Source organism: Xenopus laevis, chromosome 9_10L (genome assembly GCF_017654675.1).
Source record: "Xenopus laevis strain J_2021 chromosome 9_10L, Xenopus_laevis_v10.1, whole genome shotgun sequence".
Taxonomy (NCBI): Eukaryota; Metazoa; Chordata; class Amphibia; order Anura; family Pipidae; genus Xenopus; species Xenopus laevis.
The window spans coordinates 130,770,373-130,842,461 of NC_054387.1; the positions used below are offsets into that span (position 1 = coordinate 130,770,373).

The window sequence follows — 72,089 nt, forward strand, 5'->3', positions numbered from 1 at the left end:
TCTTAATTTTTTTCTGATCTGTTCCTGACAGCGATATGTTGATGCTGTAAGAATACCTGTTAATAAAATAATAATAACCCTGTTCCTGTGACCTTGCTCCTGTCTTGTTAGTCCTGCTCCTGTCCTTGTTCCCCACTATCTGATCTCCTGGTTTGGTCCTCAGCCTGTTTTTTGACTCTGCCTGTTCCGACCTTTGGCCTGTTCCTGGTTAAGTTTGCCTGCAGGAGTCTTTGAACTGTTTTTTTCTTTATTAAAACTGAATAGTTACTCGACACATTGGCTCCTGTCAATTTAATCAGCACTTATTCCTTACAGAATGATCCAGCTATACATTAAGGAGCCTGCTGGTAAATTAACTATGCTGCATTTGGCTGAACTGCAACACACTGCTGGGCAGCTCCCTGCAATTAAAAAGTATACAGGGATTTGTTTATGAACTTTCTACTTTTGTGCAAAAGACTATAAATCATGTTTTCAAGAGTCCTCTGTGTATATGAAAAGTAGGCTCATTACGCTGTTTCTTTTGGAAGGGGATGCTCAGAATTGGGCTTAACAGGTCATAGATGACATTTGGTAGTTCTGTTGCTCCAGATTCTACCATCTTGTTGCTGTGTGTTGTGGTTCCTGCTGTACAGAATGTTCCTCCACCTGTAATGGGTGTCTTGGGTGGTTCTCCTGCTCTGGCTGCTGACTTTGTTCCTGCTCTGCCTGCTGACTCTGGTGACCCTATTGCTCTGGCTCCTGTCATTGTTCCAGGTGGTCCTCCAGTTCCTGAACATGGCTGCTTCTCAGCCTCCGACCCTGGTGTCTCTTGAGTTCCAGTTCCTGGATACTCTCCAGCCTCTGAACCTGGTGCTCTCCAGCTCTTGTTCCTGCTCCTGTTTTATGTGGGACTTGAATGGGACTATTGGTTATTTAAAAGTTTATTTTATGATTTTTGTATCACCCTGAGGGCAATTTGGAAGGGGGTGGGGTACTGTCAGGAACTCCCTGGGTTGGAACCAGGGACCTGTGCTATTTCTATTACTGCTCCTCCTACTTTAGCCAGGAGGCAGTGGTGTGTGGTATTGGTATGACCCTGACAAAGTGCCTTCTGTAATGCTGTAATCCATGTCAATCTTTCCTGACACATGTTCCCTATACATCTTCAGGCAATTGATCAGTAAAGGGTTATTTAAGCCCACTTCCCAAAGTCCTCACTGCTGGATCATTGGCCATTCTGCCAATTCCTAATGATTTTACACAAGTCGTGGCTTCCCATAACACATCAACTTCTACACATTACATTTTACTGACCCATTATCTCTCCTCACTATTCGTCAAACCATTGAAAATATTTCTCTAACATATCAGAAACTCTCTGGTTTAGAACCAACACCAAGGACCTGCTGCATATTGACCACTGCTCCTCTGGGTTGAACCACAGGACACAATGGTTGTAGCCTGCCCAGTTGATTGGATGTCTTTTCCCCCAGTCACGGTTTCCTGGCCCACACCCATGATTCAGCTGTAGGCAACAGCTCAGTTAAGGGGCTATTTAAGCCTGCCTCTTCCAACTGGGCTGGATCCCTAGCCTTTCTGGTAATCCACAGTTCCTGAGTTCTTGAGTCCTGTTGCTGCCATGTTCTCCCTCTATCATATTTTGACTTCCCGGTTTGACCATGGCCTGTTATTTTGGATTCCTTTTTGTCTATCACCCGCCCTGACTCTCTGCCTATTCCATGGACTGTGTTTGATTGATGTCTGCCTTTCATATGACACATACTTACTTACCCCACAGCTACAAGTTTTTATACCTAGTGTCTCACTTATTCCTACCCCTGTAGATTATAAGACATGTGTTATAAATTAATTGTAATAAATAAAAATGAGAAATTGGCATATGGCAATTTTAATTTGCTCTGTTGGCTTGTTGAATGGAGATCAAGACCTCAAGAAACATAAACCTGCAGCAACTGAGTAAAATATAAAAGTTGTGTTTGGCTTACAATGATAGCTTTCTCCAAATTGCTGTCACTAGCTGTATGCAATGGTCCCAAGAAGACTACCTTCTAGTGCCTGACACATAAAAGGTCTAGTTTGGTACACTGAGCCAAATAATTTCACCCTAGCAATATCATTTGGTCTTCAGTATGGACCCACAGTTTGGGACCCAATGCTATTTGTACATCTTCTTCTATTAAACCCCCTTTTTTGATGAGAAAGTGGGGCCATCAAAGGCCATGCCATGGATTGGGGTCATAGCTGGGTGTAACTTGGAAGTTCATGGATGACTTGCATTTAAAGGATATCTGTCAACAGTCCCTGAGTAAATTGCACTTCACACAGATTTTTATGTGTTGTGTTTTGTCTGCATCTGGAGCTTAGTGATTAAAAATCTTTTATACATGGAATAAAAATAAATGATTTCATTCTTATCAGAAAATTGCTATTTTACAAGACAGTTGTATTTTTTGCTGTCTTTAAAAGTTTAAATGCTGTTGAAGGATGGTCTTTCCTAAACACTTCCCTATTGGGAGGTCAAACAAAAAGCACCAACAGATACTTGATATTCTTCACTTTAAAACAAAATCAAAGCACATTATATTCTTTTTTTTATCACAGGGTATCGTTTCTTGAGAAGCACAAGAATATATGAAACCAAAATAATGAATTATTGACGTATACTAATTTAAAACATTTCATTCTTTAGTGGGCTCTGGATGTGGCCATATTTATAATACAGTATGCTCGACCAGAATGGCCTTTCTCAAGATAATTGATAGGTGTGAGCAGGGCCTGAACTAGTTCCAGGGGTACCCAGGGCACAAATAAACACCCCAAATCTCCCCCTGACTGACCTTCAGACTGGGCCCCCTTAGCTCATAACAAGGTTACAGATATATAGAAACATTGGGGTAACAGTTACCCTGCTATAGTTCCAGGGGTACCCAGGGTACAAATAAGCACTCACCCCAAATCTCACCCTAACTGACCTTCAGACTGGGTCCCCTTAGCTCATAACAAGGTTACAGATATATAAATTATACAACTCCCTTTCCCATTTTATTGGACATGGCTGTTATTTTCCACTTTTGTCCATTTCATGAAGTCCTGTTTACATAACATTTAATAATAGGCCAATTGATCAAAAACATTATATTTTATGGAAGAAATACAAAAAGAGCATTTCTTGCAGAAATATAAACTGAAGTATGAAATTTCATGAAGAACATTTTAAGAAACAAACAAGAAAACATGGTGGAACGGCGAATTCATTATCCTGACACAGTGATGTCATCAACATGACATCAAGGATGGCAGGAACCCCTTAACTTGTGCTAAGGAGTGATTGGCCCACATTTCCAAATCACATATGGCCAAGCATTTGTGGTCACCTGTTTTAATTACTGAAATCAGTTGTTTAAGACACCACCATCATTGCAGACACAGGTATCATTACTGAACTTCTTCAAGAAAAAATTTCAGCACAAGGCATTCTAAGCTATTTATTCATACATTAACATTATCATTAATGGTTGGTGAAGGACAATATCAGCTTCATCCTGTGTGTTTCTACCAACCTGGTTTCTCATTCTTCCATTTGCCAAAATGTTAATCTACGATACACTTGGAAGGACATCATAGGCAAAATAGCAGAACAGTCATCCAAATGACATGTAGAATGGAGCTAATGATGGATGGAGCTGCGTTATCAATAGAACTGGTAGGTGTAGCTGTGTTATCAAGAGAAATAATAGGTCCTGAAAATGTTGCAGACTTCACATTCACAGAGGCATTATGAACGTTTGACACTATCCATTCACTATACGCAGTCAGGAGAGTACATACGCCTGGGCGGTACGGCTCCCCACAGCCCTCACCAAAACTCACCACACCGGCCAAGAACCATTGGTAACCTGTAGAACAAACCAAAGGTCCCCCAGAGTCTCCCTGAAAATGAAATAAGATTATGCAGCTTTATAAATATCCGTTGTTGTAACAAGGAGATGTTTGGTATTTCAATGAGGCAGATCAGGAATGTGTATCATCTAAGGCTCCACGGAGCATATTCAACATTCTAACATGGACAGAGTTATATCAGTTAAAATGAATCACGTTTGTCTGATCTGCACCACAGTCTTGGCTTACAAGTAAAAACAACCCACCTGGCAGGAGTCTTTGCCGCCATTGAGGTACCCTGCACATATCATGTCATTGCGAACCCTTAGGGTACTTGTTCCAGCAGATGTTGGGGTTTGATAATAACCATCACACTCGGTTGCATTAATCAGAGGCACAGCTACTTCCTGCAGGGTCTTTGGGCTTGGTAGACTGGCTGAAAAGTTAGATGAAGAATCAGAAACATGGACTCTTGAATGCTAATCTTGAAAAATAAGTATATACTTTCTGCAACATCTGTCTATCTATCATATGTGTGTCTGTCTACAATGTTATGACTTATAGAAAATAAATGAAGATGCAGCCACTCACAAATAGTTCAGTTCGATACTCCTGGGTACAGTCAACACAATAATAAGCTCCATAATTAACAAGATCTACATTCAAAAAGTTTTATACTGTAAATGAAGAAAACTAAGGAAGTCTTGTTCACCTTCTCCAAGTAATGGACCCAAAGACATCCAGAAAGACAAGACTTGCTGTCCAACTGGCGTCCCATGGGTTTACCACATGCAACCCCACCTCTCTTTCTCTCTATATATATATATATAGCCTCCTTGCAAGTCCGCACACGTCAATTGTCTGTTACTTCGGGTGCAGTGTGTAGATTGTAGTATCCAGCATTCCAAGGTTACACGCACACCGTGTTAGAAATCAATTATTTATTTATTAGCATATGTTATATAATGCATCCACAGCGACGTTTCGGTTCATGGTCTTGAACCTTTCTCAAGATGCTTTAATATATATATATATATATATATAAAACTGTCCCAAATAAGGCATGCACTCACAGGTCTTATCCAAGGTAAAAAAAATTGTGTTTATTCAGCAGAAAACTGCTAACGTTTCGGCTAGCTCTCTAGCTTTTCTGAAAGAGGGCCGCTTTGAGAAAGGCTAGAGGGCTAGCCGAAACGTTAGCAGTTTTTTTGCTGAATAAACACCATTTTTTACCTCGGATAAGACCTGTGAGTGCATGCCTTATTTGGGACAGTTATCTTATTCTTTGCATTTTGCACCCAGGCACACTTAACCTTTATACTTGCTGTGCCGGCTTCAAGCAAGTTTTCGAGTATATAAATATACAAAAATTCTGGATAGGTGCACTCAGAGAACTGTGGGAATGCCCAGGTGCCGGTACATACATCAATATCAATAAATCAAAAAGAAGTCTGCACTCATAGGTCTTTAGTGATGAAAGAAAGAAATGCATAAACCCACTTTTTCTATCATCACTAAAGACCTATGAGTGCAGACCTCTTCTTGCTTTATATATATATATATATATATATATATATATATATATATATATATATATATATATATATATATATATACTGTATTGTATGTATTGTATACTGTATCTATATATCTATATCTAATCCTTAACAGGCAAAGATACTTACATCCATACTTGATATTTCCCCAGCCGGTCACCCAGCATTTTAGGCCTCTGGGGAAAGTCACAGTAGAATCAGGTAGACAAACTGGGAGGATGTAGTTAGTGTAGGTGACCTCCTTCACAAGTTCTATAAGGCTGATGTCCCCACTGTCTCCTTCATTATGGTAAGTGGAATTATTATATACTCTCTTAACTGCAATGGGAACCTCATTGCCATCTGGCTGGCCTATCTTGTAGGACCCAAGAAACACAGTGACAGAACTTGCAATGCTAGAAAAGAACATGGATACATTTTATTACTCTTTAAAAAAGGAATCCAAGGAAATATTCTATAGAGTCTATTAGCAAAGCATTAGCTTCTAGCATTTACTGGCCTACACCAGGAAGACATCTTCAAAGCCATGATGTTGAAATGTATGAAATTAATGACTTTTTTTCCAATCCACTAAATAAATGAACTTCTGTCCGATTAGTCCAACAAAATAGTGATTTTCTGACTAGCCCACTTAATCTACTCACCCTTTAAACCAATAATATTTATTATCAATTCCCCACTCATATAGTGTACTGAGCAGGTCTGAAACTGAACTAATGCTAGAATTTGTCAAAAACCAGGATCATAGAGGAGTACAGGCATAGAAAGGAGCAGGCGATTGACAGTAGAGACAGTAATACTGAGGCAGTCCTCAAAGTGGACCTGTCACCCAGATGTAAGCAAGGAACGTCGTTGCAAAGCAAAACCTTTTTGGTTCAATAGAAGCGTTGGTGTTGAGGTGGGTAAGAAAAGACGTGCTTTTAAGGCTTTCAAGTTAGCTGGTACAGCCGAAACATTTATAAGGTACAAGGAGGCCAATAAATCATGCAAAGAAGCTATAAGGCAAGCTAAAATTGCTATAGAAAAGGATATTGCAGCAAGCAGTAAAAAAAATCCAAAATTATTTTTTAAATATGTTAATAGTAAAAAAATTAAGCAGGAAGGGGTGGGACCCTTACTATCAGAGGGGGGTCAGCTGGTTGATGAAAACAAAATAAAAGCGCAGATTCTGAACTCATATTTTTCATCTGTCTAAACAAATGAGGAACCAATAAGTGAAGGTTTCCTTCTTAACAGTCCCAATTCTAGTAATACAACTAATGATGCATGGTTCACACATGATGAAATTCAAAAGAGACTAGAACATGTTAAGATTAACAAAGGTCCAGGGCCAGATGGTATTCATCCCAGGGTAATTAGCGAGCTTAGCTCTGTGATTGCCAAACCTCTTTACTTAATTTTTCAGGATTCATTGAGATCTGGCATAGTGCCGAGAGACTGGCGAATTGCTAATGTGGTGCCTCTATTCAAAAAAGGATCCCGTTCTCAGCCTCAAAACTATAGGCCAGTTAGTCTGACACTAGTGGTAGGAAAGCTTTTCGAAGGGTTATTAAAGGATAAGATACTGGACTTCATAGCAAATCATAATACTATGAGTTTGTGCCAGCATGGTTTTATGCGTAATAGATCTTGCCAGATTAACTTAATTTCTTTTTATGAGAATGTAAGTAGAGACCTCGATTCTGGGATGGCAGTGGATGTGATTTACTTAGACTAAATTAAGTTATGTTGGCCTGGAACATAGTATTTGTACCTGGATAGAGAACTGGCTAAAAGATAGACTACAAAGAGTGGTGGTAAATGGAACATTTTCTAATTGGACCAGTGTTGTTAGTGGAGTACCGCAGGGCTCTGTACTAGGTCCCTTGCTTTTCAACTTGTTTATTAATGACCTGGAGGTGGGCATTGAAAGTACTGTTTCTATTTTTGCAGATGATACTAAATTGTGCAGAACTATAGGTTCCATGCAGGATGCTGCCACTTTGCAGAGTGATTTGTCTAAACTGGAAAACTGGGCAGCAAACTGGAAAATGAGGTTCAATGTTGATAAATGCAGGTTATGCACTTTGGCAAAAATAATATAAATGCAAGTTATACACTAAATGGCAGTGTGTTGGGAGTTTCCTTAAATGAGAAGGATCTTGGGGTCTTTGTAGATAACAAGTTGTCTAATTCTGGGCAGTGTCATTCTGTGGCTACTAAAGCAAATAAAGTTCTGTCTTGTATAAAAAAGGGTATTAACTCAAGGGATGAAAACATAATTCTGTCTCTTTATAGGTCCCTGGTGAGGCCTCATCTGGAGTATGGGGGCAGTTTTGGACTCCAGTCCTTAAGAGGGATATAAATGAGCTGGAGAGAGTGCAGAGACTAAGTGCAACTAAACTGGTTAGAGGGAGGGAAGACTTAAATTATGAGAGTAGACTGTCAAGGTTGGGGTTGTTTTCTCTGGAAAAAAGGCGCTTGCGAGGGGACATGATTACACTTTACAAGTACATTAGAGGACATTATAGACAAATAGCAGGGGACCTTTTTACCCATAAAGAGAATCACGTACCCTTTACAGGTACAGAGTAGGGGGTTCATCACAGTCAGGACAGTGACGTTGGGGAATGCACTGCCGGGTGATGTTGTGATGCTGATTCAGTTAATGACTATAAGAGGGACTTGGATGATTTTTTGGACAGACAAAATATCAAAGGCTATTGTGATACTAAACTCTATAGTTAGTATAGGTATGGGTATATAGAATTTATGTAAAAGTAGGGAGGGGTGTGTGTATGGATGCTGGGTTTTCATTTTGAGGGGTTGAATTTGATGGACTTTGTCTTTTTTCAACCCAATTTAACTATGTAACTATGTATAGTAAAGCTCTTGACAAATTAATCATGAAACCCAAATTATTTTTTTCATAAAAACATCCCTACCTGTTATAAATGCATTTAAAGATTTCAGCTGTCAACCATATATCGACTGTCCCACTGAATAAGGTTTTTTTCCTCCTCAAAATGAATCTTGTCCATGAGTTTTCATTTGACAATGAACAACCACAGGGACTCCAGAATCCACAATTCCAGACCAAGGGGTCTATTTATCATGCTGTGTTAAAAGTGGAGTGAAGTATTACTGGTGATATTACCCAGAGCAGCCAATCAGCAATTAGATTTCAACAGTTAGAAAACTGTCAGGCTCTGCTGGGATTTGAGCCATGGAACTTTGGGTTTCTGGCTTGATGCCTTATCCATTGGGCCAGGTGAGCAGCCTGTAGGGTTGCTCAGCATATGTTTCCTGGCCTCTGCAGCCCCAGCCCAGCAGCAGCCTGATTGGTTGCAGTCAGCCTCCTTGCCTTGTCCTGTCCTACCTTGTACCTTTCCTCCTTATCTTTCCTTGTTCTGTTCCTGCCTTGTCTTTCCCTCCCAGTTCTGCTCCAGTCCTACCTTTTACCTTGCCTTAACCTATTTCTGCCTTGACCTTGATCTGACATTGCCTTGTCTGTTCCTACTTCCTGTTCTGACTTGTAACCTTGCCCAGCTTTCCTTGCTATTCTGTATCTTGATCTGCTTCTCACTCCAAACCTTTTCCTGATTCTTGCTTCCTGACCCTTCCTTGTACCTTGTAACCCCTCATCTCGCTCTGCATCTTGCCCTGCCTTTTCCTCCCTCTCCTGCTATCCGCTCCAGTCCTCTCACCTTCTGCTCAAGTCTCCTTCTATATCCTGTCCTCCTGCTATCTCCTTCCACTCCAGTCTCCTTCTATATCCTGTCCTCCTACTATCCTGTCCTCCCGCTATCTTGTCCTCCTGTTATCCTGTCCCCCAGATCTACGACCACACGGTCCTGTCTCATCCTTTCAGTCTGCCCCCAATCTATGCCCTCATCATCCTGTCCTATCCAGTCTGTTCCAGTCCTGACCTTCGCCCTCTCCATCCTGTTACCCCTTCGCCCGTTCCAGTCTGAATCGTTGCGCTCTTCAACCAGTTTTTGCCTTCCCTTTACATGTTCCCTAAGCACATTCAGCTCCTGCCTCAAGGACTCACCCTTCCCCCATCAGTCTTCACAGTGTCCCCTACCTAATCCTTGACAAAAACAAAGCAAAGATCTGATTGTTTGCCCAAAATAGGATCAACTTCCTTGAGTTCCTAGGTAGTGTAACAACCTGTTCGGAGTTGAACCAGGGACCCGGTGTTCCTGTGTTGTTTGCATTACTGCTGCGCTATCTAAACAGAGAACTAAGGTCCTGGTTCACTCCTGTTGTTTCCATGTAATTGCAAGTAGGTGTGACTTGTTTCACCTGTTGCCAATATGGCCACAGGTGATCAGTGTAAGCCACTAGTCTGGCTATAAAACCTCTACACTGCACTGACTCATTTTCCAATGTAGGTTTATTTCCTGATAGTTACTAAGTGTCATTCTTGCCTAATTATCTGTTCCTGACTTTTGTCTGTTTTTGACCTTGCTGTATAGTTGCCTGAACCTACCCGTGCCTGTTTAATCACTCTTCTGGATTCCAATTCTGTACCATTTTCCCAATTGGCCTGTTTATCCTGACTTTATTTCCTGGTTCCTGATCCTGTACTGTCAGATTGGTATTGACCTGGTCTGTTCTACGACTCTTTGTTCCTCTTACTTTCTGTATATGTTATGGTTCCCTTGTCTACCCAGAACTCCCCCTTGGTCCGTTCACATTAAGACCTGGTGGCATCTGAGAAGCGGACGGCATCTCCCGAAGCAAAAGGCAGTTGTTAGTGGCAGAATTTGCTGAATTGTTGATTTTCCTTTTCTATGTCCAAACCATACAGCAACTGCCATCTTCAATGCAACACATTCCACATGCCTGACACCTCAGCTTCTTCTCATCAGACTTTTTATCCCCCAAACCCCTCACTTACATGTTTACACGCATTTACCCACCTAGGATTAGGGAAGCAGTGAGCAGCAGAGACGACCCACAGGTTGGAAATAAGAGTTCCACCGCAGAAGTGTTTTCCATTCCTCCTCAAGCTGACTTGCCAGGGCCATCGTCCTTCCTGTGAATCCTGTCCCCCCATAATGCGCCTGGAGACCAACGGTATTCCACATTCTGCAGGGAAATTTGGGAACTTTATGTTTTATATAATATATTGTTTTAATGTACCTGAACAAGCACCTGCGTGTACCTCATTGCAATAGTTGTTGATACGATATCTATATATCTATCTTCTATCTATGTTCTATCATCGATATATCTATCTATCTTCTATCATCTATTGATCTATCTATTGATCTACCTATTGATCTATCTATTGATCTATCTATCATCTATTTATCTATCCATTATCTATCTGTCTATCTAATATCTATCTATCTATCTATCTATCTATCTATCTATCTATCTATCTATCTATCTATCTATCATCTCTCTCTTTTCCTCTAAGAAGTCTTTATAACATCGCTTTTCAGTTATTTTCTGTTCTTGTGACATATTGCTGTGATTATATTCCCATTCCTACATTATTATGCGGCAAATATATTACTTGAATCAACAGTCACACAATTAGTTTTGCTGAAAGTTAAAGTTTAGGAACTTCTTTCTTGTTAAACCCACGCTGTCTGTGTATTCTCTAGGGATGCACCAAATCCACTATTTTGGATTCGGCCGAATCCCCGAATCCATCTTGGAAGATTCGGCCGAATACCGAACCGAATCTGCATATGCAAATTAGGGTCGCGAAAGGAAAAAGTGGTAAAAAATTGGTTTACTTCCTTGTTTTGTAACAAAAAGTCACGTGAAATCCCGCCCTCCCCACAATTTACATATGCAAATTAGGATTCAGTTCGGCCACGCGCAAGGATTCGGCCGAATCCGAATCCTGCTAAAATAGGCCGAATCTTTGCCAAATCCCGAATCGAATCCTGGATTCGGTGCATCCCTAGTATTCTCAGGTACTCAGTGCTGGTAGGAAAGGCTTTATTTATGCCACATAAGGTAAACACATCATTCAGTATAAAAGGGTAGGACTGTGTGTGCCAAAATCACGAAAAAGTTTTTTCTTTACGTAACAATACAACATCGATTTTTCTTAGAAGTGAAACTCACAGCACAGGTCTAATGACACCTCACTCACCTGTAGCTCCATTAATCCCAAGGAGACCTGAAGAAGGAGAATATACAGAGACACAGATATAAGTATTAATGCAGGTAATAGGATAATTAGGGAGGGTCAGTACCAGATCTCTCGCATTCATTTACTGTACCAAACATTAGAAACTGAAATTATTTGGAATGTACAGGTAAAATACATAATGTTCCCTACTATTCCAATATGCTTGTATCTACAAGGGGGATTGTGTCCAGTACAGTTACAGTAGATGTGCAATTACACTTTTGCAGTCACCCATTGTCAATATATTTAGGACATTGACACATTTTGTGTATTAAGCTACAATACCTTACCCTTTAAACAAAACATCCATAAATTGTAATTTATTCAAGACAACCAACTACGTCAAAGTCAGTCCAAAACTGATTTTAATCTCAGTAGCTAAGAATCCTATTACATGCGTGGGATCCATTATCTGGAAACTCGTTATCCAGAAAGTTCAGAATTACAAAATGCCCATTTATCCAAATAATCAAATTTTTTAAAACTGATTTCCTTTTTCTGTGTGATAATAAAACAGTAGCCTGTACTTGATTCCAACTAAGATATAATTAATCCTTATTGGAGGCAAAACCAGCCTATTGGGTTTATTTCATGTTTATATGATTTTCTAGTAGACTTAAGGTATGAAAAGCCAAATGAAGGAAAGATCCCTTATCCGGAAAACCCCAGGTCCTGAGCATTCTGGATAACAGGTCCCATACCTTTACTACATTATACATTTTTCATAGGAAAGTTTTACCTGCAACTTTCTTTCCAAGGTTAAAACTCCCAAAGCGTTCCCCTTTTTATCGGCCACCAATGGGATCATCTGACCATATTTGGGAAGCTACAACATGGAACTGCCCACCGCTCCTATATATACTATAAAAGGGAAAGTTGTGCTCACCATTACATTTTAAACCATTAGGTGCAGGAGCAATGAAGCTGTGACCCCAATATTGATGTCAATAAGTGCAGCATTGGGGAGTGCAACCAAGTGCAAGACCAGCTTTGAACATGATTGGCATCATATTACTACAAATATATGCACTGACTGTGGTTGTGTTGGTAAATGAGCCTCATAAAATGGTTAAAAGTATCCAGACACTCCCTTTAAAACCATGTGAGCAGAGTTGTAACACACACAGTTAATCTCAAACTGCTTTTGAACCATCATCTGCACAAGAAAGAGCTATTGGGGAATTCCAGTTTGGCATCTGAGATTATGGAGGCTCAGGAGTAGAGTTATCGTGATTGTGGGTCTATAGTTGGCAATATATAACCCTTCAAACCAGAAATTTGTAGAGCAGGAACTCAAAAGAAGGCAATACTGTATTACCCTTGTCCAGTTAAATACACCAATACTCTTACCAAGGGGCTGATCAGGATTCTGTAGAGAGAGGGACAGAATGTGTCTCCTACAAGAGGGTCTCAGGGAAGGACCTAGAGTTGTTCCAAGTGGTGCTCTGCAAAATTAAATTGCTTTCATTCCCTGTCTTTCTATAATAATCAGACTATGAACTTTATCATACTGTACTCTGTGCTCTATATTTATAGACACTGACTCTTCTCTATAAAAATTACATATATGAGAAAACATATAAAAAAGCTAACAAAAAACAGAAAACGACAAGATACAGTCACTGATATTTATGTATTGGATAAAACCAAAACTCCAGTACTCAGGCATAGAGTCAGGGCAGGCAATTACTCTCACTTTCCCTAAATGTAACTGCCCTCCCCACACTCCCTCTCCCTCCTCACCATCTAATTGTGTAGCCAGTGCTCGGGCACTAGGTCCCTCATTCTGGTCATACACAAGAAAAATTACGAAACACATTGGTGTCAAATGGGTGTCAATGGGTTTCACAATTTTCTCGCTCCAAATTCATTAAAGTCAACTGGAGTTTCTTCTTGTGCCAACTTTTTTTGTCTCAGAGACTTTTTTGTCCTAATGCATTAAAGTCAATGGACGTTTTTTCTTATGGCGACTTTTTTCTCCAAATGCATTAAAGTCAATGGACATTTTTTCTTATGGCGACTTTTTTTCTTCAAATGCATTAAAGTCAATGGATGTTTTTTCTTATGGCAACTTTTTTCTTCAAATGCATTAAAGTCAATGGGCGTTTTTTTCTTATGGCGACTTTTTAGTCCAAATGCATTAAAGTCAATGGGAGTTTAATTTCTTATGGCAACTTTTTTGTATTAAATTCAAGGGTGTTTTTCTTATGGCGACTTTTTTGTCCAAATGCATTAAAGTCAATGGACGTTTTTTCTTATGGCAAATTGTCCAAATGCATTAAATTCAAGGCCGATTTTCTTTTCTTATGGCGACTTTTTTGTCTCTGCAACTTTTTTGTCACAGCATATTTTTCCACTGCAAATTTTTGCCTCAGTTTCGTGAAAAAACTTGCAGATAAAGAAATGTGGAATTTTGCCATGAATCCATGGCTGGTGAAAAAATGTGCTCATCACTAATGAGGAGGAACCATTAAAATGTATAATGAGTAAATGAAGCTGCATCATATTCTCCCCTCCCCAGCTTCTCTTGTAATGTTCATATCCCCTTGTAAATGTGGCTCACCCTAAACTTTGCACACAGTTGTAATTTATACAGTCACTCTCAGCCAATAAAGTTATATTGCAATTGCCACTGTAAAATCCATGTTTTATTTCCATTGAGAAACCAAGTAATGTAGGGTTGACTAATGCAGGGGTTCAACATGGGGAGGGTTATTTACTAAAATCCAAAGTTAGCTCATAATTTAAATAAAAAAAACCTAACCAAACTCCCATACCCGATTTTACCTTATTTGTTATTAAAAAAAGCTTGATTTAATCTTTTTAAAAACTCGATAAAATTGGTTGGAAACTCAAATCATACAATCATACAACATACATTTTTTTCCTAAATCGTTCAATTTTTTGGGGGTTTTTTCTCGTAAAGCCCGAATTTTTCAGATTTGTGCCTGAAAAGTTCTAAATGGTTGAATTTTTTTCAGCTAATTTCAACGCAGACCACAGAAACTTCAAAATAGGACAGGGACCTCTGCCATTGACGTATACACAACCTTGGCAGGTCTAAGATGGCGGACTTTCGTATTCTGGCTTTCTGCTGCATTGGGCTTTAATAAATCTTGAAAAATTTGAGTTATAAAAAACCCCCCGAACTATGTGAGTTTTGCCCCAACAAGTCCAACCAGAGTTTAGTAAATAACTCCTTGTATGTTCTGCCAACTGTACAGTCACCATGTTGCTCACTGCTTGTATGAAAGCCCCCCATTAACTAAAGCTGGCCACCCACATGCCAATTATATCATCTTGTACCATTATTGGTAAATGTATGGTGCTACATCTGTCTTAACTGATATCCATGTACTATAGCTATTGATATGTAGGATAGAAAATATCATCAGTTGGTTGGAGGGGGCTGAGACAGCAGCCCTGGTGGGCCCCAAACCCCCCAGTCCAATGCTGTATATACAGTATGTAAGTATACAGTCAGTACTGAGGATAAAAGCCTTTGCCATTCTTCTACTTAGAAATTGGCAGCAAGTGTCCCTTGCTGTGTATGTTGTAAAGAGTCACTTACCCAGGTTGAACAGCAGAAGAGCTTGTAGTAGAGGAATCATGTTTATTCTTCTCTTCCCAGCACAGGACTGACCCCTGACTCTGTAACAGTCTCATGTTATAATGTTATATTGTGTTAAAGTCAGATAACCTGTTTATTGAACTGAAACCTGTAAACAAATATGAAACACTCCCAAAACGTCTCCATTATGGGAGTTCTGAACATCTAGTTTTACTTTATAGCTGACGTTGCCTGAAGCCTACCCTCTTCTCATTCCTCTCCAATGATGTGTCTGCATTTGCAGGTGCCATAGACTTACACTGTCCTACCCTCCCCCTGTCCAGTCCTGCCTCTTATCTCACTCTATGAATATTCAGTATCACTTCTTGAAAAGAGACATCAAATAAGAATTGCATCTTTTATATTCATCAATCTGCCTCATCTGTTAATGAATTGGGATTTAGAGGGTCTCCGGTCTCCAAGTCTCCACAGTCATCAAAGCATAGTCTCAGGTTCATCCAAAAATAAGGGAAATCTTAAAATGCTGTAAACTAACTGGTTTTTGAACAACAATTTTTTTTTTTTTGCTGTTTCGTGAAATTTGGAAAAAGAACAGTTTCTGATCTGGTCTGATGTCCAGTAGAAAGAAGAATACATTTAAGGGATCCCTTAACTTATAACACAGTTAAAGTTATCTGAAAGCATTCCTGTATCAGCCACAGTTCCATCAACCTATAGAACAGCAAGTGCTGAGCCCAAATCCTCTTTATCCTTCATGGTAAGGTTCCAGGAATATCCAGATAAACAAACAGGAGTTCTCTCCAATGTTAATGCTAATGGCCTTTGGGCTAAGCCCCCTGACCACTTCCCCAGTCTCCCCCAGATGGGCCAGACACAACACACAATTTATGGATTTATTATTTGGCTCCATGATCAAGTGGGGTGGACAAATATGAATAAAGAAAAGCCAGGGTGAGACAGCTCTAGCAGATTATCAAATGTCTCCTGGAGAGCATCAGGTTCTCAGGTGGACCTAAGGAGCCCTAGTCTGACACTAAGGAAATGTGGCCCCGCTTTATTTTTAGATCAGGCCATACATTTCTTTCAAAACAGGCTGATTGGTGGAAAGTGCTGCCATAGACCCCTAATACATGTATAGCAATTATTGTTGCCCCATCATATATTTCCCTGTACAGCCATAGTTATTATATGTTATACTATATATTGGATCAAATCAGGGGCGTAAGTAAAGTGGGAGCAGGGTGCAAAATCTATTTTGTTGTGATGCCCAACTAAAGTACAGCAACCTCATCAGTCATAGGAAAATAATATCCATGTTGATTGTTTTTTTTTTACAACAATATCAGATTTAGGATCACATTTATGATTCATAGATTTAATTAACAAGTCTTTATATTCGTCATGCAACAATATGAGCATTCACCCCAAAAATACCCTTGGCTGGTCCATGTATTGAAAATATTGTGTAAAGTAAGGAAGAAATGGCTTAAAATGATCCCAGTGTTGTGTAGACCCTTACTCAGTTGTGAGTCCAACCATTACTTCCCAGACTTGTACCACTACAACATGGGTCCCATTGGAATCTCTTATTCAGAATGGGCCTTTGCCGTGTCAGACTGGATGCCTGGGGCCACCAGAAAACATTAGACCGTGGGCCCGCTATCCAAACTATTATTCCTCCTCTCCTCACTCAACTTCTTTATTCTCCTAGTCTTTTATATTTACTTAGTCAAATTTTCCATTATTAAGGATTTTTTATCATACAGAAATAAGGAATGACCATGAGATGGTCACATAGTTAGAAGCAAAAGTGCCCACTGACACCTGGGCCCACAGGGAGTTTTCCTGGTATTCCGGGGGGCCAATCCGACAATGGGCCAATCCAACACTGGGCCTTTGGGAGGTTGTTCTGCAATTGCACCTCTTGCTGCTATACAAAAAAATAAAGACAGAGGGCACCAGAGGTTCTTGAAAACAAAATGAAAAGTTTATTCAATAACACAGCGTTTGCTCAAAGTACAGGTTCCTCCTAGGTAAAGTCACACACTGTATCCAACACTGACACGTCTTTGGAGAAACACTTGGCAGGAATCTCATTTCATGTATGTGACACCCCTTTAAGGAACTTGGATCACCTCCTGTGGGACCACCACGGAATTTTCTAACCTGATTCCATATCCACTACGATCCAAGAACATCAGAGCAGCCTCTTTCTCCTGACAACTTCTTTGACTACTTGTTGGTCAGACTGGTGGGAAACTGACCAGCAGGTGGCGCTGTTGTAATAAAATCCATTCATAACAGCACATGTATCCCTTAATATCTTGGAATAAAAACAAAATACATAATTAATGTTAATGACAAAAGTGCTTAGAACAGCACTCTCATCAATTTACATTCACTTATTTTAAAGGGTTACTTATCCTTTATACTCCTAGTGTATTATGACCAGAACTTATCTACCATTATCTTATATCTCTTTCACAGGACAACTGTTTCACAACTTTGTCAAGGGCCTGACTACTTTGGGGCCTTTTCTTTACTGGGGCTTAGGTCCCAAGCTCCCAGCAACATCCACCCTGTTCCTAAAGGTGGAACCCAAAAAGTAAGTACCACCCCTTTCCCAGTATAACAGGAAGTGGTCACCAACCCATTGGCCAATAACATATGTAAAGGGCTAGGATACAGGCCCTTCTGCCTAGTAACTAAAGATACAGAGGGGTCATTTATAAACTTTGCACAGGGCATATTGGTTCGCAAAGTGAATATATTTGCTCTGCGCATGGTTATATTTATAAAGCCGAATCAGAGGGTGCAAATAGAATTGCAAACTTTTTTTCACAATGCGAATGTCTATAGGAGCTTTTTAAATATGTCACAATTCACAAATGGCGGATAAAATATTCGCAAAACAATTTTGCAAACTGCGAATTTAGGTTACTGTCAACGCTATTTTCGCACACAACAACCTTGCACATTGGGTGCGCTCGCGCAAACTCCCGTCTCATTCGCGAAAATTTATTCACCCTGTGAATTCGCAAAAAACGGAAAGACAGGCAAAGCAGTGCAATATATAAGCGTTCAGGAAAAAGCATGCGTAATACAACCATTTGCGAAAAATAAGCGCTGCGCAAACTTTATAAATGACCCCCACTGATTGTATAAAGATGAAGCCATAGGGGCTCGTTAACTTACAGTAACATAGTAGATAAGGGTGAAAAAAAATCACATGTCCATTGAGTTCAACCTTTTTTGATTAACCTGCCTCACTTCTAACTGATTCAGTGGAAGGCAAAAAATGTGATCTGAAAGTATTCCTCTAAGAGGGCAGTTGGACCAGTCCCTGAACCAACTTAGTCATAGAGCTAATTGCAGTAATTTTCTCACTTAGGTCTTACAATAGAACCTCTTTTCTTTTATTTGATTCTTTGTATCTGCTGGAAGGACCCACTGGTGAATAAAGCTTTAGAGAGTTTATGATATGATTCCTCCTGTAAATCTATACCCCTCTTAATATAGGACAGTACTTTACCGGCCTTATCTACCGCTGACTGGCAATGCTTGCTACATCCAAGTTTATTGTTCCCCCATTATACCAGCATATATTCATAGCTGAAAGCATGTTTAAAACTATAGTCCTGAGACATGGAGAGACAACAAGAGACAACACTGAACAATAACATTTTTCTCAAGTTGTTTATTGAGGTTTGTGAGGTTTTTTATACTTCAAATAAACTCACAACTCGAATGCTTATTTATGAAAAAACTCAATTTAAATCAGTCGGGGGGAACTCAAATACTCAAATTGAGAGTTATCAGCAAAAAAAAACAAACCTTTGAATTGCTCAAGTTTTCATACAAAACCCACCATAAAAAACATCATGTAGGCTACAGACATCTTCAAATGGTTCAATGGACCATTGACTTCTACATGACCTCGATAGGTTTTAGCTGGAATATTTTCAGGTAAACATAACTCGACCTTTGATAATTCTGCCCCTTAATCTAGCAGTTGATTTTCTCCTATTCCACAGATCCATGCTGGGGGTCAATAAAAAAATATTTCTAGATCTAAAAACCCAAACAGCTTTATATCCAACCTTTGAAGGAAAGTTTAAATATAGCTTTAGACTGACAAGAGAAAACAGCACATTATCTCAATATGTTACATAACAGCAAGATGGCCGATGTAGAACTTGTTGGGTGGATTCTCAATGCAAAGCTGGGATTTTGGTACACTTTTTTTTGGTTGTGCTGCATTTTAGCCCAAACATCAAACATCTCCACTGAGGAACTAGTAGATATTCTTCAAGCAAAGCTTCATGATTAGTCCAGAAATTGAAAACTCAGAAGCCTGGCTCCCCAACGTTATCCATTGCAACTAAGAAGCAGCACTCAGGGTCAAAATGAAGAAAGGGTTCTGCAAGACCACCCTGTATAGGAAGACAAAATGTAGGGCTTAATACATTAGTTATACATGATAATTACTCTTTATACAACCGCCTACCCTGTTGTTACAGTCAATTCTTTCTCATAGGAGATAATACAGAAATGTGCACTCTATAGTATTTCACATTCCACGTCTGGTGCCCAGAACAACAAGAACCACGGTACAATATTTGTGCAGGGACTAATTGCCATTTGAAAGGAGAAGGAAAGGTTAAAACTAAGTAAGCCTTATCTGAAAGGTCCATCTAAATATACCAGTAAACCCCCAAAGTAGTGCTGCTCAGACTCCCATTGTCAAAAGAAACACTGCATTTCTTTCCTTCTATTGTGTACTCATGGGCTTCTGTATCAGACTTCCTGCCTTCAGCTTAAACCTCATTGCCCTGGGCAAGAGCATGCTCAGTTTGCTCCTCTTCCCCCGCCCCCTCCCTTCTCTGCTGTAATCTGAGCTCAGAGCAGGGAGAGACTCAGGCAGGAAGTGATGTCACACCACATTAATACTGCAGCTCCTATCCTAAACAAACAGAGAGTTTCTAGAGCTATTTACTCAGGTATGGTAAAACATTCTACAGAATAAATATAGCATTCTAGCTTGCACTATTGCAGCTAATCTATTGGCAATAAAATACCTCCGTAGCTTTCCTTCTCCTTGAAGTCAAAAAGTATTTTTCTCTGTTGGATCAACTAGAAGCTGAACAGATAGTTGTATGTTATGGATTATAGCATTTTCCAAATCCAATATGTGTAAATACGATATATGAAATGTACGATTTATGAAATAAAAAACAACATATAAAAGCAGAGAGATACACAAATGGAATAAAAACATGAAACTCACCAATACAAAGACTGAGAAAAGGTAAGAAGTTCTAGTCTTCAGTAGAATCCACATATTTCTCAATCCAGTCTATGTAGATAGACACACTAGTATACACTGAAGGGGGTTCACCGCCACAACCAGATGCAAAAGTCACCACTCCAACCAAGAACCTCCGCTCGCCCTTGTAGCAAACCAGTGGCCCCCCACTGTCACCCTGTTGAGCAAAAATAAATGTCTTGATCAAACAGGTTTGGAATTAATGGCAATACATCTCCAAGGGTTTAACCAACTCGTAGCGTTTTTGACACTTAAGACACTTTTTTGAATTATGGTTGTGATATCACTAATCATTAATCAAATGGATGAAATAAGATCAAATGAAAATAAAATCATTGCTAAAATGCATTTTGATTTTAGGTACAGATGCAGCCACTTTGGTTTGTCTGTTTGACACAGAATAACTAAACACAGATATCCCATTTATCTCATTTAACACAGAAAACTGTGTCACAACATCCCATCTAATTAAAGCATTCACCATTGTGAACAATGGTGCTTTGGTATACTAATGAAAAGGTTAAATGCATTAAATGAGTTAAGATGACTTTAGATAACCCAGTTTCTTCAATTAACCCTGAGTCATGACGCATTTAACTCACAAATCCAAGTGGCTTCATCTGTAACTGTAAAAATGTACATCTCTCAATGGTTAGGATTTTCATGGGACAGACCCAAACTGCAGTCCCCAAAATGGGGTGGAGGCTTACTCGAAAAAGAAAGGTTTTTATGGCAAATAAGGGCGGTTTAAGTGTAACTTAAGTGTCACTTAGATGGAATGCGAGCATAGCCTAAATTTTATATTTTAAACAAAAGTTTTGGGAGATGTCAGAATTACTAAGGTGCAGATTTATTAAGCGTCAAATTTCTCTTATGGTCAAAACTGTCAAATTCGACTAGGGAATTAATCAAACTGGATTCAAGTATTTTGAAAAAAAAATTATTTGAATTGCTGAATACACTGGCCCTTTAAGGATTCAAATTTGACTATTCACAACCTAAAACCTGCCAAATTACTGTCAATGGGAGAGGTCCAGGGATAAATTTGGAGATGTTTGCAGCCTTCCTGACATTCTAGTGACTTTTCCACTTTGATCGAATTAAAATCGAATTTGATTCAAGTTTTCGGGTAATTTAAATTTGTCTTTTACAAACTCGATTTTTTAATGAATTTCCCCAAGTTGAATTTCGTATTAATTTGAATTTAAGTGAGTTAAAATCACATGAATTCGAAATTCATCCCTTGATAAATATGCCTCCCAATGTCGGAATTATTGAAATATCCACTTTGATGTAAACCCACCAGGCAGGGTCCACTTCTTCCTAGGATATCCATGGCACAGATCAAGCCATCCGCAACGAGAGGCCCAACTCCCTTTCTCTCATAGTAATTCCTGCACTGCTCTGTGCTTATCAAACGCACCTCCGCCTCCTGTAGAATAACAGGCTTTGGTTTGGTTCCTGTGACAGAGAGAAACCGACATCAAAAAACAGAATCTAAAGAAAGTCAAGAATTATTTAACATATTTATTTGTTTATGTAATTACGCCACAAAGTTTGCAGGTCTGAGAGCCTATAGCAATCAGTTATGTAGTTGCATACGCAATTGTGGTTGCATTTATATGTGAATTGAGTGCAAGTTTTGCCTAAAATATACATACTGGTATAGTTTTACTTTCACTAGTGATGGGCGAATCTGTGCCATGAAAAATGCATGAAACGCATCAAAGTCAATGGGCGTCAATTTTTAAACACGTGACTGTTTGGGTCCAAATGCATTAAAGTCAATGGGGGTCCGAATAATTTTGACGCTCACCAATTTTTTTTTTTTTGAATGGCGGATTTTTCGACAGCAAATCGTCAGAATTAGTTTGCTTGGTATGAAACGCATAGATTCACTGCAAATTCATGTCTGGCGAATTTATTCATCCATCACTAACTTTCACCGCATAGCGTTCAAGTGGCGTTTGCATCCAGTTCACATCAGTGCAAGTCTACTGGACCTATTGATGCAGCCCATTAAGGAAACCTTGTAATTACCTCCAAGTTCAAGGTGGTGGTAGTTTCATGGTTCTCCAGCATCAGTAGGCCCACTTGCACTCAATGCAGCTGTAGAGGCAGGACGGATACGCCGGTGCTGAGCAAAACTTTACTACATATTGCAATATTACTATATATATCCATCCTTGAAAAAGGTCCCAATAAGGACCGAAACATCGGGCATAGATACGATGCAACAATAAAACAATTGATTCTTAAAACAGGGAGTGCTGGTCTGAGAATAATTGGAGTATACATAATTACCGTGCACCCCTCCCTTTGTTGAAGTTATTTGCCTTGGAGTACGGATACTCATTTGGAAGTGCATATATATATATATATATTTTATATATTACTATATATATTATATATTGCAATAATATACTATATAGTGCAAGGAGTGTGTTTGGACTTTTAGGGGCAGATTTACTAAGCTTGAGTGAATAATCCGAATGGAAAAATATTTGAATTTCGAAGTATTTTTTTGGGTACTTCGACCATCGAATTGGTCAAATTCGATCGAATCGAATGATTTGAAGTAAAGATCGTTAGACTGTTCGACCATTCGATAATCGAAGTACTGTCTCTTTAAAAAATACTTCCACTTCATGCTTTGCCACTATAAACCTACCGAGGTGCAATGTTAGCCTATGGGGACCTCCCCCAGCACTTTTCTAAGTTTTTTTTTGGTCAAATAAAAATCCTTTGATCAATCGCTTAAAATCGTTTGATTAGTTAGTCCGATTTTTATTAGATCGAATGATTTTTATTCAGTCGTTCGATCGAAGATTTTGCTCTAAAATCCTTCGAATTTGATATTCGAAGGATTATACTTCGAGGGTTTTTTAACCCTCGAAATTAGACCCTTGATAAATCTGCCCCCAAATGAATGGATTCCATACACAAACAATTTCCATACATTTTAGCATGACCTCACTTGCAGCTGCCTTGTAAATGATATATTATTATTATACAAATTATTCTTCTGAAAACAGAAAAAAAAACATCCATGTAAATAAAACCCACTATTAAGCTCAAGATATCCCCATCCGGTTACAACACAGCTTTGACCAGGGGCAAATACAGCGGAAGCTGAAGGCAGACACACTGGCCGGATGTTCTGTGTATAGAGCACGTTCTGTGTGAGCTCTATAAGGGCAATGTCTGCAGAATTATCCGACTGATTGTAACTAGGGTGCACAACGATCCGTTTCACGGGAACAGAAATTTCCTCCTTGGGGTTTCCAGTTATTTTGTAGGCCCCAAGGATCACAATAACAGAGGAGACATCAAGGCTGAAAGAGAAAAGAAAAATAGGTGAATGATGTCTACCATTGGGGAAATGATTATTACAGTTAAGGAATAGAAACCCCACATTATTTATCGTCATTTCCTAATCAGAAATAATGCTAAATTGGATCTAGTGATCTCTAATAAATTGAATTTAAAGCAAAGGTTAAAATATAAGTATGGGATCCAGAATTATCAGGACCTGAGTTTTTCCAGATAAGAGACCTTTCCATAATTTGGATCACCATACCCTAATCAATGCCGAAGGAATGGACAGCACTCCACTCAAGGAGGGAACAAAATTTATTGCAGGCTCATGCAGGGATCAGAAAGCCCTACGCGTTTCAGGATACAATCCCTTAATCATAGGCATATCTATTTAAAAATGATGTCCTAGTTGGGATCAAGTAAGTACTGATTTATTAATACATAGAAACAGGAAATCATTTTTTAGAATTTGAGTTATTTGATTACAATATAGTCTATGGGAGATGGCCTTTCTGTAATTTGGAGCTTTAAGGATAACAGGTTTCCAGATAATGGATCCCATACATGGGGTACAGCCCAGGGGTAAGTAACCATAATTGTCTTACTTAGGGGGTTATTTACTAAAATACAATTTTATCTCATTGCTTCAATAAAAAAAAGCTTGACCAAACTCCCATTCATGATTTTGCCTTAATTATTATTACAATACCTCGAATAAAGTGACCCCTATTCGAAAGCTGGAAAAATGTAGAAGGGGCAAATAATTCAAAAACGATAAAAAAAAGAAAATATATATATTGAAACCAATCGCAAAATTCCTAGGAATAGGACATTCTATAACATACTACAAAGTAACTGTTCTCAATTCATTCCATTAAAAAGGCGCAATAAGAACATTAAGGACCCCTATGTGGCTTAATTTGGAAGTACGTTAGCTAATAAGAGTATCAAGCGACAATCATTTATATAAAGAATATAAATACCATAACAAGTGTTGCAAGACAGCAATTAGGAATGCAGTTATAGAAAATGAGGAACTGATTACTTTGTAGGCAAAGACTAATCCCAACATTTTCTTAAAGGGATAATGTCATGGGAAAATTTTTTTTTTCCCAAAATGAATCAGTTTATAGGGCTACTCCAGCAGAATTCTGCACTGAAATCCATTTCTCAAAAGAGCAAACAGATTTTTTTTATATTCAATTTTGAAATCTGACATTGGGCTAGACATATTGTCAATTTCCCGGCTGCCCCAAGTCATGTGACTTGATAAACTCTGTGCTCTGATAAACTTCAATCACTCTTTACTGCTGTACTGCAAGTTGGAGTGATATCACCCCCCTCCCTTTCCCCCCCCCCAGCAGCCAAACAAAAGAACAATGGGAAGGTAACCAGATAGCAGCTCCCTAACACAAGATAACAGCTGCCTGGTAGATCTAAGAACAACACTCAATAGTAAAAACCCATGTCTCACTGAGACACATTCAGTTACATTGAGAAGGAAAAACAGCAGCCTGCCAGAAAGCATTTCTCTCCTAAAGTGCAGGCACAAGTCACATGACTTGGGGCAGCTGGGAAATTGACAAAATGTCTAGCCCCATGTCAGATTTCAAAATTGAATGTAAAAAAATCTGTTTGCTCTTTTGAGAAATGTATTTTCCCTCATCAATTATTTTTCTTCAGTGTATACAATACAGAAGTTCAAGAGGTTATGGCTTTTAAAGAAGTCGTTTATTTTTTAGTTACATTTTAGTATGATGTAGAGTGATATTCTGAGACAGTTTGCAATTGGTTTACATTTTTCATTATTTGTGATTATTGAGTTATTTTGTTTTTTACTCTCTCTCCTGTTTGCAAAGTCTGGTTGCTGGGGTCCAAATTAAAAGCTGGTAAGAGTCACAAGAAAAGGACAAATAAATTAAAAAAAACTATAAAAAATTAAAGTTAACTTAAAGGTGAACCACTCCTTTAATTGTTTACTCCAAATTAACAAGAACAAGACACTAGTGCCTGACGAAATACACCCTCTACAACTTAGTACTTAGTTTAGCTTTAGCCGGGCTACTTTTTCTGATTTTCTCAGATTCACTTTATCAGGTTTGGTCCTTATTAAATGGAAGAATGATTTTTTAGTTTCAATGTTTTAAAAAAAGGCATTCGAATTTCAGCTTTATAGGCCCTTAAGTTTAAAGTCTGTGGTGGGTCAGTGATTTGCAAGTGAAGGGATCACATTATAAGTAGTAGCATGGCTTCATGATGGACAGATCCTGTAAGACAAATGTAATTGCTTTTTATGAAGAGGTAAGTAGGAGATCAGACTTCAGTAGTCTGAAGTGGCAGTACAGTCAGATTTATTAGGTTTAAGAAGGAGTTGGATGTCTTTTTGGAAAATGAGAAAATGTAGGGTTTATTAACAGTATAAAGCTCAGTATAAAACTGATCCAAGTACTGGTCCAGTTGCCATCTTGGGTTCACTAAGCAATTTCCCCCCACGAGGAAAATTGGAGATGCTTCTGTGGTGTGGGCTCATTAAAGGAGAACTAAACCCTAAATATGAATATGGCTAAAAAGTGCATATTTTATATAGTGAACTTATTGCACGAGGCTAAAGTTTGAGCTTGTCAATAGCAGCAATGATCCAGGACTTCAAACTTGTCACAGGGGGTCACCATCTTGGAAAGTGTCTGTGACACTCACATGCTCAGTTGGCTCTGATTGGCTGTTGAGAAGCTAAGCTTAGGGCTCGTCACTAATTATCCAGCAGAAAATGAGCTTCCCTGGCTGTAATATAAGCTGATGCTACAGGTTTGCTGATTATTCAATTCTGATGCTAATTGCACTGGTTTCTGTGCTGCCATGTAGTAATTATGTGTATTAATTACTAATCAGCCTTATATTGTGACATTTCTATTCTATGTGTACTGTATATTGTGAGTGGCTCCCTAAGCTCAGTAAGTGACAGCAACACAGAGCATGTGCAGTGAATCAGCAGAAAAGAAGATGGGGAGCTACTGGGGCATCTTTGGAGACACAGATCTTTACTGCTAAAGGGCTGTGGTTGCCTTGGGCTGGTAAAGGAAACACAAAACATCATGTACAACATTTCTAGCTACTTCTTTTCTTAAGCTTTAGTTTCCTTTAACAGAGGTTGCTGAAACTTGGTGGGCAAAGAAAAATGTAGCTTTATTTGTTTAAAGCAGAATGTAAAGTGTCCCACAGCTCAAGAGATCATGGCATCAGCTCAGCAGCACAATCTTTCCCTATGTCTTTCCTTGCAGAGAGCCAAAGCCAGCAGGGTTGCCAGGTCTCATTTTCAAAACCAGCCAAAATCAGCCCAAAACTAGCCAAGACACACTTCAAAAGTAGCCCAAAAATAGCATATGTGCAGTAAAAAAAAGTCTAAAAAATAAATGAATATATACCTGGGGTGTAACTACATAGGGGGCCCCATAAGGCCCTAATACATATACAATTTTAATAAATATTGGTAAAACAGCTCAACCTCTTGACATTTTGGTGGCTAGCAGATTTTTGACCCAAAATTGTCTGATTTTGAGCAAAGTCACCGCAAAATGCAAGAATGCACAACCCCAAAATCTGGGAACTCTTGACTAATACACAAGCCAGACCCATTGCTTTCTGGGTATTGTAGTCTTACATTAAAACTGGCAGTTGGCAAATTGTTAAAGAAAAACTACATCACTACCCAACATGCATTGGGAGACACAAGCTTGGCACATTAGGGCAAGCAAAAACGTTGGTTGGTTTCCAAAGTACAAACCAGCCAAAGGACCAAAAACTAGCCCAAATCTGTACCTTGGCTAATTTGAACTTTCAAAACCCGCCTGGACTTTAAATTAGTAGCCTAATTTGGACGGAAAACCGCCAAACTGGCAACCCTAAAAGCCAGACTGACAGTTGCTGACTGGGGTGGCCTTTTATACCCAAGGCTCCCAGCAGGCTTTGTGGTACTGTGACATCCTAACATTCAATTTAAACAATAATTACAATGTTTACAAGTATGTATACATATTAGCCTGTGCAGAATACAACATAAAAGTTAAAAAAGAAAACTCTCACTTAACCAAATTAAATTCCAAGCTGTGCAAATGCCTGAGCACAATCATTAGGACCCACCCTTGTGTTTCACCAGACCCTTGTTTGGATCAACGATATGATATTTCTATCTCTTACCTTATTTCTGTTGTATCCGGTTTGACGCCTGCGTTTTTGCGTAGCGCGCGCCGGATTGATCCAAAATCGTCCGTGGAGTTCCTCCCTTATATCCAAAAGTGTGTGGCAGGTTTTAGTGGCAAGTTAGATGCTTTTCTAAGAGAACCAACTATTGTTTAAATATTTTAGCCTTTCAGATCCGCAAAAAGCAGGTTTTCAAGTGGCTTTTAACCCTGTTGTTGCCATGTTGGCCACAAGAAAATGATATGTGTTTCAATAGGACAGACACAAGAAGTAATGAAAAAGATTAAAGCAGATTGAAAGTCGTTTCACACTTGGGGGTGCCAAATGTTAGGCACCCCCAAGTAAATGTATTGACTTACCTGAAACCCCGGCCGGTGCTCCTATCAGCAGAAAACTGCACCAGCCGGGGTTATACCAGTAAGAACCACTGAGCGATCCTCTTCCAGCTTCTTCTTTCTTCAAATTTCCCAGGGCAGACGCATGAGCAGTAGAAAATAGTCGGCTTTTTAGTTAAAGTTCGGCTTCCCGCTCTAATGTGCATGCGGAGCTGCAAGTAGAAGCCAGAAGAGGGCCGGTGGCTCCATAGTGCACGCTGGAATAACCCCGGGCAGGTGCCGTTTTCAGCCCAGGGTTTCAGGTAAGCATATATAATAACCAGTCATTTTCGAATTTGTCCTGTTTTGCCGCGAAATTTGCCAAAAAATTTGAAGCGTGAATTTTGACGCCGGATACTTTTGATGCACATTAAAGTCGGAATTGTCGCAGGTGTCAAAAAACTATTGACACCGACAAATTTCCACCAGTGAATTTTCACGCCAATTTCAAGAATTTATTTGCCGGTGGCAAAATGTGCAAATTTGCTGCAAATTCGCACCGAGCGAATAAAAGCACCCATTACTAATAATCACTTAGGGGTGAGTAACATTCGGCACCCCCAAGTGTGAAACTACTTCTCTTTATCCAAATAATCCACATTTTTAAAAATGATTTCCTTTTTCTGTGTAATAATAAAACAGTAACTTGTACTTGATCCCAACTAAGATATAATTAATCCTTATTGGAAGCAAAACCAGCCTATTAGGTTTATTTCATGTTAAATGAATTTCTAGTAGACTAAAGGCATGAAGACCCAAATTACGGAAAGATCCATTATCCGGAAAACCCCAGGTCCCGAGCATTCTGGATAACAGGTCCCATACCTGTATCTCAAAATAAAAAAAAAATATTTAAATATAATTTAATGGCATTGTCACCTTCCTCTTGATCAGCCAGTGTTTAGGCAGGTTTTTATAGACCAAAAAGGTTGACCCTGATGGAAATGTGTTATATTTAAACCTATTTACTATATTACTATGTATTAAATGTGCATAAATAAATACATTACAGTATAAACAAAAACTTACACTTCTAAACAATGAGCCGCAGTCAGAACGAAGTTGCTACTGATGAGAGATCCACCGCAGTAGTATTGGCCAGGAATCCACACAATGGCTTGCCAGGGATTGTGCCCTTTAATGGCCTCCTGCCCTCCCACCATGCGCTTTCTGACCACGACTGGTTTCCCACGGGCTGCACCAATGATAAAAAGGTGTTAAAGAAAGTGCAGTATTGGGTTGTGCAACCACAGCCATAAGCCTAAAACTCCACCGTCTGATTAGACAGAATTATTGCACTCATAGTGGGACATTCGCTATGATTCGTTGTTGCGCCAACGTCCACTTCACAGCGCTTCGCCAGGCGTATTTGCCAGCGCTACGCAAATTCACTAAAATCCGAAGTTGCGCTCAGGGGAAGCATAAGGTTGCGAAGTTGCGCTAGCGTTAATTCGCCATCAAAGTTACGCTAGCGATGCTTAATTTGCATACGGCGCCAAATTGAAGTTACAATGGAGGAATATGTAGCAGCACTACACAAGCCTGGGAAACCTTCAAAACAGCAAATAACATTTTTATTTTGCCCTACACATGTGCCCACTGTATAGTTAAGGTGCCATGAGTTAAGAAATGTAGGGGGGAAGGAGGGGAGCCCCAACAAAAAATTTTTGATCTTTTTCAGCCTATCACCCATAAAAAAAAGAAAAAACGCCAGGGTTTTTTGGGACTTGGAAAATTTTTTAACCTTTTTTGAAGCAATTCCTATCTACTCTATTGCACTTCGCCTGGTCTGAGGTGGCGAAGGAAGTCTGGCGTAAAAGGTAGCGTTCAGAATAATTCGCGCGTCAGTGAATTTTTGTAATTACGTCCGTTGCGCAAATTCGCCAGGCGTAAGGGTGCAAAGTAACACTAGCTACGCTGCGCCTTCACGCTAGCGTTAGACGCTTCGGCGCTTAGTGAATTTGCCCCATAATGATCAGACTCAGGTGGCATGACCTGACTTGCACTCCATTATTATTCTATATTATTCCTAAATGAACCACTGAACTGTGTTGCTTACTCTGTATGACTCTGTTCTATGACTCTTCCTGTCTGATAAACCTTCTGTAATTTCCAGCAATCCCTCGGGAAGAGCTTTCTATTCCATTGGCTCCTGATAAGAAATCTAAGACCTACCTACAGGCTCCCTACTGATCATTAGAATAATCGTTTTAATTTCAATCTATAGACTGTACAGAGTTGTAACGTGAACTTGATACTTATGTCTGTTGTCATTTACAGTATTTAAATGATCTAATCTAATATATTTAACTCATTACCCCATTTTTTTATCTAAAACATCTCCCAATCTGATCGTTCTGAGTAACTGCGGTGTTTTCTGTAAAGTAGAGACACTTACCCAAGCTCAGTAGGAGCAGAGCTCTGATCAACTGGAAAGACTTCATGATTCTTTTCTTTCCGATGGTGGTTGAGAACAGAGACTGGTTGTGTTTCTACTTTATACTGTGGGAGGGTCACCAAACCAGTTTCTTAATTTATACTTTTATAGAATCATCATTAATTACACAAGACGCACCCTCTCCAGTTCATATTAACCCTTTACTCTTCTGTCCTGTGTTTATATTTACGACTGGAAAGAAATACCAGTGCCACCCAAAGAGCTGACAGAATGGAAACAGATACTGCAGTTCAATTCACTAGTAACTTTATTATGTTTAATTAATGTGTATTATAGTTATATAATACACAAAAGCCATGAATATCTTGTAAATTATATCCTTATAAACGGTGAGTTCTGATGTCATCAGTTATAAACGGTGAGTTCTGATGTCATTTCAGTCACATGACTCACTGAAACTTGTGTATTATAATAAATAAAGTACCCCCAGTTGCAAAATATGAGGATATTAGAAGTTACCTCGGAGTTCCATGACCTGTATAAAAACACTCGGCCTTCGGCCTCGTACTTTTATATGGTCATGAAACTCCTCTGTAACTTATAATATCCTTATAATTTACAAGAGGGGGTACTTTATTCACTATATTATAGTTGCCTTGAACTGTGTGTTTTGCAATATGCAAAAGAACAATTTTTGAATGGAGATCCTCTTTAAAGTAGAACTGATTAGTAGCGATGGGCGAATTTCTCCCCTTTCACTTCACCGGAAAATTTCCAGTGAAATTCGCAAAAAAAATTGCAAATGCGACAATTCTGATGCCCGCAACAATTAACAGGCGGCCATTGACATAAGTGCGCATCAGAGTTGTCGCCGGCGTCAAAATAATTTTGACACGCAACTATTTTAAAGCAAGCAACAATTTTAATACGCACGACTATTTTGTCTGAATACATTAGTGAATGGGTGTCCGAATAATTTTGATGCGTGCCAATTTTATGCGCACGACTATGCTGACGCATCAGATTTTTTGGTTGCATCGGATTTTTTGTGGCAGTTTTGCGAATTTATTCACTGGTGGTGAAAAGCAGAAATTTGCAGCAAATTTTCACATCAGTTTTGGAAATTCATTCACTGGTGGCGAAAAGCAGAAATTTGCAGCAAATTAGTGCCTGCCGAATTTATTCGCCCATTACTAGACCTATACCCTAAAAATGAATATGCCTAAAAATGGCATATTTTATATAGTGAACTTATTGCACGAGGCTAAAGTTTGAGCTTGTCAATAGCAGCAATGATCCAGGACTTCAAACTTGTCACAGGGGGTCACCATCTTGGAAAGTGTCTGTGACACTCACATGCTCAGTGGGCTCTGATTGGCTGTTGAGAAGCTAAGCTTAGGGCTCGTCACTAATTATCCAGCAGAAAATGAGCTTCCCTGGCTGTAATATAAGCTGATGCTACAGGTTTGCTGATTATTCAATTCTGATGCTAATTGCACTGGTTTCTGTGCTGCCATGTAGTAATTATGTGTATTAATTACTAATCAGCCTTATATTGTGACATTTCTATTCTATGTGTACTGTATATTGTGAGTGGCTCCCTAAGCTCAGTAAGTGACAGCAGCACAGAGCATGTGCAGTGAATCAGCAGAAAAGAAGATGGGGAGCTACTGGGGCATCTTTGGAGACACAGATCTTTACTGCTAAAGGGCTGTGGTTGCCTTGGGCTGGTACAGAAGCACAAAACATCATGTACAACATTTCTAGCTACTTCTTTAGTTAGGCTTTAGTTCTCCTTTACATTGGATGCAGTGGGGAATCCATAACCACGGATTCTGGATGCAACTTGTTTGACCCCAAAATTAAAAAGTAATGCTTGGCCTGCCACTAGTGATGGGCGAATAAATTCGGCAGGCACAAATTCGCAGCAAATTTCCGTGTTTTGCTGCTGGGAAATAAATTTGCAGAACTGTCGTGAAAATTTGCCGGCGTCAAAAATTTTTGGACGGGCTTCAGAAAAGTCATTTGCGTCAAAACCATTGCACATCAACATTATTCAGACACCTGTTAACTTCAATGGTGGTGTCAAAATTGACGCGAGCATCAGAATTGACGTGGGCATCAAAATTCGCGTTTCGTGAATTTTGCTAATTATTCGGCAAAGTGGAAAGGACAAATTAGCCCATCACTACCTGCCACTTGGAGACACCTAGGGGGTTATTTACTAAACTCCGAATGCAAAAATCACGAAAAATGTGTGATTTTTTTTTATAAAATCGGGCTTTTAAAAAAATCAAGAATTTTTCTGAATTTATTAAACCCCGAGGATGGAAAAGTCAGAATCTGAAAATCCGGCATCTCAGACCTGTCGAGGTTGCTTATAAGTTAATGGGAGAAGTCCCAATGATTTTTTGATGTGCGCTGGGTTTTTGGCAAGACCCCGAAATTCTCGGTGAAAAATCCGAAAAAATCTATCAAATCAAAAAATCTAAATTTTTGTGAAACTGTATTAATAAATAAGCCCAAAAAACCCATGCGGATTTGGTCTGAGTTTTTTTCAGATAAATTCGGACCTTGATAAATAACCCCCCCTACTGTCAGTTCTCAATATGCAAAAAAAAGTGAGAAATAGTTGGATTTTCAGGCTAATTCCAGCGCAGACCACAGAAACTTCCAAACCGGATAGGGACCTCTCCCATTGACTTATATACAACCTCGGCAGGTCTGAGATGCCAGATTTTCAGATTCTGACTTTTCCCCATCCTCTGGGAATAATGAATCCCGAAAAATTTGAGGCTTTTTTTCCACTCAAAATTCAGATTTTATAGTAAAAAAATTTTTTTTGGAGTTTTTGTGATTTGGACTTTAATAAATAACCCCCTAAGTTATGTAGAAAACAATATTTTCTATGGTTCTGGCCACACCCTGATGTTTATACTGAGTGTTAACAATATTTAGCTAGGTTCTGTCAATTGTATATTTTTTCTATAGCCCGTGGCACTGATCTATATTTTATCTTGATTTGGTGATCTAATGGAGGAAATGCAAAAGAGATTTGCAAAGGGAAATATCTGAGGGTTTTTCCCTTTCATTTTGCAAAAATTCTTTTATTTTGCAATTTTAACTTTGTTGTACGTAATTGACTTTTATACAAGCCTTCCTGTAATATGTAAGGTTATGTTAGCAGTCACCCTAAATTTTACCCTTAAAGAATAAGTAAAGAATAAGTAAACTTTTTTTTTTCTATCTCTAAAATGACTCTAAATAGTGCATAACATAATATACCTTTCTCCCAATGTTCAGACTCGTGTGGTTTCTGAGTAACAAGTGTAAAGGAGACGTATAGGATAAAGGAAAAAAAACTTTATTTTGTAGACAATTATAAGTAATACCTGTATATGGTGTTGCTTTTACATCCGCAGCAGTAGAAAATCAAGAGGCGATAGAATAGTTGAGGTCACAGGCCGAGTTCAAACACACCAACATGCAGTACAAAAGCAGCATTCAAAGAATAGTCAAAACACAGGCAAAGGTCAATACTGGGAAATCCACAAAGGTAGGGATCAGAACACAGGAATCAGGAACAAGGAACCAGGAACACAGGAGCTTGGAATACAGGAACTTTGAACGAGGACGGCTTGCAGGAAAACGCAATGACCAAGCCCTGGACAAGGGCCAGGGTTGGGCTTATAAAGGGGACATAAATGGCAATGGGAAACACATGAGGGTAACGAGATGGGAGGAGACATACTGGGAACAGGCAGAGTCAGGAACATAGATGAAGAGTTCAGGTCCAGCCCCAAGAGCCTCCAGTGGCTCACAAGGTAAGTGCAAGTGTCCCAGAAATGCACACACAAGAGTTCAAGTCCAGGGCTGGTCCTGACAGACAGGCTTCAGTTCTCTTTCAGGTCATGCTAGCTGCTGATTGGTTCCTGTCCTACAGTGCAGGGAGCTGAGTGCTGCGGGCAGTAAGCACAAGGCTCCACTGGTTGAAGCTCCTTGTGTTCTACATCAGAATGAGTGAGCTTCACTTGTCCATCAGCTGCCCTGCCCTGACTTTAACAATGGAAACATTACACATACATTATATTATCTTGCAGATGTTGTCAATGCAGAAAGACTGCAAGTTCAATTTAAAATCAGATTTTTTATATTTTATATTTTTTATCTATAGCTAGCAGCCCAGAGCATGTTCTTTGCATTAGCAGAAGATATGATGGACTGTTTCTTGGGGGCATCTTTAGAGGCACAGATCTTCACTGCTAAAGGGATGTGGTAGCTTTGGGCTGGCCCTCAGAACACAAGGTGTAGAATTTCTAGCCGTAGTCTTTGTTCAGCTTTAGGTTTCATTTAACTTAAGTGAACATCTTTGTTTAGAAAGACTTAATCATCTTCTAGGTGTTCTGGTGTGCCTAGTTCTTTTTTCAGTCAGCAAGAGGAACTGTTCTATACAGGTCAACATTCAAGCAAAAACAAATCCTAGTGGTAAGGGTATCTTTGAATAAAGCAGTAGAGAGAATATCTCTAGAGAGTTGAAATTATGTGACTATGTTTTTGATTGTCTATGCGGTTTGTCAAAATCTTGTGGCATCATGTGGACTTGATTCATGTTCACAGAAGGTCTTAACTTTGCATGTTTAAACTTGATTATAATTATAAGCCTTATGTGAGGCCACCAAAACCTAAAAGAACTGTAACCCTTCGGTATGCATTGGGGTTTAGAAATATGCATTGCTCAATGTATGGGAGTCATTTGCAACAGTTACTAATCAGTTACTAATCATTTTAGTAACTAACCAGCAGGTAGCATTTACTGGTCTTCTGTTGAAAAGCAAGCATCTGGTTGCTATGGGTTACTTCACCTAAGTAAATGTTTGGGGAATTTTGTTTGTATTTATTATTTTTTTGGTAGGGGTAGGATTTGCTTCTTTTTGCATTGCTAGATAGGATACAGCTTTTAGGGAAAGGTCTGCAAAATACTGTTCCCTCCTAGTGGGAAGGCCAACATATTCCTTCCAACATGATAAGACAATTTGCTGATCATGAATGCAGAGGATAGGTCATTTATTTCACCAAGATTATGCAATTTTCTTTGAATATTTTGGAAGAGTCTTAATGGTGTGCACTGAGTTGCAAATTGTAATCAGCATTCCGCTGTAATAGGTAGTGCCAATCAATGCATTTGTCAATAGATTTTATTTAAACACACTTTTATTGATTTATATTCATTTATTAAAAACTTGTAAATATAAGCAGCAGAGATGATGAGGGCCTTCATAAACAGGTCAATAGAAGAAATATCCATGCAAGGACAAAGGTGGAGGCAACAATAGTTGTACCTGCCCCAGGAACACCTGTGGTGGTTGGAGAAGTCACATTCCTAGTTACTGAAACATCGGTGGTGGTCGTTATATTATTATAGAGAGAAATAAAGGGGCCTGTGAAGGACACATTTAGAACATTGGCTGAGACTTCAGGAACATATGACTCAATCCATCCCAAATACGCATTCAGTCGGGTATATACTCCTGGACGGTTGGGTTGCCCGCAGCCCACACCAAAGCTCACAACCCCAACCAAATACCAGTGATTGGCTTCAGCACAAACCAAAGGTCCACCAGAGTCACCCTGAAAAACAAAGCGATATGAGCTGCTGGGAAAACATCTGAGTGGCAAACATTCTAGAGGGCATTCTTGGAGTATAAACCAAAAGAACCTTGACTATCCTAAATTGCTACTGATACTTCAAGGGGCAGATTTATAAAGGGTCAAGGTGAATTTTCGAATTAAAAAAATTTGAATTTCAAACTATTACCTTGACTAGTCCAAATTCGATTCAACTTTGAAAAAAATTAAAAATTCGAATATTGAAATTTATCATGTATTGTCTCTTTAAAAATTCAACTTTAACCATTCGCCATCTAAAACCTGCTGAATTGCTCCTAGAACCTATTGGTGGACTTTAAAAAAATCTAAGTTTTTTTGGGGAAAAACTTTGATTCGAATTCAATCGAATACGGACCTATTCGATTGAAAACTGACCTATTTGGAAAAAAAAAACTTCGACTTAATTTTGTTTTTTTCTAAATTTCAGACATTCGAATTTCAGTTTTTCAAATTCTAAATTCGACCCTTGAAAAATATGCCCCCAAGTGTTACTGGTGCTACCACAAAGCATTTTTGAAAAGTGTACTTCTCCTCAGCATACATTAATGACCATCTTTGTCTTAAAATAGTTAGAAATACATCAAATATTGTCATAAGTCAGCCTAACTAAAATCCCCAAGGGTCTCCAGAACCACAAAGTAGTATTTACCCTTAATCAAATACCAATTGAGAGTCATGGTTCTGTGTTCCCTTCCTATCATAGAATGCAACATTCCTCTACATTCAATGTACAGTATATCCCCATTTTTGTCCTCCATATAACATCACCAACCTGGCAAGAGTCTTTTCCACCATTGATGTATCCAGCACATAACATGTCATTTGAAATCACATATGTGTTTGGGTCTAAAGGAGATGGAACTTGAAATAATGTATTGCACTTCTCACTACCAATCAGAGGCACTGCTACTTCCTGGAGGGTATTGGGGTCAGGAAGAGTGACTGTGAAGAAATATCAGAAGATAACATCAGACAACAAAGCTTCTCAGTAAATTCCAACCACCCACCACCCCTATCCAGATAGTCGTTGTATGAAGTACATGTTGCAACTTAAGTATTCTCTAGTAAAGATGGATTAAGACTGGGACCCTAAAGTTCCATTGCCAATGCAGTGCCTCTCACACAGAAACATACAGAACTATCTTTAGGGGCTGAAATCGATAAATCTTTTAACATAGTGGTGCACTAGATAGCAGCAGATGAAGTAGGGAGAGTGAGGAGATTGTAGATATACTGGCATGAGTAGAAAAAGTGTGTTGGGAAGTTATCAAGTGAGCAAGATAGAAACAGTAGGGAAAATAATGACAGTTAGGGCAGGATAGTAACAGTAAAAGAAGATGGAACAACAGAATGTAGGAAACCAAAGGGTTAAATTCCCCTTGTGGTTCAGGAAATGAGGCTACTGTTACCCTCTACTGGTCTGACAATTTACTCTAAATAGTTAATATAATATAATTCTGCTTTGGAGTCCACCTATCAACAAGGGTGGATACTGCTGGATAGCCTGGAGTAAAAGGCCCCAGTAAAGAAAACGGTGCCCTAAGCAAACAAAACTCAGGGAAATGGGAACCTGTGAACTGTGTTAACGACAGAAAAACTTCTGTAATAGGTCACCTCAGAGGTGTAAGTCAGGACAGCTTAGAAAGAGCAGCATGTGGCTCCAACAAAGATTGCTAGACTAGAGCTAACTTTGCCAGGCAATACCTTGGAAACATGCTAGTTTTAAACTTCATGAGATGCTTTACTGAAGGGAATCTAAAACTCTAGCAAGTATTTCATAAAGGTGGTCCTAAGTCTACCAAGTCTCATCCAAGGCATGCATGTAATGAGTTTTACTACAACTGTTATCTACCTTATATTCAGACTTGTACTGAATGACTATGTTCATTACTGTTAAATAAACATCTGCTTGACTGTTAAGAGGTGCCTATTTGTTGTTATTTGCAGACATAATGTGCAGTTTAACAACATCATCCCCTCCTCCAGACACCAACTGGGAGGACCAACTGAATCACCAATGTAACACTGATCTACAAAGTAGTAGCCAGCAATGTGTTGTGGGCCAAAATAATTAATTAGTAAAAGCAGAAAAATATCGATTCACTCAACGCCATCTCTCCCAAACTCTGGTCTAACTAAATCCTACACTTACATTGATAGTATTACCATAGAATGGATTACCATTTGTAAAACCTCAATGCGGGGCAATACTAGTAGAACTACTATGTAGACTAACACCTGTAGAATTTACATTGTAAAATAATACTTGTAGAACCTCAGTGTAGATTATTACTTGTAAAAAGCATTTGTAGATTGCGTAGAAACTTAGAATGAATTACTACTTGTAGAACCATAGATTATTTTTTGTAGAACTAAATTGTTGAGTAGAACCCTAGTATAGATTATTATTTGTAGAATCTTCACTGAGTATTTTTACAGAAAGTATTGGTGTAGATTACTTTACTTTGTCCCTGTCAGGAGCACTCCAGGAGCGCTTCCATCGGTGGCAAATTCAAGATGGTGGCGCCCATGGTTGTCATGTGGGTTCCGACGCCAGCTCACTGATGTCAGTGCGCAAACATGTGACGACATGAAGATGCGTCCTGGCACCAAATTCAAAATAAAAGGACGTTCCGAACACCGGTTCCATGCCCAATTATAGGTCACAACTGCTGGGTATTCTATATTGTGATCATGATTGATTCCTGGCTTTGACCCCTGCTTTAACCCTGAAAATGATCCTTCTCTGCCTGCCTATTGAACTTGTGCTTGGACTTAACTAGGCTTACACCTGACCTCTTTCTGGTTACCGTGAACTTGGACCTAACCCGAGGCTTCCTCCTTCGTCCAAACTTCTCTGTGCTGGGAGCCGCAAGGCCCCTGACAGTCCTCACAGCAAATCTTCTATAATAACACCTACTAAAACTGGCTATGTATTTATAGATATTCTGCATAGTAAGTCAGGTATGTATCGCCATGCAGGTGTGTTCTACTATAAAAGATTTCAATTGCATTTTTATCTTTAATATATACAATTTTTTTCTGTTACATTTTTTGACGTGTACCCTTTAATGCCCACTGGGTGGAGCTACAGCACTGTTTCCAAGTCTCTCCCACAAAGTCAGCAAAGGGCTTCCACGTTTTTTGTCCAATACTCATACTCACCATTACTTGCGATGTTTCCCCAGCCGGTCACCCAGCACTGCAGGCCAGTTGGCAAAGTCAACCCAACAGATGGAAGACAAACTGGTTGGATGTAGTTGGTGTAATTGGCACCCCTGCTGAGCTCCACAAGGGCAATATCAAAGCCAAACTCAGGGGAAGTGTAATTAGGATGAACAATAAATCTTTTGATTTCCATGACAACCTCATTGCCATTTGGCTCACTTATCTGGTAGACTCCAAGATAAACATTGTAGAATGAAGGTGGGTTTGTACTGAAACATAAAAAAAAAAACCTTCTTGAGAAACTGTAAACTGGTTGATGGTCTTTTGTTTATAGAATAATTTACTATGGCCAAAACCAGTGATGAACTAAATAATATTATCTCCTACAGTTTGATGATAAAAAAAAGCCTTCACAAGTTTAGAACGTTCAGCCACTTTTATTCAGTCAAAGCAAATAAATTACTGTCCTCCCCAGAGATACTAAAACCTGTATTTCTTCATATTCAGTGAATAGATTCACACCTCCTTCATTATTATCTACTGACTTATCTATTGTGCTGTCCTACTCACAATCATATCACTCCTCACGCACTTACCTGTTAAAACAGTGAGCTGCAGAGACAACCCAATTATTTGTTATAAGGGTTCCCCCACATAACTCAAAATCCTTGCTATAAAACATCACTTGCCAGGGCCACATGCCTGGCTTTGAATCTTGCCCTCCCATGATGCGATTTAACAGCTGGCGCCTTCCACATTCTGCCAATAAAGTAGGAGATGTTAAGGATTTTCATAAATAAACCATCTTTTTGACCACAGTGCTCACTGTTGCATGTTGATGAAAATTGCTGATTGCCGTTTAAATTAAAATCAGTTTAAATCACTATATGTAGAATTCCAGTGTAGATTACAACTTCTAGAACCTTAGAATGGATTATTACTTTAGATCTGCATTATAGAATGATCATTGTAGATCTATGTTGTATAATAAAACTTCTCTTTAGATCACTATTTGTAGAAACAAGGGTACATCAATATTTATAGAACATAAGCATGGATTACTACTTGTAAAACCTCAATGTCAGGCATTACTAGCAGAACTACTTTGTAGACTAAAACCTGTAGAATTTACATTGTAATACTTATAGAACCTCAGTATAGATTACTATTTGTAGAATCCCAGTATAATAAATGCAGACACTAAAGGGCAGATTTATTAAGATTCGAGTTGTGTTTTCCATGAAACATTCAAAGTTTTTCGGCTGATTTTGTGACTTCTGGTCTTTTCACCTCTTCGGGAGTTTGGCTTCAGCTATTTTCGTGACTTTGGGTCTTTTCGCCTCTTCAGGACTTCCATTTCGGCTGTTTTTGTCACTTCGAGTCTTTTCACCTCTTCGGGACTTCGGCTTTTTTTTGTGACTTCCGGTCTTTTCGCCTTTTCGGGAGTTTGGCTATTTCCGTGACTTTGGGTCTTTTCGCCGCTTCAGGACTTAAATTTCGGCTGTTTTTGTGACTTCCGGTCTTTTCGCCTCTTCAGGAGTTCGGCTATGGCTATTTTCGTGACTTTGGGTCTTTTCGCCTCTTCAGGATTTCCATTTCGGCTGTTTTTTGTGACTTCCGGTCTTTTCGTCTCTTCGGGAGTTCAGCTTCGGCTATTTTCGTGACTTTGGGTCTTTTCGCCTCTTCAGGTCTTTTCGCCTCTTCAGGACTTCCATTTTGGCTGTTTTTGTGACTTTGAGTCTTTTCGCCTCTTCGAGATTTCGGCTGTTTTTGTGACTTCTGGTCTTTTCGCCTCTTCGGGAGTTTGGCATCGGCTATTTTCGTGACTTTGGGTCTCTCCTTCGCTTCAGGACTTTCATTTCAGCTGTTTTTGTAATTTCGGGTCACTCTTTTCGCCTCTTCGGCTTCGCCTATTTTCGTGACTTTGGGTCTTTTCGCCGTTTTAGTGACTTCTGGTCTTTTCGCCTCTTTGGCTATTTTCGTGACTTTGGGTCTTCAGGACTTCAGCTGTTCGGCTTTTCGTCACTTCCACATTCGAGACTTCGGCTTTTCGCCACTTCCACATTCGAGGCCCAGGCCCGGTGCCCCCCTGATGGCGGCCCTGCACACACCCCTGTTTCATGTTACCATAAAAGAATGTTTAAACATTGCCGAAAGCAGATTGAAGGTACAATACAATACACTCCTCAACCTACTCACCTACTGCAGCTTCAGTGACCCCAATTAGTCCTGTAGAAAAAGAGAATATTAAAATTCAGGAAAAAAACTAAGTTTTTGCTCAATTCTCTGTACATACATGGCAGCCCATCTCAATCATGTATTATGGATATCGGTTGTTTTGGGGATCGATAACAGGCTTTTATGGATGGACTATCTATGACTAATTTGGATAGAAAAGTGGAAATCAGATAACAGTAACTCTCTTTAGAATGTGAGTTAACAAAACTGGTTAGAGTTAAAATATATAAGAGGAACACAGTTTTACTATAGAATGATGTACCAGAACAGAACTCAGGGTTACTTATTTTATGGTCAATGGTTTCCATTGTTCCATTGCACTACATTTTTGCATGTGCATTGAGTTTAACGTTGTCAACTCAAAGATGTATCTTTCTTCTGTGTCCCTTCCATGTCAGTATAGATGGGCACTATTGCCCCTGCCAGACAAGGAGGTAGGACCTATAATATAGCCAATCAAAATTAATCATGACCTATAAGACAACCAGACTTTCTCCTCACCACTGTTACTTTATAAGTCCTACTGGACACAATGTAGGATCTACCTCCTCACTCTTTTGGTGATAGAAGCAAAACACAGTTTTGGTTTTTGTAAAATAATTTACTTCATTGTGGACCCAGGGGGATACCGGATACCTCACTATGTACAATACACAAATGATCACCAATTGGGAAGAATTATAGATCTGGGGATACCCTAGCCCTGGGCTAATATAATAATAATCAATTTATATATGTATTTATGTCCATCTGTGCACAAGATTTAGCCTTCTTTCTCCTGTGACTCTGCAAGGCTTTGAATTACTGCCAGCCAGCACTGTGAAATATGTTGGCGCTCTATAAATGTATGTTAATAATAATGTTAATAATTACTGAACACATGATATAGGATGTATGTGTCCAAGATTTGGACAGAAAAGCTATGGATATGGGTTAGTTATAACAGAACTTGAATAACAAAATAAAAGCGCAGATTCTGAACTCTGAACTATTTTTCATCTGTCTACACAAATGAAGAACCAGTAAGTGAAGGTTTCCTTCTTAACACTCCCAATCCTAGTAATACAACTAATGATGCATGGTTCACACATGAAGAAATTCAAAAGAGACTTGAACATGTTAAGATTAACAAAGGTCCAGGGCCAGATGGTATTTATCCCAGGGTAATTAGCGAGCTTAGCTCTGTGATTGCCAAACCTCTTTACTTAATTTTTCAGGATTCATTGAGATCTGGCATAGTGCCGAGAGACTGGCGAATTGCTAATGTGGTGCCTCTATTCAAAAAAGGATCCCGTTCTCAGCCTCAAAACTATAGGCCAGTTAGTCTGACGTCAGTATTAGGAAAGCTTTTTGAAGGGTTAATAAAGGATAAGATACTGGACTTCATAGCAAATCATAATACTAAAAGTTTGTGCCAGCATGGTTTTATGCGTAATAGATCTTGCCAGACTAACTTAATTTCTTTTTACGAGAATGTAAGTAGAGACCTCGATTCTGGGATGGCAGTGGATGTGATTTACTTAGACTTTGCTAAAGCATTTGATACAGTGCCACACAAAAGGTTACTGGTTAAATTAAGGAATGTTGGCCTGGAACATAGTATTTGTACCTGGATAGAGAACTGGCTAAAAGATAGACTACAAAGAGTGGTGGTAAATGGAACATTTTCTAATTGGACCAGTGTTGTTAGTGGAGTACCGAACATTTTCTAATTGGACCAGTGTTGTTAGTGGAGTACCGCAGGGCTCTGTACTAGGTCCCTTGCTTTTCAACTTGTTTATTAATGACCTGGAGGTGGGCATTGAAAGTACTATTTCTATTTTTGCAGATGATACTAAATTGTGCAGAACTATAGGTTCCATGCAGGATGCTGCCACTTTGCAAAGTGATCTGTCTAAACTGGAAAACTGGGCAGCAAACTGGAAAATGAGGTTCAACGTTGATAAATGCAGGTTATGCACTTTGGCAAAAATAATATAAATGCAAGTTATACACTAAATGGCAGTGTGTTGGGAGTTTCCTTAAATGAAAAGGATCTAGGGATCTTTGTAGATAACACGTTGTCTAATTCTGGGCAGTGTCATTCTGTGACTACTAAAGCAAATAAAGTTCTGTCTTGCATAAAAAAGGGCATTAACGCAAGGGATGAAAACATAATTATGCCTCTTTATACTGTAGGTCCCTGGTAAGGCCTCATCTGGAGTATGGGGGCAGTTTTGGACTCCAGTCCTTAAGAGGGATATAAATGAGCTGGAGAGAGTGCAGAGACTAAGTGCAACTAAATTGGTTAGAGGGACGGAAGACTTAAATTATGAGGGTAGACTGTCAAGGTTGGGGTTGTTTTCTCTGGAAAAAAGGCGCTTGCGAGGGGACATGATTACACTTTACAAGTACATTAGAGGACATTATAGACAAATAGCAGGGGACCTTTTTACCCATAAAGTGGATCACGTACCAGAGGCCTCCCCTTTAGACTAGAGGAAAAGAACTTTCATTTGAAGCAACGTAGAGGGTTCTTCACAGTCAGGACAGTGAGGTTGTGGAATGCTCTGCCGGGTGATGTTGTGATGGCTGATTCAGTTAATGCCTTTAAGAATGGCTTGGATGATTTTTTGGACAGACATAATACAAAGGCTATTGTGATACTAAACTCTATAGTTAGTATAGGTATGGGTATATAGAATTTTAATTAAAAGTAGGGAGGGGTGTGTGTATGGGGCTGGGTTTTCATTTGGAGGGGTCGAACTTGATGGACTTTGTCTTTTTTCAACCCAATTTAACTATGTAACTATGTAACAGTGAGTATGGGGCAAATTCACTAACCGCCGAAAATTCGGCAGCGATGGCTTCGCTCACATTGCCAGGCGAAAATTTGTCAGGACAGCACTTAATTCTGTTTTGTTAGTCATGACTTTTTTAGTAAGTTCGATTTATCATCAGTTATTTTATTCCCACCCCCCTCATTGCTTTTGGGGCATGGCTTTGGTAGATCCCATCCGACTGACGTCTAAATGATGAAGAAGAAAATGAGAATTCACTTCTTCATGTCAAAGTTGCATTTCTTCTAGTCCTGACAAGTCAATACAGGGTTTCCCACCCAAGTTATTAATATTGATCCATTACTGCTTTGGTCAAACAGTGGTGAGGAGGAATTCAGATGGTCTTATAGGTCATGAATATTTCTAACTGGCTATGTTATAGGTTCTATAGTAGCTCGTGGTCTGAGATGGGAGATACTGCCCCTCTCTACTAACATGTCGGAAGTAGAAGAAATGGAATTTATGAAGGTAAATTAAATTATTATTTTATTTACTGCTGGCAGGTGGTATTTTTATGAGATATACAGTAAACCATATCTCAGTGATTTCCCAATTTCCTCTAAGCGATATATTGGACTTTGTGCCTATTTTCGAAATAATTAAAGAAACGGTACATTAGGTGGCCAAGGGTTTAAAGAGATTCTGTCGCAGAAAAGCAAGGGGTTTTTTTTGTTGTTTTTTTTTTTTTTTTTACAAAATAGCACTCCTTCAGCAGAATCTTACATTGAAATCCATTTTTCAAAAGAGCTAACAATTTTTTTATATTTAATGTGAAATTTGAAACTAGACATTTTCTTAGTTTCCCAGGTGCCCTAAGCCACGTGAATTGTGCTCTGACAAACCTCAGTCACTATTTACTGCGCTGCACGTTGGAATGATATCACCCCCCAGCAGCCTATCAATAGAAACAATGGGAAGGAAACCAAATAACAGCTCCCTGACACCTGCATTTCTAAAACTGATCCCATAACCCTAACCCCAGTGTTAGTAATGAGAACAGTACTCAGTAGTAAAAACCCAAGTCCGCCAGACATGCAAAACTAAATAATTGTATCTAAATGCTAACTGTCATTAAAACACTATGTGAACTAAGCAAAGAAAACTGACTTTAATTTGAAACTTCAATATATTTCTTTTTACTTTTGTTTGTTTGTGGGAAACTTAAAACTTTATGGTAGAATTATTTGCAATGTACACACTGTAATTTAGAAATAAAAACTACACCATAAAATGACAGAATTCCTTTAACATCTTGATAACTCTCATATTGTGGTTCTCACTGAGTATTTTTGTTTGTTTGTGGGAAAGTTAAAACTCAATAAAAAACAACTTGGAAAAAAAAATCCAAGTCCAGCTAACCCAAGTCGTTACTCCTTCAGTTACATTGAGTTGCAGAAACAATAGATTATCATAAAGCAGTTCCATTGTGAAGTGCTGGCTCTTTCTGAAATCCCCTGACCAGGAACAATGACCTTAAAAATATAACATTTATTGGTTCAAAAAAAATATTTTTTATGGTAGAATTATTTGCAATGTACACACTGTAATTTAGTAATGAAAACGACGCCATGATAATGACTGAATACATTTAACACATTGCTAACTCTCACATTGTAGTTCTCACTGAGTCTGAGCAACTTCATGAAGAAAAGGATATCATGGAGTGGCAAATCTGTCTACATAATATATCACCAGAGAGTTTTGCCATCATTATTATCATCACTACGCAGCAACTACATCCCTGGGGAAGGACCTCGTGCAACTGAAGACATAAAGACAGGAGAAACCTGATGGACCTGCTTCAGCTCTGATATTTATATATTTTATAACTACTCAATGCATTGCTGATAAAATCTTTCTTCCATACCCTTTACTTAACTTAAGAAAATCTGGAAAATATATTTTCTAATCTTTTAACTTTTTTCAGGCAAGATAAAATCCAGGTGGTTAAATTAGGTGCAGCTCATGCAGTAGATCCAAAGTCTTATGCTCTATGAAGACACTTACCCAAGTTCAGCAGGAGCAGAGTTCTCATTAAACGGAACCAGTTCATGATTATTTCCTTTCGTCTGGCCACTGAGTACAGAGACTGGCTGTATATCTATTCTGTCCTACAGTGGGAGTTACCAACTTTAGCTAACAAATGAGAACACACACCCTGTTTAACCAGATTTGCCGTAATCAATGCCTTTGTATCTTGAAAAGCTGTTTCTAAGACATTGAGAAATACCGAATGTTACTGAGAAACGGATTTCGAAATGTTTCGAAGTCCAAAGCCACAGAACTTCTAAAGAACAGTAAATTTTACTGCAGTGAAATATAAAATGTGCCGGCAGTGTAAAGAAAATGGAAGAAACAGAAGGGGACGTAGAGCTGGCTACATGATTGGCTTTCTTTCCTCTTACCAGCCATAAATATTACATAGCATTTCTAATGTGTGCGAGTTGAATGCGGCAGTAATTCTAAGGATCTCAACATGGCAATAAGAATAACATGCTAAAAACATGCAATATCAATTTAATGCAAGATCCTTCACCGCTGCAATGCTTCTAGAATTTTCGGATACAACACTAGATTGTGGGGGAAAAGCATGGCAAATTTTGTCTAACAAACAGATGTTTGAGGAACTGCTACCTGAGAGCAGTTTTTGGAGGGTAAATCAATGTAAACAAGACAAAAAGTTTCCTATCATTACACAGGAACCATGGGTACCATCAGTTTTGTTTCTAATAGGGATGGGCGAATTTGACCCGTTTCGCCAAAAATTCGCCGCTGGCGAAATGTCGCAGACGCCCATTAAAGTCTATGGGCGTCAAAAAAAATTTGTCGCACGGCAAAATTATTTTGGCACGAGTCTTTTTTTTTTTGACGCACGCCGCCATACAAGTCTATGGGCGTAATTTTTTCGGCGAAAAAATACGCCCATCCCTAGTGTCTAATAAGCTTGTCCAACTATACACTCACGGCTTGCTCCTATTATATATAATTGGATAATTACACTCACAAATGAATTGGAGAGAGGGAGGCAATAATAGTGAGATGCTGCAGTTGTTTTATGTCCGCAGTGGAAAGGGGAACTCTCTTCATCTGTTCTTCCATTAGTTTGGTGTCTAATAAGCTTGTCCAACTATACACTCTCCGCTGCTCCTATTATATATAATTGGATAATTACACTCACAAATGATTTGGAGAGAGGGGTCCCTCACCATAGTGGGGTCATTCTCCACCTGACCCACTGCTGCCCCGTGCACTCGGGTTCAGTAATGGTATCCAGTATTAATCGATCTGCTGTTCCCTAAGCTTAGTCTGTGTTGGCAGTATGAATATTATGCCTGGCACTCACTTGGATGGATTAATATATAACATACCATATTACTAAGAAATGAGTCACCGAGCAAGACTATTGAGATAGCAGAGCAATGAGGGAAAGGGCAACATTATGATCCAAGCCAATTCATTAAAATAAATACAGAAATAAATTAATCGTAAATATAAATTAGTCAGCCTCAGTACAGTCAGCAGGCTAATTACAGTATGTTTACAGTCATTTTTTTTGTTTGACATGATTACACATGCCAAGGGCTCGGTGCCAGGCATACTATTCACTATTTTGCATTTATACTGCCAACACTAAGCTAAGGTAATCGCACCTGGATTAATATATAACATGCCGTATAACAGATGTTTGGGGAACTGCTACCTGAGAGCAGTTTTTGGAAGGTAAATCAATGTAAACAATACATAACAATAATAAGCTTGGCCAACTTTACACTCATGGCTGCTCCTATTATATATATATATAATCGGATAATTACACTCACAAATGAATTGGAGAGAGGGAGGCAATAATAGTGGGTTCTGGTCAAGGACGGCGGCAGGTATAAATCTTGCAGACTGTAACCTAATGGCAGATATAATTTACCTTAGATAAATATAAAGTTGGGATGCAATAGATATCAATATTTGAGCATTTAAGTTAGTTACGAGAAGTGTCCTGTTTGCCAATGTAGTTTTCTCGTTGGGTAATAAAGTCCTAATACTGGGCCAGCCTCAGTTTTATCAACTCCTGCGGAAATTTCACAGAAGTGTCGATAAGAAAACCAGCTCCAGCCGCGTCAGTCTCCAAATTACAAAAGTGTTGCAAGTTCAATAAACTCATGACAGGTATTTGGATTTGTTTTGTCAAGTCAACTCATACGGAAATTTCACAGAAGTGTCGATAAGAAAACCAGTTCCAGCCGCGTCAGTCACGAAATTACAAAAGTGTTGCAAGTAAAACAAACTTATGACAGGTATCCGGATTTGTCCTAATGACATAATGTGTAAAAAATTGTCATTATTGCACCAGAAAATTGTCAGGCATTCACTAAAAATTCTTCACTACGTGTCAAGGTAAAGAGACAGTCATTTATAACCCCTCCCCCAATTTATTTTTTTGCCCTCAGAGTATGTAAGAATCAAAATATTTCTCTAGGAATCCAAAAAGTGAAGGACGTAGTCCAGAGTGTTAGGTCCCAGTGAAATGTGCCCCCCGAAGTTGGAGGCCAAATGAGTCGGTTTGGCTAGGATGTGGCTCGATCTGTATTTGAAAAAAATTGCTGACTCGGAATCAAATTATGATTCGGATTCGGCCGGGCAAAAGGATTCAGCCGAATCCGAATCCTGCTGAAAAAGGCCGAATCCCGAACCAAATCCTGGATTTGGTGCATCCCTAGTCCCTACTTGAGAATTGAGTTCCTGCTTCAACTCCCACTTAATCAAGGATTCAGTTGCAGAATGTAGAAATACAAGCAGAGGAAACACATACACAAGTACAGAGCTTGGTAGGAAACCAGGGGGAGAAAACCCATTGTGACACTAGAGGAGATGTGGTGTGTCCATCACCAGTATATGGGCGGGTGAGCTATGGGGCGAGTTCAACCCACAACCGGCCGGCAACCCACTAGGAACGTGTTGCGCTCGACCAAGCCTGCCCAACCCATGAGTTGGCGGTTCTTGTTTATGTGGTAGCAATACATAGAAATTCACTGGGCAGCAAAGGCAGCTTGGTACATTTTTTCCATTGTAATTAAAAATAAGCCCACTTTTCTATTTCCATTTAGGCTTTGAGCCTTTAGAAGCTTCTACCCAGGACCAAGAACATGTTCAGATCAGCTGCCAGTGATCCTTCTGCAGATAAAAGTTACTTAACATTCGCTCCAGTTGGCCAAGGCCAAAGGCAGCGTGGGTGGAAGATTGAATCTTTTGGAAAAGTCATACCTTCAGTATGTGAATTATTAACCAATGAAGTTACAATCAGCTGGATCTGTATTTATAAAACAGTTCCTGTTTCAGAGAGAGAATAAACAACCTCCATGTCAGTGATGGACATATTACTCACCATAGACAAACACAGCTTTAGATATGGAGCAATAAAATGTGATAGATCGATTGTATTAACTGTATTGCCACTTGGCTTCCAATTCAAACATAACAAGCTCCTTCATAAGAGATTCTGATAAAGTCAGATAACAACTAAGTATTAAGCAATAAAAGCAGTGTTTTGAGGACAACACTCAGAAGTCTGCTGTGATCAAGCTTTATTCCAAGATACGTAATTACACAACAGGTTTTGGGCCTTACGTGCCATTTCCAGAATGTTAAAGCTTCTTAAACACACCCTTCCCAACCCCCCACCAACTAGGTAATTAATGTCCTTGGGTGTATCAAGGTCTTTGAATTTGGCAATGATCCATTCCATTCCAAAGTCTTTGTGTTGTACAAAAAGTCTATTCACTAGGAAAAGAACATTTAAGACTATATAGAAACAATCAGTGCACTAGAAACATATCCCCACTGCTTTTGATAGCATTTCCTTACCTGATACAATAGTAGCTGCAGGTGATCCATTTAAACAAAGCAACAAAATGTCCATGACGGTGTCGGTTTTTTGTATCAATACTGAACGAGGCAACAAAAGAGTGAGGTAAGTCTCAAGCAAAAGGGCTTGTCTAGTACATAAAAAAAGTGGCTACTGTGGGCCGAAACAAGCAATTGTATTTCTGCCAAGATTAACATATAAACTGTAGTATGCTATACTTTACCATCAGCAGAATTACCTTAACTTTAGAAATAAAACAGGTTGATACCACTTACACCATTACTGAAAAAGGCATATAATATAACATTATAATGGAATGTTATACATCGTCAGTCTGCATTAATGCAACTTATAAAAAGGGTTTAAGGCTCCAGAAATCATTCAGTCCCTCTGAGACTATTGTATTAAGCCATTCAATCCATTTCCCTTGACCGTGTAATAATCTCTTATGCCTATCAACACCTCTTCTATCTGTTCGAATTTTTTCCTGTACACACCACCTCAGTTGCATCAGATTATGTTTAAAGGGATACTGTCATGGAAAAACATGTTTTTTCCAAAACACATCAGTTAATAGTGCTGCTCCAGCAGAATTCTGCACTGAAATCCATTTCTCAAAAGAACAAACAGATTTTTTTACATTCCATTTTGAAATCTGACATGGGGCTAGACATATTGTCAGTTTCACAGCTGCCCCTGGTCATATGACTTGTGCCTGCACTTTAGGATGGAACTACTTTCTGGCAGGCTGTTATTTCTCCTACTTGTAACTGAATCAGTCTCAGTGGGACTTGGCTTTTACTATTAAGTGCTGTTTTTAGATCTTCCAGGGAGCTGTTATCTTGTGTTAGGGAGCTGTTATCTCGTTACTTTCCCATTGTTATGTTGTTAGGCTGCTGGGGGGAGGGAGGGGGTGATATCACTCCAATTTGCAGTACAGCAGTAAAGAGTGACTGAAGTTTATCAGAGCACTGTCACAAGTCACATGACTGGGGCAGCTGGGAAATTGACAATATGTCTAGCCCCATGTCAGTTTTTAAAATTTAATATAACAAAATCTGTTTGCTCTTTTGAAAAATTGATTTCAGTGCAGAATTCTGCTGGAGCAGCGCTATTAACTGATGCATTCTGAAAAAAACATATTTTCCCATGACAGTATCCCTTTAAAATCATCCAAGTGTCTGGAAACTGTGTGTCTTTTTTTTTTTTAAAGTTTCCTATATACCCTCTTGATAAAACAGAGCTCTTCAGCGGCATGGAGGAGTTTTTCCGGAGACTGCGGCTGAAAGAGTTCTTCCATGAAAGACCAAACATAACACCAGAGGATAACATGGAGAATCGTTTAAACAAAGCAAAAAAGAAAAGCAACTGGACCCCACAACCAGCACAAAACCAGAAACTGGACCAATACATTGATTGTTTCAGACAAAGAAAGTTAATTTACCATATCAGTATCCAGGAGAAAAACGTTATACGGACTTTGAAAACCTACAAGGATTTAATAATTAAACCAGCTGATAAAGGGGGTGCTGTGGTAATAATGGACACCAGAGATCACATAACGAAGCCAAAAGACTGTCTAACTCATAAATATACAAAGGAATTAAAACAAGTTATCAGTGGTCTCGCCCCCCCCACAAACACACTTAATGGACTTGATACCAGTGAACCCCAGAATTGGTACCTTTTACATGTTACCCAAAATACATAAGGAAGGAAACCCAGGGCGACTCATCATCTCTGGTATTGGAACATTAACTGAGGGCATATCTGGCTGGGTAGAAAACATCTTCAAGCCAATTGTAAGAAAAACACCCAGCTTTATACAAGACACCACTGAACTTTTAAACAAACTGACCAATATAGGTCCACTTCCAGAGGGCACCATCCCAGCTACCATTGATGTGGAGTCTCTGTATACCAACATCATACATGAAGACGGTATTGCAGCCTGCCAGCACTTCCAAGCACAAATCATATGCCCATAGTCCCAACTCTACAACTGATCAGATTTATACTGAAACACAACTACTTCTCATTAGGAGATGCCATATACCTCCAACTGAAGGGAAGTGCTATGGGGAAGCAAAATGGCACCTCAGTATGTCAATCTGTTTATGGCCCAGTTAGAAGACAATTTCCTGGCTTCCTGCAACACCAGGCCCTTAACCTGTTTACAGTATAGAATAGATGACATACTTATCATGTGGACAGCCTCAGAAAAATAACTATTGACCACCAAAAATGTAACCAATTCCACCCCACCATCAACCTTACCCTTAACCACTCTTACTCACACATCAAATTCCTGGATACAACCATCTACATCAAAAATGGAACCATACAAACATCCCTATCCCAAAAACCAACAGGCCACATTTCTTATGTGGGACAGTTTTCATCCTCATCACATAAAAATTGAACGACAGAAATAAACATCTCCATTCCTTACGGAAAGCTTTTGTTAATCAGGGATACCATCCGCAGGTTATTGATGATCAGTTATTGATGATCAATTCCACAGAGCAACTCAAATACCCAGAGACACACTGTTGGATTACAAAGAAAAGACAGAAAACACCAGGGTAACTATTGTACTTACCTACAACCCACAACTGAACATTATTAGAAAAATAGCCAAAGACCTGCAACCCAAGCTCCATACAGATACCCAACTAAAACAAATATTCCCAGAACTTCCCCTCTTGTCTTATAGACAATCACCTAATCTGAGGGAAATGATTGTCAGACGTCTCTTCCTAAAACAACTAAAGCAGCGACATTTCCTGCAACAGCAACAGATGTGAAACCTGCAAATAAATCCCGTGCAAAGTTGCAATTCCGAATACACAAAAAGTCTACACCATTCTGGACCACTATTTGTGTGTTTCATCCAATGTGGTATATATGATTACATGTACTGGGTGCTCTACAGGAGGCAGATACATTGGTGAAACAGGACAAAAATTGCGCACAAGGATGAACCATCACAGACATAAAACCAACAGCAAATCATGTGATACACCAGTGGGGCAACACCTCTGCAGTCAAAATCACAGTCTTCAGGACATGCAGGTCTTAATTCTAAAAGGGAACTTTAAAACTGAACAGGAAAGGAAGATTTATGAATTCAAATGTATGGAGTTATTTAACACATTAAGACAGGGCCTTAATTTAGGGTCAGGTTTCATGTCTCACTATGTGACCTGACTGAATCCAGACTCCTGGACTATTTACAACCCACCCTAATTCATTGTATTATCTCTACAATTGATCTCTATCTATCTGTAATAGATCTATCTGCCCATGAATACCTTTCACTGATCTAACAGTATATATGCTGTGCCTTTCTAGCTTTCATTTGTATTTTGCCTGACGAAGGGACCTTGGTGCTCCCAAAGCTTGCAATCTATTTTTATCGTTTGCCCATATGGGTATCACTTCTACAATTCTTTTTGTATTTGTTTGTTTTTTTATTGTTATCTTTTATATACCACCTGTGTTCTTGAGCCCTTTTCTTGATCTCCATTTTTGTCTGGCCAACATAGTCTATAACACATGGGCATTTTAACAAATATATGTTGAGTTACAGGTAATGTGACATTTAGGGGCACATTTACTTAGCTCGAGTGAAGGAATAGAAGAAAAAAAACTTTGAATTTCGAATGTTTTTTTTGGCTACTTCGACCATCGAATTGGCTACTTCAACCTTCAAAAGTCCCCATAGGCTTTCTAACAATTTTTAGGTGGAAGAAAAATCATTCGATCGATGGATTAAAATCTTTCGAATCTAACGATTCGAAGGATTTTTTGTTCGACCAAACTATTTGCGGTAAATCCTTCGACTTCGATATACATTCAGCAGTCGAATATCGAGGGTTAATTAACCCTTCAATATTCGACCCTATGTAAATCTGCCCCTTAATGTTGATTGCATGCCCTTTAGTCAGGTGGTTAATCCTGGTGCCTTTAATTATTGAGGAACAACAATTGCATCCCAAACAGGGGTATGTCCCGTGTTTGGGTTTACCTTTAAATGTATTACTCTTGGGTCTAGTATCAGAAGGACAAAGCCCCTGTTTGGGATGCAATTGTTGTTGTTAATCCTGAGGCCTTTAATTATTGAGGAACAACAATTGCATCCCAAACAGGGGCTTTGTCCTTCTGATACTACAAGAGGTGGGGATAAACATAAGAGATTATTACAAGATGAAAGAAAATGTATTAAACGGCTTAATACACTAGACCCAGACCAGTCCTAGACTGAATGATTTCTGGAGCCTTAAACTCTTTTTGTAAATTGCATTAATGCAGACTAACAATGTATAACATTCCATTCCCTCTTTAACCTGCAGGACCTGAATATAGAATTCATCAGCGACATAGCTGAATAAAGGTAAAGTTAAGGTAATTACACTGGTGGTAAAGTATAGAATACTAGATATGTTAATCTTGGCAGAAAAACAATTGCTTTTTTTCTGCCCACAGTAGACTTTTTCTATGTGCAGTACTAGACAAGCCCTTTTGCTTGAGACTTACCTTGTGACAATAACTCTTTTTGTTGTCTCATACAGGATTGATACAAAAAAACTACACCGTCATGGACATTTTGTTGCTTTGTTTAAATGTATCACCTGCAGCTACTATTGTATCAGTTAAGGAAATGTTACCAAAAGCTGTGGGGATATGTTTCTAGTGCACTGATTGTTTCTATATAGTTTTAAATTGTTTTAAATGTTCTTTTCCTAATGAAAAGACTTTTTGTACAACACAAAGACTTTGGAATGGATCTTTGCCCAATTCAAAGACCTTGGATACACCTGAGGACATTAATTACCCAGTTGGTGGGGGGATGGGAAGGGTGTGTTTAAGAAGCTTTAATGTTCTGTCTGGGGTTACACTTGAGAAAGAAACATGTTGTGTAATTATGTATCTTGGAATAAAGTTTGATCACAGCAGACTTCTGAGTGCTCTCCTCAAACCACTGCTTCATAAGTCAACTATTGGAATTGCGGTAACCCTGATGAGGATTGATGCGCCCATGCTTTAATTAACCAAAGACAGAGTGAACTTTTTTCATAGATATTAAGCAATACTAGTAGGAGTATGTTCCCACAGTTGGGAAACTGAAACATTTCACAAATTTGGGACTGGTTGAACTGTTGCAATGATTTGGGTAATGATGTTCTTAAGATGTAGACCTTGCAATGCTCTATAAACTATTGAAACTATATATTTTAGCGAAATAGGGCAGATTTACAGTTTTTAAACAGTTGAATTTGTAGAAATTAATGGAAGTATCTAATTTTAATGGTGAACAATTAAATTAATTAAATTAGCACCGTATGAATGTACCATTAACTTCTTCACACTTAAGAGGTTTATTAACTTTATAGAAACATGACAACTTCTAGCCATTGTGATGATATCTAACCAGAAGAAACATCATTGCAGCATGCTGACAGCTCCTCTTGCAAGAATACGCTCAGAAATTGATCGCCCTTAGCTCTTTACTAAATGAGCCAAAGTTAATGTAACCCTATCTTAGCCACTACTTGTATTATGGAATATACATCATCAAAAATGTTACCATCCACATGTCCTGAATCATTGCTAAATGAAAGGATACTGGGGATTTCTATCATGGCAGTGCCTCCACCTAGTGGGATTTTGGGTTTACACCAACAGGTGGCCCCACTAGGAAACAATAATTACACACATAGACAGCAAACAAATAGAACTTTATATAAGTGAAGGAAAAAAAAGGCAAATTGAAATCATATGAGAGCACATTTCATTGGTATATGGGTACTCATGTAGTCTTTCAACTCCTGGCAGTCTTTACCAGGACACAGCCCCACACTTCAAATCTTGCTGGACAAACACAGTCCCAGTCCCATGAACTTAATACCTGCCTCTTATACCTCTTCTTAGGATAAAGACAGTAGCTCCCATGTAGTAGAGCTGGTACAGGCAATACCCTTTCCTCAGGCAGAACACTCACCAAGGGCTCACACAAAACTGGTACAGGCATCCACAGCATCTTACAGAAGTCTTCAGTCTGGCTCAAACACTCATCGGGAGTGTGAGCACATCCCAGCCTCTTTCATTTAAGTCCTTTACCAGGCAGCTCCTTTATTCTTTCTGTTCCCAGCGGTAACAAATCACTCCATCCTGAAGTGAATAAGGAAATAGACTGAACCCTAAGAACATGGCAGCTCAGCTTTATGAAGAAATGGTTCAACGGTAACACCTTCTGGTAAGATACGGAATCTGCCAGGGCACAATTCACAGGGACAAAGGACTCGCTCCCCCTCCCTTGTTGAATTTAGGCCCAACACTTAGCTTGCCCACACTAGGGGATTTCCAACCAATTGGGATTTTCAGACCATAGGAGAACTTAACCCTATGGATCTCTATCGAATCGATGAAACTCACAACATATGTTATACATTGCTTGCATGGTTCTAAGCAATAACCTGTCATCAAAGCAATAAAAAAATAGGAAAATACACGTGTTTCTCTGACTATTTCCTGTATTTCTAAAACTGCCAGTATGTTCAGACCTGTCTATTGTCTTACACAATACAGGACACAGTCTTCTGTGTCCTGCCTTCTCCCTCGTGTGGTGTCAGCTCCACCTCTATTCTGTTTTCCTTTTCCACCTTTTTATTGACTTTTTAATTGAAATTGGATCAAGTTATATTCCTTGCATAATGATTGTTTTTTTAATTCCTAATTAATTATTGCCATAATGATTCACTGACTGCTAAATTAATAGTTCAATTATTGGCACAGAGCACTTTATTAAAGAGTGGGGTATATTTAAATTAATCTGTTTAATTTCATATGAAGTTTAATTTATTGGCCAGAGCACTTTAATCAAGAGTGATTCATACATACATTTTATTTAATGAATTCATGAGTTCATTAAGGGAATGATTTAATACATCATTAAAAAAAATATATTTTTCTTTCTATGATTAATTGATCCAATACATGGTACTCTTACCAATTCATTAGGATAATAATTGTGTGTGTTTGAGTTATTGAAATACTGCGAATGCAGTGGGTTGTATTTAATCGTTTGAATTAGTAATTAAAACTCATCACAATTAAATAAGTGGGTCATTAAGAAATACAAACAGGATTCATTTTTTTAATTGATGTTCTGAAACAGAAAAGGATCTTCTTGAGAAAAAATGGTCTAAAAAGCAAATGAATTATATAAAAGACTGTGCAACCATAATGATGATGATTATTAGTCTACATTCAGGGTTGGACTGGGCGGGCGAGACACCGGGAAAAAACCTGGTGGGCCCTGTCTCTTTTGGGCCCTGCCGGCCCTGATCCGTTCCTGCACTCCCTCTCCTTTCCTGTTGCTCTGCAGCACCAGATAACGTATGTGCTTGAATGCGCATGCGGGGGGCGGGAGGTATCGCTGATCCTATTTTAAGCTAATAGTATGGTACCCCAAAAATGTTTTTTTTTTTGAGTACCAGGTTGTCAGCCTAAAATTGGGTCACATAATTAAATTATCACTCACCTGTTAAAGCAGTGACATGCAGAGACAACCCATTTACTTGTGATCAAGGATCCACAACAAAGAGCATTATCATTGCTTTGAATGTTCACTTGCCAAGGCCACATACCTGGCTGTGAATCTTGCCCTCCCATTATGCGACGTAACAGCTGGCGTCTTCCAAATTGTGCCAATAAAATGGGAGATACTTTTCATTAATGCACCATTGTATTGAACACCATCTGTAGTGACTAAAATTACCAAGAGAACTCTCTGAATAGTTGCATTGCACCATTGTGATTGGATTAGTGGAAGAGTTTATATGCTGAGGATGAGGACCTCCCATACCAGTCAGTTGAACTGAAGAAGCTGCTCAGATGAGTAGTGAAACGTCTTCAATGATTATTTAGCAAGTCCAGTTGCTCTAGATCTACTTCTACTAGATCTACCATGACCTCCTTGAATGAAAACCTTCATAGACACACTGGGGTAAATTTATCAAAGAGTGAAGTTCCGCCACTAGAGTGAAATTCCGCAGCTCTCAATTCATTTCTATGGGATTTTGAAAGGCGTATTTATCAATGGGTGAAAGTTCACCCTTTGATAAAAACGCCTATAAAAATCCCATAGAAATGAATGGAGAGTGGCGGAATTTCACTCTAGTGGCGGAACTTCACTCTTTGATAAATATACCCCTAAATGTAGCTTAAAGAACTAAAGCCTAACTAAAGAAGTAGCTAGAAATGTTGTACATGATGTTTTGTGCTTCTGTACCAGCCCAAGGCAACCACATCCCTTTAGCAGTAAAGATCTGTGTCTCCAAAGATGCCCCAGTAGCTCCCCATCTTCTTTTCTGCTGATTCACTGCACATGCTCTGTGCTGCTGTCACTTACTGAGCTTAGGGAGCCACTCACAATATACAGTACACATAGAATAGAAATGTCACAATATAAGGCTGAAACCAGTGCAATTAGCATCAGAATTTAATAATCAGCAAACCTGTAGCATCATCTTATATTACAGCCAGGGAAGCTCATTTTCTGCTGGATAATTAGTGACGAGCCCTAAGCTTAGCTTCTCAACAGCCAATCAGAGCCCACTGAGCATGTGAGTGTCACAGACACTTTCCAAGATGGTGACCCCCTGTGACAAGTTTGAAGTCCTGGATCATTGCTGCTATTGACAAGCTCAAACTTTAGCCTCGTGCAATAAGTTCACTATATAAAACATGGTGTTTTTAGCCATATTAATTTTTAGGGTTTTAGTTCTCCTTTAACCCAGCCCGGCATCTGCCGGGATCAAATCCTGTACCCACCTCCCAACCAGAGGGGATCCAGGAAAGAGCCCTGAACACGTGCGCTCTACCTTTTATACTCCAACCTCAACCACAGAATCCGCTCCAAGATCTTTATCCCATAGAGCTGCTCCTTTACTCTTTCCCAGGTGCTCTGTCCACTATATATATATCACCAATTCAAGAAGGAGATGGCACTCCGGTAAAAAGAGAGGCAGATTTATTGCAGTATCCAGCAAAGGTGATACACTTTACGTGTTTCGGTACACAATCTTTAATCTCCCTTTTACAATTAAACACTGCCATCTACTGGGCAAACATCACTGTGACCCTGGAAAGGGAAATAATCACCCAAAGCTTATTGAGAACCCCTTAAGGTGCCTAAACTATAGGAGGAAAATGCAACTACATTCTCAGGGTCCCTACATTGGTAATAACTCAATCTTAATTGTTGATAAATATAGTTTGTGTGAATTATAATTAGTACAACATCAGTGTGGATTTATACTTGTTATTCTGAATTATTACTTGTAAAACTTCAGAGTTGATTTGTATTTGTGAACCTTAGTCTGGATTACAATTTGTACCGTGAATTATTAATTGTAGAACCTCAGAGTAGATTACTACTTGTACAAGATCAGTATGGGATATTAATTGTAGAACCTCAGAGTAGATTACTAATTGTACAAGCTCAGCATGGGTTATTAATTGTAGAACCTCGGTGTAGATTACTACTTGTACAAGATCAGCATGGATTATTAATTGTAGAACCTCAGAGTGGATGACTACTTCTACAAACTCAGTATGGGTTATTAATTGTAGAACCTCAGAATAGATTACTAATTTGTACAAGATCAGCATGGGTTATTAATTGTAGAACCTCAGAGTAGATTACTAACTTGTACAAGTTCAGCATGGGTTATTAATTGTAGAACCTCAGAGTAGATTACTAACTTGTACAAGATCAGCATGGGTTATTAATTGTAGAACCTCATAGTAGATTACTAACTTGTACAAGATCAGCATGGATTATTAATTGTAGAACCTCAGAGTAAATAACTACATGTACAAGATCAGCATGGGTTATTAATTGTAGAACCTCAGAGTAGATCACTATTTGTACAATAAAATAACTTTTTTTTTACAATAATTTTAAAGCAACTTAAATGAATCTTTTATTAAAACTGACTGCCCTTTTATATTCTCTGTAGTGTTGGTACTGACCCCATTGTAACACTTCAGCTAGCCCGCAGCCAAACCTCCATTTTCAGCTGCACCTGTAATTGGACATTAGTGATGAGCGAATTTCTTTTCGCCAGTCATGGATTTGTGGTAAAATTCCACATCTGCAATTTTTTTTAGCGCGAAACTGTGAAAAATGAGCCAAAACAAAAAAGTTGCCATAAGAATAACGTCCATTGACTTTAATGCATTTGGAGCGAGAAAAAAATTGACACCCATTGAGTTCACGATGTTTCGCGACTTTTGAAGCGAAACGGGACAGATTCGCTCATCCCTGGACATCTCCTACAAGTCTATGAATAACAGATCATACAAGGCACTGTGGGAAATGGTACATGTAGTCGGCACCAACAGTGAAGAGAAAAGAAAGGGAGAGATAGATATTGGTATCAAGAGCAAATACATTTACTAGTTGCTTTTATTATGCAAAATGTTATATTTGGATTTACAACATGTAGAACTGATGAGGGCTGCCACCTCAGGGCCACTACACAACCTCCCGGGTCCCCCCTAGTCATGTGGTCAGGTCCTCCAAAGAAGATCCGCTCTGCAACCCGTCTCCCTTCACCACATGTACCTTGTTATAACCTTTGAGGCCACAATCGGGTGGTGGAGGTGGCAGTTGTGGGTCAGTAGGGTCCACGAGTGCTAGAACCCACCGGGTTTTTTTCGCGATGTCTCGCCATTCCAGTCTGACACTGAATCAATACACTTCTTAATAAAAGTTTTACTCATTACAGCATCAGTGACCCCGAAGAGGCCTGGGCGAAAACACAATTATTAGATGCAGACAATGACTGCTACAAAATAAACATGACATATACATTCTTACTTACTTATATGATTAGATAAATCTTTCTAGGATCTACAGTTTTATTTCTGACATCATCAGAGATGGGTGAGGGAGTTTGGCAGTCAAGTGCTATTCTCAACCTTGGGTGGGTCACGTCCGGATTAAGAAGGTACAAGTTAGGTTGGGTGTGACTCTCAAGCCAACATTCTTCTTAAATTGCTCGATCCACCTCATTATTGTATTTTTAATAAACTTTGTTGTTTAAATCAACTGTTAAACATTTACATTGCATTTAGACCTCGTTAGAATACCTCCATACATCAGTCAATTTTGCTTTAACTATAATACTCTTTTAGCTATTACAAAAAATTGGATCTCTCCAGTGGAGGAATACAAGGAGATTTGCTGAACCCTCAAGATGTCCTCTCCAGACTCCTGTATCCATTTTAAGACCTATAGCTAAAAACACCCAAGGATTCATTTTATAAAAACTCTCAATACCATTTCATAAAATAATAAGGGGGTTATTTATCAAAGGTCGAGTTGTAGTTTAAATTTATTTTTTGGGTTTTTAAATAAAAATTATTTTTTGAGATTTATTATCCCCCCAAAACTGGATTGTGATGATTTTGTTTCGCAAATAAGCAAACATTGGAGTTGTGAGTTTATTTGAAGTATAAAAAAAACCTCACAAACTTGACCTTTGATAAATAACCACCTCAATGTTGCAAAGGCTAAAGCTAATGGTAGTATTGGACTACTAAACTTCAAATAAAAGAAAAAGTGAGGGACACACTCCTATAGCATAACATCAATGGTACAATGTTTTTCAATAAACCTCATCAAAGTATTTGCTCAACGTGTTTCATTGTGACTTGACTTCCTTAGAGGCTATGCCATCCTAGAACCATGCATATAAGCATAAAACATGAAATTTTTATCCAGTTCACAAATACTTGTACAAAGCTCTGGAAGTCTACAATAAATACCTAAAACCGAATATCAAAAAGAGCCTGCTGTTGCACTTATTTATCATACCCCAACTTTAAATGACTATTATAAAAATACATGGGACAATATGCCGTAAATGCAGTCAAAATTTTCCAGAAAAGGAATTCAAGCATTTCCCACTACATAGAAAAGTGGAAACCCAAAGTGGAAGATATCAACAGGTTTGAAGAAACCCATTTGGCACTTGTGGATTCTTTGTTGAGTCCTACACTAGAATAGGTGGTACAAGGTATAAATATATGCTCCTTATACCTATACCTAAAGGTTATTTTATCCAGAAGAAAGCTTATAAGCAAGGACATAGTCACCAACCCCATCTTCAGCCTGAAAGATAAGATATCTCTTTGATCTACCGCTCAAAAAAAAAAAAAACAACTAACAATTCCTGAGGTCCATATAAAGGTTTTTTTTTAGAAAATGCCCTTTGCCAATTAATGTAATTTAAACTGCCTGCTGAGACCTAATAAAGCTTTTCCCCATTCTAAAATTCACAGCACAGCCTAATGATTTTAGATCATAATGGAGTTTTCATGAGATATGTCTCAATCCATTGTCATGAAAATGAAGTCCATTGACTGTGATGTTCAATAAATTCACTACAGGTAAAATGAAGTTACTGATCAGCCCACGGTTTAAGGCAAATCAGCCCCAGATTGGCACAAATAGTCCAAAGAGTTGCACTTTATGCCTTTTATATGTGTTTATGTTTCACCTCCTTATCTATTTATGCCAAAATATCAAATGGAAATGGGAAATAAATTGAAATGAATAGCTGGAAAGAAAGTTCATGAAACAGTGAACGTAGTGGCTGCATGAACTGTAACACCCGGACATATGTAAAATAGTGATACTCACTCAAGTTCAGCAGGAGGACAGCTCTCAATATTGGGATCATAGTTCTCTGTTGAGCAGCAGTGCCCTCACTGACTCCGAGTCCTTCTTGTTTTATATCTTATGTTAGAATTAGGAATGTGGGTTTACCAGTTATTACTAAAACAAACACAAATCGTCCAGTCAATTTGTAAAGGTTTTGGTCCTCTCCTTTTTTCCATTGCTATTGTTATGTTTTTTTTTATTTTTTTTTTCAATTGTTCCTTGTTGGACCCATATAGTAATTTGGCTCTGGGTTAATGTTGGACAAAAGATTAACAACTAATAAATACATTTATCAGCTCTGTGTCTTTGTATTCATATCTCTAAGTATGAACATTTTCTTCTGTACGTAGAATTACTCAGTAAGAAAGAATTTTTTTTGTTATTATAATTATTTATACAGCGACTATATATAGTGACTGATGCAGAAGTGAGTTACAGCTATTTTGCAGCTGGATTTGGCTAGCAGCAACAAACAAGAAAGATAGACATGGTGAAAGGTTCTTGAGGGAAATTCCAGTAAGCAATGAGTTGCTCCAATTCTATCCTAGATTATTTCCCTATAGTATTAATAGTTAGTAGGTACCCCCAATGATTCTAGTAATTTACCTACTACCCCAGACTGGCTTTCTTCTTCTTCAAAAATAACCTGTCTGGGGGAAAGATAGTTCAGTGCTGCTCTTCAATATTCTTTTGCCCTTCCATGTGTCCCTTAAGAAAACATTCTTTACTGGGAATGGGGTTGCCCAAGCCTGACAGGTGACATATGTAAGAAAGAAAAAAGATTGTGGCACAGTGCTCAGCAAGCAACACCCAAGAACTTGACTTATTTTAATTACAAAGCTAGTTCTATACAGATGAAGCCACTTGGATTTGTGAGATAAATGCGTCATGACTCATGGTTAATTGAAGAAACTGCGTTATCTAAAGTCATCTTAACTCATTTAATGCATTTAACCTTTCCATTAGCATACCAAAGCACCATTGTGAACAATGGTGAATGCCTTAATTAGATGGGATGTTGTGACGCAGTTTTCTGTGTTAAATGAGATAAATGGGATATCTGTGTTTAGTTATTCTGTGTCAAACAGACAAACCAAAGTGGCTGCATCTGTACAAAATAAAGGCTCTTGTGTATTTTAACTTATCTTCTAGGTCTCATCAGATGGGTAGAACAGAGTAGAGTAGAGTAGATTGAAAAGCCAATATATTTATAAAATAATGTGCTTAGCATTACATGTTTAATGATTCTCATATGCCTGTTAGTAGTCTGCTCTACTCTACTTGAGTATCAGCTCCATCTAGCAGAAAGTTTGGAGCTGGGCAACTGTTCACCGCATGTCTACTGCCAGGAACATTATTGCTCTTTATACCAACTATATGTAATGCTATTTTGGGCTATATTAAACCCATAAAAGTTAATGTCCAGCTATACAGTAAAGCAAGGGTTACACATGACTCTAAGGCAGGGCCTTCACTAAGTGATGGTTACGAAGGAAATCCACAATAGATCCAAAGGATTAAACTCACAGATCCACAGAGGCAAGGTATTGCAGATGTTAAATATACCAGGACAGTTTAGCAAAGGCAATACACTGTGACACCATGTAAATGCAGCTAGGGAAGTTTAAGGTACACCTCTAGGTTGGAATTCCCCTTCGTGGCTCAGATCCCATACAGATGAATGATCAGTGAGACTAAATTTAAGCTATCCAACTTAGATCCACCTTCACTTTAGGCAGACTCAAAGCCTAGAGGTGAGCTACTCCCTACTACAAATCCTTGTTGGAGCACAGGCTGCTCGTTCTAAGTAAACCCTCTATCTTACACTCCTAGAGAGTACAATAACCTTTCACTGGCTGGCCTCATTCACGGGATCCAACTTAGGTCCCTCAAGAACATAACTGCTTTACTGGGCCTTGTTGACCTCAGGCTCCCTCAAGCACATGCAGCTGGGTCAGCAACTGAAAGTCAAAGAGGAAGATCCACCACTAACCAGACACTATGTTAAAGTGTGGCAGGAAGTGGTCATATGCCTGTAGGCCAATAATTGAAATATGTAAATGACATAACTAGATACATGGGCATCTGCCCAGCAACTAGGGAGATAAGTAAGTGTAGGGATTTAAAGCCATAGGGACATAATAAAACTATGGGTCACTATATATATTAGATCTCTTTTCAATCATGTGACTGGGCCTCTTCTGTAGATATGTGATGAGAAAAAGGTTTATCATGTGAAAAGTCATGGATGAGATTCAATTTGAGATGCAATTCAATTCAGATAAACTTATCTCTTGGTTTTTCATGTGAAAACTCTATTGAAGTCTATGGGGAAAAAACTGGAACTGAATTACGAGAAAAGTGTTTTCTCCTCAAATTGAATCTCGTCTATGAGTTTTCAAGTGATAAACCATGAGATAACTGTTTCTCACTGAATTGAATCTGGTCTATAAAAGTAGAACCAATGTAAAGTACTTACTTACCAGTGCATATTGTGATGTTTTGGGTTGCAGGGAGGATTTGTGATGCATGTAATCAAAAATCCAAGGGAGATGTATCAAGGAGTAGCTATGTCTAAAACTTGGAGGAAAAGCACACAACTGTGGAACCCAGAAGATAAGGGAAGAGATTGTGTTTTTTTTCAAAATTAACTGTGAAACCTGTCCATCCCAAAAGACTGAATAGAAAAAGCAATTTTGTAGAGCAGTGAGGAAAAGAAGAATATTTGATTATACTGGAATGGTTACATTGATGATTGAGCTTCCTTCTGTGGCTCAGCCCCAGTGATCTAAGTTCTGCATTCCTGAATACTCTTGCCTTATTCCCATCATCTTGTATCTTCTGATGCTGCTGGAAAGTGGAAGCTAAAATCACTTGGCACTCGCCTAGAGTACACTCCTTACAAATGGGCACCTCCCCAGTGATTTTCCTTCTTCTTATCCTTTAACAGAATATTTGATACAATAAGGCTTATTGTATTGTACTTATTGTATTGTATCTTTGGATCTTCCAAATGTTGTTAGAAAAGTAAAGTAGAGTAAGTCAATTAAAAACTCATGTTGGGCTTATGTTAAGTTACAACTTTTTAATTAATAAAATAAAAACAAAATATATATTAATAACAATTATAATAGACTTGAGGGACTTTTATGTAGACCCTGGTTGGAAGTACAAGAACTCTATGGGGTGCCCAACACAGTTTTGAAAATGATGAAATAACAATAACCAAAATGTGTTTTCACTTGATACATGCTAGAAATCATGCTTGGAGCATATAGGGATCTGTTACCTGGAAACCTGTTATTCAGAAAGTTCTGCATTCCTGGAAGGCCATCTCCCATAGACACAATTTTAAACACATAACTCACCTTTTAAAATAAATAAATAAAAAAAATAAAAAAATATTTCCTATATCTCTATAGTAACAAAACAGTGTTCCTATGCTTGACCTCAACTAAGATATAATTAATCCTTATTGGAGGCAAAACATCCTACTGGGTCGAATATATGTTTAAATAATTTTTTTGTAGACTTAAGGTGTAGAAATCCAAATTAGGGAAAACCCCAGGTCCCAAGCATTCTGGATCACAGGTCCCATACCTGTAATTCATTTTGGAGTATTCGGATATATATATATACAGTATTACATTTATATATTATCCTTTTCCCCCATTTTATGTTTGAACATGTGTTTCATTAGTGTCAAGCTGGGCCTCCTTGCACCCACCAGAGAACCTAACATCCACAGCCAAGTGATATGGATGTTAGACAGGTTAATGGTGAAACGAAGAAAGGGCTAATTTTCCAAGACTGGGTCCCACTGGGATATCTGCTGGTGCTCGGATAGGTCAGTCCAGCCCTGTATATAAGGCTAACTACCTTTTCCATGCAGGAGTTTTTTTCCAGTTCTGTGTTTTCTTTTTTTAGCAAAGCCAGTTCCAACTCAGAGCCGGAACATAAATGAACGACAGGGCAAACCCTGAGCCTATTTGGTTTTTATTTGTATATTTCATATTTGTATTACTTAAACACTCCAATACAATAATAAAATGGATTGGTGACATTACGGCGTACCATTGTAACTCTTTCTGCTACTGTTCTGCTGACCAACTGATAATCTTTCCTGCATTTCTACATTGCGTAGGGAATCAAGTCTGTTACACAATTATCCTTTAGAAGAAAGACAAGTTGTGTTTGAAGGCATCCATTGCTATTTCAGCAGGCTCTTACAAACACGACAACCCTGGATACAACTGCTTACACAAAGGAGAAACTGAATGTAATGATGTAAAGAATCATTGCCCGGCAGCATTATTATGTCTTAGACAATTGATTTCTTTCCCCGGGCATTAGATATCTATCTAGGTATGTGCTTTTTAGACTTTTTGGGGTCAGACACCCCCATTGTCATCCAGCGTTTTGAAAGAACCTATAAAAACAGCCAAAGCTGTTTAGGTGTTTTTTCCATCTTCATCTGATTCAATGCAAGCCCTTGAGTTTGTTTCCCACCTTTAGGAAAGTTTAAAGGACTTTTTTTTCCAATGTATTGTTATTTGCTTGTTATAAAATGCTATTGCTTGGTTTTGACCACAACTTAAGTCTTTCTTAAGGCTCCCTCATTGTCATCAATTCTACCTTTGGGACTTGCAAGTTACACTAGCCCTAAGGGAAGTGCCCTAGGCTCCCTCAATGACTTCACTTCTACCTGTGGAACATGCCAGTTACACTCGTTCTACACAGGTAACCAATACATAGGCCCTGAAGGCATCTGAGTAATGATGGGATTAACCCAAAGTCAAATGAGGAAAATGATAACTAAACCAATAATTGAATCTTAATTTTTAATTAACACTCTTTATTTATATAACCCCTCTTAATACTCAAGGCATACTTGACACATTTGAGGTTAAAGAGTGCAACTTAGTATGTTTATTTTATTAATGTGAATTGTGCAATCTAAAGGCCACATGGGTGTAATCAACATGTAGCAATTCACACATCCCAAAATGCATAGAAGAATGGCATCCAATTATAAGAAAATTCTTAGGTATCGCAAAGGGAAAAATATGCAAATCTTAGAAGGTTATGTATAACGTAAGACAAATAATAGTGCTACAATTTGTTTAATGGAAGAACTGACTGCCTCCATAAACAATACATTTCTGAATTATTCAGCCACTTGATTACCTTGGAAAGAATATATTGCATAATTCAAAATATCTTTACCAAAAATAGGGACTTAACCTCCAAGAATTTAATCCCTGAATATAGAAATATCATAAATTATCCAAATGTTTCTAAAAAGGCAATATTTATTCACAACCATGCCCCAAGTATCAGTTTAAAACAAGTTTAATAACAGAGGGAGGAGGGATCCCTCTCCTTAGAGTACTGAACCACACAGCCCAATTTAAATAAATCAGGTGGGAGGAACGTGTATAATATGTGAAAATTGTACAGTTATGTTTATGCTGCTATAAATTACAAGACAGATCTGTCTATAAAGTATATAACATGTCAGCAATCAACTTATGCATGCATATATTCCACGGTATATATCATGTCCTTCGTTAGTTGGCACATGGCCGATCCCATATATTCCACAATATGCCACTTTCTATATTCAGGGATTAAATTCTTGGAGGTTAAAGGGCATGTAAAGGCAAAAAAAATAAAATCCCATTTTTACTTTCTTTAATGAAAAAGAAACCTATCTCCAATATACTTTAATTAAAAAATGTGTACCATTTTTATAAGAAACCTGACTGTATGCAGTGAAATTCTCCCTTCATTTACTGCTGTGGATAGGAATTGTCAGATGGTCCCTAACTGCTCTGCAGGGAAACAATCATAATCATGAACAGCAGGGGGAGCCCCCGCCTTACTTCCCAGCCATGCAGAACTCAAGCAGCTTTGTTTATGATGATCCTTAAGCAGCCCAGACCACACTGAGCATGTGCACAGTCTTAGTCTTGCAAAGATGTTTAACAGAGTTACAAGATGGTGACCCCCCTGTAGCCAACTTTGAAAGCATAAATCATTTGTTTGATTAGGCTTGTGGATCAGTAAGTTCATGTTTTTTATTTAGTATACAAAATACAGCCATTGGGCTCATATCCCTGATTATAATAATAATCCGTTTCTTTGCTTCAAATTCAAAGCTAATTTATATTGCAAAATTGCCATCTTAATGAGATTTGATCTTAATCTCAGTCTGTGCTATGTTTGATCTGGAGGAATCTCGCCATTGTGAATACATACTTGAATGTTAGCTGCTTGCTCCAGCTCCTACGAAAACCCCTGTTAAGACATAAAAGAGAAATTAAGTTAAAGTAATTACTGTCAATGTCCAGAATAACTTAGTGATTTTATGCTAAGATGTTCTTATTGATTTATTGTCTCAAATATGAACATGAATTATGTCTGCCTGTAAAGATGTTTACTATGTCTATTAACATTGCTGTTCAATAAAAAAAAAAATACAGAAAAAAAAAATAAAAATAATAATAGTGCTACACCAAAGTAGTGGGGGTAATTCCCATCTTCACCACAAGATGGCTCTATAATATAAATCAGACAGCTGTGTGTAAAAGTGCATCCATCTCTGAAGTTTTATTTAAATATCATTAACATGGTTTTTCAGTGTGTTTTGACCATAAAGGAGAACTACTTCAAATGAGTAGCTTGGCTACTATCTCCAGTGAGGGGCTCAATCATTGGGGGAGGGGGTCAACGGGGAGGAAACCAAAAGTGCTACCAAGAGTTTTGCATAGCAGTTCCATCAAGACAGAGCTGAGCATGGAGCCTAAGAGCAGAGAATAGATCAAGCCTCTTAAAATTCTTTGTGTGCCGGAGGCTGAATTTGGCCAGCTGCCCCGCTTTTCACAAGACAGGCCTGATTCTGAGTGCAAATCCTACTGTCCTGGATTGTAATGTGAATGTCCTGCAGTTGCTTGGCTCCCCTTCAGTTCTCTCAGCCATCTCTCTGCTCCCTGCATCTGAACAGTGTCGGACTGGCCCACCAGGATACCAGGAAAACTCCCGGGGGGCCCAGGTGTCAGTGGCCCCTCATGCTGCCAAACATTTGGCCTATTTCATGGCCATTCCCTATTTCTATGAGAACAAAGAGGCTAAATAGATGGAATAACAGATTATAGTATGTAAAGAAAAGAGACTAGGGGAATAGAGGTTGATGAGGTGGAGAATAATAGTAATGAGAGTCGCCCCTGGTCTAAGGTTTTTGGGTGGGCCCCTGGTGTCCCAGTCCGACACTGCATCTGAATAACAAAATCCAAAATGGCTGTGTGTTCAATGCACCATCTTGGATTTTGTCTTCAGATGCAGGGAGCAATGAGAGGCAATGGGAGAGAACAAGCAGTGTGGGAATTAGGAACAAAGATCTTTCTGCTTGTGTGTCAAACTTACTGAACAGGAGGGAACCACTGGCATTGAGACAACCCTTACAGCCCCTCCTCTAACACACCATCAAATAGGTACAGAGGGAAGTTAGTGAAGGTGAGGTATGGGAGCCCGTAAGTCTTAAGAGGGAACAGCGACCTCGTGGAGTACTTTCGGTGTTGAGTCTCGTGGCTTAGTGTCAGTCGCAGGCAGCGTAGAAGTGATGAGGTGAAGATCAGCGCAGACAGAAAGGAAGGGTCACAAATCACTGCAGCACACACAAAGCCAGATAGGTGTCCCCGTTAACAACAGAAGATTTTCAGGAATGGGATCCACAAGGGTTAATCCGAAGCGTAGTCAGTAGGCAAGCAGGATTGGCAACAATAATCAAGTCCGTGCAAAGTATCAGGGTTTAATGCGAGAAAGTAACAGTGGCAAGCAGAATCGGCAACAGGGAATCCAGTCCAGGCAGAGGTTCCAAGGGTTAATACAAAAGAGTATTCACAGCAATAACAGAGTCGGCAACAGGAATCAAAGTCCAAGCAAGGGTTCCAAGGGTTAATACAAGGAGAAGTCAAGGCAATAGCAGAGTCAAAACCAATATATCAATTGAATCAAAGTTACTCAAAGTTTTAGCCAGGAAAACGATGTGGCGAAATCTCTACGCCGAAAGAAGTAGGGTTGCCTGCGTCATGACGCACACATCGAGACGTCACTGGAACGCATCGGTGGAACGCATGGCGCAGAAGACCGGCATCATTCTGACTACAAGCAAGAACGGTGAGCTCCTGACATTGTGCAAGTGTAGGTCTATCAATTTCTGCATTTGGCATGTCTGGAACTAATGGAGTGCCCATTGGCCATTTCTGCAGTGATTATATTGGTACATCTGAGGTTAATATTCTGATTATCCATCTTCTGAAGTAATTATACTGGCACATCTGGAGTTAATATTCATTTATTTTGCAATAATTCTGCCATGTTTGGAGTTAATTTGCCCATTATCCTTTTTATTTAGTGATTATACTAGCACATCATGGGGTTACTATGCTGATTTTCTGTTTTGTTTTTTTATTATACCGGCATGTCTGGGGTTAATCTGTCCTTTATCTAGTTTATCTAGTGATTATACTTGCATACCTGGGTTGTGTAAAATGGGAGGGGCATGGTCACAACGTGGGCGTGGTCAAAACATTTTTGCTGCACTATGCATGCCAGATCATTTTGTCTCTCTTTCTTACATGTCGGGAGGTATGAAATTGCCCTTTGTAAAATTTACACCAACATGAATTCAGTTTATGTTTCTCTAACCAGCACACGAATGAGCAAATAACATGTTATTAAAGTTTGAATAGATTTCCAGGATTACTTTTCCTTCTTAGCCAAAGGCACATTGGCACGCATGAATGTTTTGTTTTCCCAAACTAGATATTTCAGGT

The 72,089-nt window shown here is 38.8% G+C and overlaps 2 protein-coding genes across 3 annotated transcripts; both read right to left on the bottom strand.

Annotated features, from left to right (window-relative positions):
* Nucleotides 1-3,473: 3,473 nt before the first annotated feature.
* Nucleotides 3,474-30,860, bottom strand: MGC116527 (uncharacterized protein). 2 transcript variants are annotated; one of them, XM_041575750.1, is made up of 11 exons: nucleotides 30,762-30,860; nucleotides 29,393-29,558; nucleotides 23,541-23,809; nucleotides 21,778-21,935; nucleotides 20,469-20,631; nucleotides 15,149-15,238; nucleotides 11,539-11,565; nucleotides 10,346-10,514; nucleotides 5,568-5,833; nucleotides 4,149-4,318; nucleotides 3,474-3,933 (listed from the first exon to the last, which is right to left on the bottom strand). In XM_041575750.1, exons 1-11 carry the CDS (start codon nucleotides 30,805-30,807, stop codon nucleotides 3,622-3,624), a joined length of 1,836 nt encoding a protein of 611 aa, XP_041431684.1. In that variant the 5' UTR covers nucleotides 30,808-30,860; the 3' UTR covers nucleotides 3,474-3,621.
* A 5,078-nt stretch (nucleotides 30,861-35,938) lies between these two features.
* Nucleotides 35,939-46,801, bottom strand: LOC108703966 (serine protease 27). Its single transcript, XM_018240278.2, has 6 exons — nucleotides 46,661-46,801; nucleotides 41,796-41,825; nucleotides 40,193-40,355; nucleotides 39,594-39,865; nucleotides 37,201-37,370; nucleotides 35,939-36,389 (listed from the first exon to the last, which is right to left on the bottom strand). The coding sequence occupies exons 1-6, from the start codon at nucleotides 46,704-46,706 to the stop codon at nucleotides 36,036-36,038; spliced, it is 1,035 nt and encodes a 344-aa protein (XP_018095767.1). The 5' UTR covers nucleotides 46,707-46,801; the 3' UTR covers nucleotides 35,939-36,035.
* Between the last annotated feature and the right edge of the window lie 25,288 nt (nucleotides 46,802-72,089).

Coding starts and splice junctions, on each gene's coding strand:
- MGC116527 (XM_041575750.1), bottom strand. CDS start 30,807: ATGAAGTCTTTCCAGTTGATCAGAGCTCTGCTCCTACTGAGCTTGG. Junction 29,559..30,761: donor TCTGCTCCTACTGAGCTTGG/GTAAGTGTCTCT, acceptor TCATTGGTGCAG/CCCGTGGGAAACCAGTCGTG. Junction 15,239..20,468: donor TGTGGATTCTACTGAAGACT/AGAACTTCTTAC, acceptor TTATAACATGAG/ACTGTTACAGAGTCAGGGGT.
- LOC108703966 (XM_018240278.2), bottom strand. CDS start 46,706: ATGAACTGGTTCCGTTTAATGAGAACTCTGCTCCTGCTGAACTTGG. Junction 39,866..40,192: donor GCAGCTCACTGTTTTAACAG/GTAAGTGCGTGA, acceptor TTTATGTTTCAG/TACAAACCCACCTTCATTCT. Junction 36,390..37,200: donor GTGGAAAAGACTCTTGCCAG/GTTGGTGATGTT, acceptor TTTGTTTTTCAG/GGTGACTCTGGTGGACCTTT.